The following is a 72,089-nucleotide window of genomic DNA, read 5'->3' as shown; positions in this document are numbered from 1 at the left end:
TGATACGTAAAACATTCTCTGTTACTCATCACCTGAAAGGGCCATGGGCTCCTAATAAGAGCAACCCCCCCAGCTACACACTGGCTTGGGTGCACAGTGAAGTTCCAGCTATGCTAATTAAGTCCAGTTAATATCTCAGTTAAGGATGGGCTGCATATGTGCAATGAGCTGAGTCATTTCTCCTTCAGACTGTGCACAGAATCCTTTTTCTTCTGCATTACATGAAATATAACACTTTTTAGTTGTGGTCCTGAAGAAGTTGCTGTGTGCAGCCCCCGGCAGGCAAGGCAGGGAACCGGACATGCAAACCCCAGCACCACACCAGTATATGTAGCACCAGCCCCAGCTGCCTGGAAGCCACTTTATGAAGCTCTGAGACAACTTTGAGAAATACCCCAACAAAGCACCTGCAAGATATGCTCACTCCAGAAATATATATATTTATTTTTTTCATTTAACAGCATCTGAAACCATTAGGTCAGCAAATAATATTGTTCCTGAAAGTGGGAAAAAATAAGCCAAACCTTTTTCCTTCCAAAGTCTGAAACAAAATTCCTAGGCTGCAAACATTGCCAATTTTTAACGCGCAATTATGTTTTTGCTGGGTTTAAATCTAAACTTATTGCAAACTGCGACTCATTTTTTACACCATATCAACTCCATACTTAAAAGTCAGTCACTATTTCCAGTATGTTATATTGATTATACCAGCAGTGGTTTACATTAAGAGCTTAAGAAGGGTTAAGGAACTATTTACAATAGGAATGCTCACTGCAAAGGTTAGGCAGGGAGAAGCTAAAATGCAAGAGCTAGAAATGGTATCATTTGTCTTCTGAACACAAAATTACCTATGGAAATACTCCACTGCTGAGCAAACCTTTCACAGTGACCAGGGTAAAGGTTGAGCAAGAGTTTCACTATTAAGAAATGGGACTCAGTGACAGGCCTGACACTGCTGCATGCCTCCTGTCTGTGCAGGAGATGAAAAGGTGAAGAGATAACAAAGGACTGAAAAGGTGAAAGACACAGAGTTTTGTGCACACTTTCTCAGGATACTCTAAATTCAGTCTCCGATCAAAATCTGCTTTGAACCCAGAAAGCTACGGAAACTGTGCCTCAGAGCTGCCCACCTACGTGGCTTGGCCATGTCTGTGCCTTAAGCTGCTCCTCTCTAAGCCTCCTCCATAACAGGATCTGACCTAGGGGACAAAAATTCATCCCTCCTTCAAGGTTCGCCACATACATCTTTTATAAGGTCAGGCTTTACAATACTAACAGCTTATTACTTTCACTTCTTTTTCACTTCTACATGGAAAATACTATTATTACTAGAAAAGTATTCACAGCTTTTCTTCCCCATCTGAAAAATATTCTTCCTGATTTGAAACATAGGGAGCATGGAAAAGGTCCAGCTACAACCTGAAATACACACCAGCTCCCATATAATACCACAGCCGGGGACAGCTTTACACTGACCTGTAATTCCAGAAAGGACCGACCAATTTTCCTAAGGCCCAAATACCTCGAAGGTCAAGAAAAAGACAAACTTGCTTGCCTTAACCAAATTTGAAAGGAATAAAAATAATGACATAAAAGCACATCATCTCTAGGTGCATTCACTCAGTAGGGTACAGATGCTCACTCATAACAATGAGCTGAGATGGGGGTAAGCCATCAGTTGCGTCCAGTGACAGGATGAGAGGCAGCAGGCACAAACTGAAGCACAGGAGGTTCCAGCTCAATATCAGGGGGCACTTCTTTACTGTGAGGGTGACAGAGCTCTGGAACAAGTTGCCCAGAGATGTTGTGGAGTCTCCTCCTCTGGAGATATTCAAACACACCTGGAGGCCATCCTGCGCAACGTGCTCTAGGTGATCCTGCTCAGCAGGAGGTTGGACTAGGTGATCTTCAGAAGGCCCTTCCAACCTCAGCCATTCTGTGATGCCTCTAACCAGCTTGCATGAAGCAAATATTTCCAAGTCTTGGTATCTCTTCTGGCTGCCTTCCTGGCACTGCAACTCATCCCAGTACTGCCCATGCCCTGTCTGGGCACAGCTCCCCTTCTCTCCCCCAGAGGATGATGCTGAATCCATCCCTCCTGGCTGGCACCTGCCCTAAGCAGAGACCACTCGTGCAGAGCACTAAGGGTCCCTCACCCCATGGAGGGCTCTGTTGTTGTGCTCAGGCATGATGACTTTAGTCCTGCTATAACTGCACTGCTGGGAAGAGGGAGAGCACAACAGACGTAAGATTTCATGTTGTTATGAGTTTGCTCCTTCCCAAAAGACAGGAGTAACTTTTGCTGCTCTCTGTAGGAAGGACTGCAACTTTCATACCTAAAAACTTTGCTCATATGTGACAACTAAAATCATACCCCAGCCACAGTTATCAGTCCAGCACCTATCTCCAGACACACAACTTGCTTAACCAAAATGTGTTTCAGGTCAATGTAAAATGAATGGAAATCCATCCAGTAGGGTACCCCATGTAATTACAGTGGATTAGATTTAATTTCCCATTTAGTTTACACTGTTGAGCGTTCAGAAATGCCACAATAACCTCTACCCATGAATAAAGCATGTTGCTGTTGGAACTCCTCCTTGAAGATCTTAAAGAAAAGCTGCCTGGCTCTGTTCCCAGCGCAGTGATCTGTGGTGGGTGAGCTCCTTGGCTGAGCTGGGTACTACATGAACAATTTAACCAGATTACTCGGATAATTATTTTCACAGTTTCACCTCTCCCAACATCCATATATACTACCGTAAATAAAATTATGGTCAAATAGAAGCTCTCAGTATGGGTTTAAAACAGCTTTTATTCCATGCAAACCTGATTACTGTATTTTCTTGACAGTTGCACAGAAAAATCAGGCAGCGGGTGACACATTGAAGACACAGCAATGTCTCTGAATGACTTTTGCAGAAAGATTCTCCTTAGCCTGAATCCTGCTCTTTGATTCATGCTAAAGCAATATTCCCCATTAAAAAACACGTAGGGTGGGAGGAGGAAGGTAATACGGCACCAGACATAACACATTATTGAAGTGTGTGGTTGCAGCCCTAACTGAATGACCTTGACAAGCAGATGACAAGGCTTAGCCCATTCTCAGCCTAAAAAGAATTAGGTTTTCTGCTACACTTAGGTCAACCCCCTCCCAGTGAATCCTCCGAGGTATCATGAGCAGGCACAGAGAGACATGCAGCGTATGGGCCACTACACCTTCCACATCCTCCACTGGGCATCTCTGGGCCACATTAACTCACTGGTTTCACTTCTAAAGGTGGCGCAAAGCTGGCATTCAAAAGCATCTTGGGTCTTAGAGCTTCACAAGCTCACAAGGGATTTGTCCCCAGGGCTGAAAACTAGTGTACAGCTCTGCTGGAGGAAAGGCTACCTCGCCGTGAACAAACACAGCAAGTTCTGATATACTATACCTCATCAAGTAGATGGTTTATCAGGGCTTAAACCTCACTATACCCCATAAACATGTCCTTTAAAAGAACCACTCGTAAACTGGAAACAACACATCCTGCAAGGGGAAAGTGTGGCCTACAGTTAACTTATTTATTCCTATCTAGCATACTACAGACGTCCTGATTTTTACAGCATTACATGTTTTGAACCTTTTCAGTAAAGTGGAGGTTTCTCATTTCAGTCTAACTGCTGTTAATCTGTTCCAAATGTTAACATTGCAAATAAGGTCTGGTTACCATCTCTGCCCCAAGTCGATAATAGGAACAGAGCTGATCACCATCTGGTTTAGTTCAGAGTACAACTTGCTGCCTAATACTGCAGAATTTGGGTTGGAAGATCGTTGCATTTCATGAACACCACAAAAAAAATTAAACTAACAACACTCACATACAGTCATGTGTCATTATTTATTGCTCTATAGGCTTGCTAAAGATGGAATATCGCATTACTAATTTTGGCAAATTCCAGCACACATAAACAGGCCAAAACCTCTTAACATAAATTATACCAGAGCTGCCTAATGATAATTAAAAAAATTCAGTTGCTTATTTTCCAGACTTAAGATGGAAAAAATAGTTTAAAAATAAGACAAAATTTTAAATCAGTTTCTTATTTTGTCATGTACTTTAAACATTTGAATTGCTGTGTGTCTAATTCATTGCAAGGTACTTGATAATACAGCACTTTGAATGTATAGAAAACTATGCTTGTAATTAAAAAATGGCCTAAAATGGATTTATACACTAATACAAATTAGTATTTTAAGGGAATATAATCATTGCCCTAAGTCATAAAACCAAGTTCATGTCTACATCAGAATAAAACCTCCTGCTAAATTATATCATTATATCTGACCCCCAATATACAGAGTGATCCATCTGAGGATTAGCTGTGACCCCTTTAGTGTTCTGAAATACTTCTCCCTTTTCCTTCAAGCACTTTTTATACTTTGTTCCAAAAAACCTTTACTGTATAATCTGTCTTTTTGCAGTTGAACATTTAAAAGATTCTGCATACAACATATTTTAATGACTTTTTTTTTCTTAATCTAGATGGCAGATGATCCTTTATAAACTCAATTAAGACTACAGGATCAAAGGCTGTATATGTATAGAAAATAAACCATGAATAAGTAATGAAAGTTTTAGGTTAGTAAGACATTCTTATTTATACCCATCGACTATTATAAAATAGCCACCTCAAACACTGACTTTTTTTTTTTTTAAACAAATGCACAAAATGGTTAAAACATCTGGAATCTGTATAAAATGTACATGAATTCTGCCAAATTTACCCTACGCTTCCCTGTCACCTTAAGCCCTGACTGCGGTGACCCACATGACATAAATTTCTTGTTACCTGTGAGAAGTGGCTGGACACAGAAATTACCTTTTTCCCCAGACAGATGTAGCTGGTTGGTCAGCCAACTAGTAATACAATATTTATGATGTTAAGCAGGATAAAACTGGTAAGTGCTGTATTAATTTCGTGGCAACACCTCCAAGCAGTGACTTTTTGTGCACAACAGGTCCCATTGATCCAATTCTGCATTAGCGAAACCTGAAGCAAAAGCAGCCCAAGCTACCGAATTGCTTTCAGTTGCAAAGCCAAGTCAATAACATAACTCAGTCAGTGGCAGGCTTCTGCATGCTAATGACAAGCGATGCCATTGCCCGCATAGATGTATTAGTAAGATTTCTCTCATCATAACAGATGGACTAATTCCTCTTCCACTCTGCAAGGGGAAAAATAATTCATCAAAGATAATTTCCAGCAAACTTACCTCTTTCCTGCATACAGATTTCATCAGAAAGATTTTACGGCAGGGCGGATCATACCCTCCCAGGCTGAATGCCTCAGGAGGTAAGACACCTTCCTGATACCACAAAACCCAGCATTTACAGGTGTCTTTTATAGAAAGAACAGAAAGATGGGTATAATAAGGAAATCTATTAACTTCACCTAGCTAAAATCATATAGAAAAAAACACAAAAAAGACAAAAAACAAAAAACAAAAAACAAAAAAACAAAACAAAACAAAAACACACACACACACACACACACAACAAAACCCATGAACCTTAAACAGGTATGAGAAACCAATTTGTTTTTAGAAGACCTGTCATTACTGAAATGGCATCTTCCTTACCAGCACCAGCTACGTGCCTTTGCCCTGTGAGCCAAGCGACAACAGTAGAAGCAACATGCCAAGGTAACTGATTGTCAGGATATGAATATGCATCCATATGCCTGATATATTGCTTAGTTTATTCAAGCTATCACTTCAGCAGTTTGCTGATGTATTAAGCTCTCCATGAAAGAAATGCAAAGCGTCTACGTGATGTTTCTTCTCCTTTCAAGCTGCCAAGAGAAATATGATTTATGAGGCTGGCCCATCTCTCCAGCTCCTACTGGTTCATACAGAAGCAAGGACTTCTAGTCACCTTTCTCTTCCTCTACACTCCACAGAAGTCATTTTATATATATTGTTTACATAATACAGAATTTCATTTAAAGTTACCAGAAGCACTGCTCCCTGATATTTTTTCTTTTTGCATTCTTATGAAGGAAGGGAGGGAAGGAGGGGAGGACGGAGATCTCTGCCAAGCCAAAGTATTTCCTGGCGTCTCCCCTTGCCATAGCCATTACCTGAGCTGGAGCCTGCCCCTGCTAACATCTACATGCATAACAGCTTTCCTGGGTTACTGTCAGCGAATAAAAGCCAGGATCCAGGCTCTGCAGAGACAGCAAGGAGTTTCTTCCCCTGGTGTGTCTGCACTTGAGGACCCCAGGCTGAATTTGGTCCCTGTAGGTAGCTTTGCTTGTACTGGTATCTCTCACATTTTCACTTGGGGTCTTGCACTTAACAGCCACCACTCCTGAGGCAGCCTTCTGCCTTGAGTCTGCTCTGAAAGAAGTACAGTTTCTTGTCATTCTCCTCTCCTGGGACACTCAGAAGATGCCTATTCCTCCAGAGAGGGAGAAGATGATGGCTGGTATAGGAACCTTTTGCTGCCCAAGCTACACACAAGCCCTGTCCCTTCTTCCCAGCTACTGCAGGAACAGAAAGCTGCACACAGAGAAGGCAGGCAGGCTGCTCGGGATGAACAGCTCACCTCTGCCTTTACAGACACAGGCAAAGCTCCATAGAATTTTTGATCCCAGGCAGCCTCTGGCTTTCCTGGCTGTCCTGAGCTGCCTCAAAGCTCAGCAGACCCATTCACATCCTTGCACAAAGCGCATTAGCAAGCAAAGAGAAAAAGTAGAGATTTCTCATTTTTCCTTTCTCTGTCAAGTTCCAGATTTGTTAGGAGAAAAAGATGTAAATTGCTTGTTTTCAGTGCTGCCAAGCCACTGTACATTAAAGAAATCACGAAGTCCATGTCCTGGTTGTGAAATATCACCATTAGTGGTGTCATTAGAACCCATAAAAGCTCAATGAATTTCAAAATAATAAATGAAAAATAAAATGGTTGACTGAAGCTTTCTCAGGGTTAGGTTTATTTTAGAGAATTTTTGCAAGAGAGAAACCCAACCTATCAAAACTAATTGGCCACTCTTCTCCTATTGAGCTCTTCCATTTTTCCAGCCATCGGTGGGCCAGAGACTGACTCAGCAACACAATGGTTGGGTCACTTGCCGGGAATAAGAGAAAATCAAGTTCAAATTCTCTCTTAATCAGGTAGATGACTAAACTTAAATCTTGATCTCCTGCAGCCTGGGGAAATGAGTCAGTCATTAGGTTACCGGTAATCCAGTGTGGATTTCAACCTTGTGGGTACAGCTTTTTTAGCAATGAAAAGGTTTCTGTTTTTTTTTCTCATGTGGAACAAAAACACGTCAAACTTCAATTTTTTTGTAAAACAGAATTCTTGCCTTCTGGCCAGTCCTCAGTAATATCATTTCCCATTTAAATAGCCTTCAGTATTCAGAATTCGAAGTGGGACCTCCCTCCCTCTCTCCTTGCCCTGTGGTGAAACCGAAGAGCTAGCTCCCACCACTTTCTACAGCTCCCCAGGGACCTGATGGCAGGCAGGATCCTCCTGAAGCCTCCTGCCCTTCTGTTTGGTTTACTTGAAGCGATCAGAAGTAGGTGAAGATAACCAACATCTGGCAGCCTTCTGATATTTTCTGACCGCTGCCAAAGAACACATCCGCAGTCCTCACCCACCACCGAAAAGGAAACAGGACAAAACAACAGGAAAAAAAACATCAATCACCCCGGAGCGGGTAGATGTCATCTCTCAGTTCTCGTGCATGTCATGGATGACCACAGTGTAAGGACAGAAACCCTGCTCCAAAGAACCACAGCAGAAGATACAACTGGTGGGATACAACAGGAAAGAGGCTGCAGGAATGAAAGGAGCGTGAAGAAACGGCCAGGCAGCTCTACAGCACAGCACAGCCCCTTTTACATCTTCTGTATTTCAAGTAGATCTTTTACCTCCCTAACTTGTATCATTTCCAGTCTCTGCAGCTGTCCTTGAATTAATTTGGTTCAGGATGTTATTCTTACTGCATTAATTACCAATCACATCTGGTGCTTTCTTCCTACGTTTTGACACATCGATGGCCATACATGAAAACGTATTTTTCAATAGCTTACAAATACACAGACAGGGACATTTGGACACCTACCCATTCTGCTTCCATTTAAGAGTCTTGCAAATGAAAGATTTATTAAAAAAAAAAAAAAAAGTTGGTGCCTAAATTTAAGAATCAAATTCATGTCTAAGCACTTAAGCACTTGAATATGTGGTCTGATTTGGAAAAAAAAAAAAAATTGGAATCAAAAAAGTGCCAGCAAAGCCAAATGGAAGCTGATGACTTGAAGAATTCAATCCCTTACTTCATTGTCTAAGTAGCAATTCAGAAATAGGGCCTCAGAGCTCATTTTAAAAAATAATAAAATAGAATAAAATATTTGTATGTATACTGGCTAGGGCTGGAGAAAATAATTCAGATCACTGATCCCCTCTGAACTGGCAAATTGCTGAAATTTTTCTATTATCATATTATAAAGGCATCCAGAAGACTGAATACCACAACTGGGCACTGAAAGAACATGCAAAAGGTTGCTCCTGTCCTAGAGGCAGATGTTACAGCAGGGTGACAAGCCCTACCACCTTGGTGCAGGTGGCCTGCGTGCTCTCAGCCTGGAACCCAGTAGCTAAACAGCTGAAACCCAGATACCAGCCAACCTAAAGGAACTTTCTTCACAGAGGGCTTTCCCCTGCCCCCTCCCCACCAGACTTTACAAAGTGGGGCCTGAAGAGAAACAGCCATAAATCTCTTGCTAGACTTCATCCAATTCTCTCCCAAAGTGATGGCATTGTGCATTGATTTGCTCTCAGGTGACACCATCTACATCTCTGCTTCACTCAGTAGATGTTTTGTGTATAGGAAAGCCCTGATGTTCCTTGAAACTACTCTGATAATAGATGTAGCCTGTTCTTTCACATGGCTACTCAGGCTCAAAATTACTCAAATATCAGAGCTTCCCAAGAGGAGTGAAATATCCGTATTAGCAAAGGTTCCTTCCTCAGTCTGGGCGGTGCCTACACTTAACTAAATCAAAGTTTACTTAAAAGCTTATTAGTTTCTGGCTCCATACAGACATCACATTTCTGGGAAGTTTTGATCAAAAAGCCTGGCACGGCTACAATTACAATATTGTTACAATTCACTAACTGTTCTCTGTATGTTCAGAACAGAAATTGTGTTCATTTTATATACAATTCATCTCAATTTCAGTCAGCAAGACCCAGGTGTTTACTTTATTTTTCTGAATTTTCATCCTCTCTCTGAACCCTTCAAATATATTTCCAGCTTACAATAAAGCTTGCTAAAAAGTAATGCCCAAACTGCCCATAACTGTTCAAAGAAAAAGCCATAAAGGAATAAGAACAGGGATTAGAGAATTATAAGGACACGGCATCTACTGACTTCCAATAGGCCTATTAATATTATTTCATGTTTTTCATTCTTGATTCTAAGAAACAAAACAAACTGCAATGGCTGTCCAGGGAAGGAGATACTGTTCTACTGGGTAGCTTTCTTACGTGCTGCCCACATCGTGATCTATCCACATTTACTGATTTCCAAAGCCTAAACTGAAACAAACCGTCTCAGACGGCCAGTGACAGCTTTGAGTGTTGTATCTGTATTTAATGGAACAAAAAACACAAACCACCTTGTCAGACACACCACTGTGTCAAGCTCAATTACCTAAATAAACACGAGTAATGGCTAATTTTACTTGCTGCTCACTTTTTCGAAACTGCTTCAGTGTTGACTTTTGCAGTCTCTTCCCTGGAGGACTACATCTGCCTGGTTTAAAGTTTCACTTCCAAACACGATGTCCAAAACCTAAAAGCTTGCTACAGAGGGGAGAAAAAAAAAAAAAAAAAAAAGGTATAAATTTGAGAAAAGATCCTTCATTCTTTGGGGAAAACTGGCCTTAATCCTAAGAGGAGTCTTACTTAAGCAAGTACTGTCTATGGGCAAGTAGTGTTTCTGTTGCCAATGCAAATAGGTCATGACCTGCTATGATGGAAGCCCATCAATAGCTTTCCCAAGGGAGCAGTCACTCTCAATGTGTCTTTCTCCACTGGCAGCCCTGAGGCGGATGACTCCATGCTAGCCAAATGGCATGACGAGCCCAAACATCAACAAGGTCATATTGAAAATGGTTAAAATACATCAAGCTGAGGAGAAACATTTTTTTTTTCTAATTTTTTTCTTAATACAGTCTTACACCTCTCATTGTTTATGCAATGCAAGAATGCATCATACTTCGTGATTTCCCATAGGGAAGACAACTACTGGACCTATGCTTACTCACACGATCTGAAAAGGTGCCTCTTCAGCCGTCCCTGTGACCCTGGATAAAGGGCTTCCTGTCTGGCAATGTTTTCACTTAGTTTCTCACTTCATGCACTTTCTCCCACAAAAAAGACAGCCCAGTGATCGCAAGAACTAAACTACAGACACCACGAGTAACAGATCATCCTATACGTGTGCACGTTGTTCAGCATGGTAAAATCCACACATTCTTTGTCAAGCACCCACAAGGAACTGAGCAGACTGCAGACGTTTAATAGGACAGGTCTGCTGTCTGATGCCCTTTCTGTCCATGGCAAAAGGCTGTGCTTGACCTCTAGGTGCACTAAGTCAAGAAAGAGCACAATCTTCACAGATTCAGGATCAAACCAGCAAACTGACCCACCTCTACCCTCAGGATTCTGCTAGTAGCACCAGTGAAAATAGCAGGGTTGCACATCGGCATGAATCCTGCAAGAGTCCTACTGTGCAGAAGTCAAGGGGGAGAAAAGGGAAGTACAAAGAATAGTCCCTAGCAGGGGCAGAGTCCTGCAGGCAGATTCACGCTGATTCAACCCTGCTGGGTGGAGATTCACCAGCTGCGTCTCCAGCCACCTACTCTGGGCTGTGCTGTCCAGTCTCATTCAGCCCTGTTCAGTGGGCTTGGTGCCTGCACACCAGGAATGCTCCCCTGTGGGATCCCAAGGGCTGATGAATGGCGTTCTCTTACAGACTTGCCATAGAAAGTCCTACTGTGACATACGGGCTGAACAGGCCTTGGAACTGTTTTCTGGTCTTTCCGCATCCTAGACAGGCATTTAGAGAATTGCCCTACTTTATACAGAAGGGAAGACTTTGTCATCACACAACAAAATAAATTTACCTACAAAGTATACTGATAAAGGTTTTTCATTTCACATTCAATATCAGAAAAACAACTCTTTACCAGTTATGTTTTTGAAGAGGCAGGTGGATCACTGTCTACTTATTTCCGAAAACTATTTTCTGGGTTAAATCCAACTTCCAGCTGGTGCTTATCAAGAAGATACAGATATCTAAGCATCAGAGAGATAAGATCAAGCATTAATTTCAGGTATTTTATTCTCCACAAACACTCAACTATCTGTAATTGAACAACTGCTAGTCCTACAATTCTATTCAAGCACTGAACAACATGAGTAATAACAGGTCTTGAAACACTGCTAAAGTAGTAGTAGTTTTCTACAGGAAAAAGTCCCAACATCAAAGAACTGTTCTAATGCTCTCCTCTCCAGTATCAAGAGTGAGTAAGGGTGGGAGAACTGTCCTGTCCTTGAGCTTCGGGGTAAGGGCACATTGCACAGCACTGTCTAACTGAAATCTGTATGTTTTAGATTTCAATGGAGCGTTGGTTTTACAGCTGAATACATGGAAGCTCTTGAGTTACAAGAAGAATTATTATTGCAAACCTGCCTACAGCTACAGTTGGTGTTCTTGGAAGATGAGTGTGCAAGTAACAAGAAGCTAACAAATTCATGCCAGTAAGTCAAGTTTAATTTGCTTTCCTTTTCCCCTCCCTTCTAAAGCTGGCTGAAATATAAGTTCCACTGTAAATGCAGTGACTAGCAAACATGGATGCCATCACAAATACAACGCTGCCAAGAGGAAGCCCTCCGTTGACTAATAACAGAGTTTCCAATAGCAACTGCAAGATATTCTGGGCACCAAACTGAAGAGATTTAGGGATATATTCTAAACAAGATGTGCTTTCTGCGACTAGAGAATATGCATTGTATAACATTTGGACAAAAGGTTCTTAAAAAGTCATCAGTAACTTGTATTACAAAGGCAGAATCAGAGGATTTGCTGGCTCTTCGATGACCTTTACTTCAACAGATAACACTAAGCCCTCTGCATCAAGCCTGTTATTAAAGCACAGATGCACAAAATAAAGACACAAGTCATTGCTGCGCTTTCCGCATTGCAAAGGCCTCACATTTTTTCTGTCAACTGAGACAATATGAAAGCACAGCCTTTTATTTTGGAAAGAGGAGACTGCATGCTTGGTAATTTTTTATGCAGCATTTGTTGCTGTCAAAGTACAATACAGAACTTAATCAAGTTCATTTGTTAACTAAGTAACCCATTCTTTGAAAACACATTCTCTAACGCAAGACAGCGTCAGCAACGGATTATAAAATCATTTACTAGAAGTGGAAAATGAATTTTAAAAAGATTACGTTCTGTCAGAGCTTCTCCTCTGTACCCTTTGCTTGCTGAAGTTGCTGGGCATTTCACACAGTTACTTCCCCTGCAGACACAGGAATTCCTTTTTTTTTTTTTTTCTCACTTTAGTACAGAAAAAAATGAATCCCCCATTGCTGCAATTCAATAGTTGTATCAAAGGCTGCCCGTGGATTTTCATAAGAGTAATTTACTTTATCTTTGAAGTAAATACAGATTTGTCAGAAATATTTGCTAGGTCAATTTGTAAGCTCAACTATGTGGGAATTATGCCAAAATACAAGCACAAATCAGAGTGCTAAGAAGCCGTTTCAAAAGGATGCTAAGTACTAGTGAAAACAAGGAGGTTCTAAGCAATGAGATGAGATTTGTCATCAAATCTCTGAAAACAGCACACTAACTTCACAGAGAAAGATTCAAATTCATCATATAACTAATTAAATATAGGTGAGCTGTTCATTATTGCAAATTCCACACCTGAACAGCAAGAATAGCTTTCTACAAATCAGTGTGGTCATTTCCATCACGCTGAAGATTTAAAATACGCATCTTCTACTGTACTACAAACTCAAAAGATCAACCTACTCAAGCTTCTTCGTGCTATCGTATCTAGAGTACTGCTTTCAGTAAAAAACATTTGGACATAATGTCATAATTTAGACATAACAAAACATAGATTTACATTTAGGAAGGGTATATGAGGCAAAACCCCACTGTACAGAATGAATTCTGATTGCTGAACTGTTCTTTAGTCCAAGTAATTTTAGTCTACAGTACATCTGCCCACCATTTTTAATTTTAGAATGAAACCAAGTTATTAGAGATGTAAGTAAAATAAAAACAAGACTGATGAGGATTTAAAACTCTAGATGGCACACTCATACAATAAAAGATTATAAATCTGAACAAAAATACATAGAGATTCACCTATGAGACTTCCTCGCTTTTCCACCTGAAATAGACATAATCTATCTGCAAACACTGTTTTCAAGTCAATTAGTGAATTTTATGACATAAAAGCATCTGCACCACTTCTCCAAGTTCAAACTGGGTAACTTAATACAAATACTATGCAATATTAGCAGTTTTATGTTTCATCAGTACCAAATTGAGTTAATTTGAGATTCTACATATGATTTACTAATGGCATAGCACCCATTCTGTCACACCATCATATTCACTGCTCACAGTAACATATTTCATGGGTAATGGGAACGAGATCGTACGTTTCCTAAAGACATGGATTCATGCAACAACCAGTTATAAATATTTTCAAGCTTTTAACCCACAGAAGCTTTTGTTGTTGCTTTGTTTTTGAGCAAGAATTCAGTTTTATTACCTCAAGTCCAAGGTCATCGATGCACTGACTTTAACCTACCCATCTACACAGAGCAGGCAGTATAAAATCTGAAACCCATTCAGCTTGGATGGTGACTACAATCATGAAAATGACACCACAATATTTTTATTAGAATTTGTCAAGGGTATGTTGCTGTCATGTAATATGACTGAAGCAGTGATAAATGAAACGACAGCTGTGCAACCGAATTGCCACAGCATACATATGAACATCAGCGGGAATGATCAGAACTGCAAAATCCATGGGTTAGGGTGGCTAGCTAGTTTTCTGAGTAAATTAGCAAGCTCCTAAAAAACAAACACAATACAGACTTAGGGTGCACTAGATCCTCCATGCTAATGTCTGTAAAAATACTTGCAACCTCCAGTAAGTACAAGACAGTAGAACAAAGTGGCTTATCCTTACAATGCAGTAACACTTGGTTACTGCAGAGAAGCCCACATACCATAGCTTACACCAGAGTGAGCGGGAAGCCATACTGTAGGTACAAAATCAGTACAGACCAGCATGCAGCCCTTTATTCAAATGGTTTTTAAATTCAGTAAGTGGAACACACGTACAACAAAGGACACATAGAAGAAGTAAAAAAAAAAAAAAAAAAAAGTGCCTATGCATATACTGATTGGAGAAATTAGGTGGACATGGAACCATTTGCCTGCAAAGCCACAGAGATCAATGTCTTTGGCCTTAAGCCAGTTCAAGACAGTCTCTGAAGTATACAAAAAAGTTTTCTCCATTTCTACAATACAAGATACCAATTCATTAATAAAATTAAGTTATTCGTCTAATAAAGTGTATTCCTGCGTGATAACCTCTTCTTGATATATGGTAAATAGTCAAAAAATTTACATCTGTAGCATGCTTTACTTTACATATATAACTCTTAAATATTCAAATATGATAAAAACTTCTAACAGATGTTATTAATCTACACATATAAATTTGTAACTTCCATTGGCAAGTCCAATAAATCACTATGTATCTTTTAGTCATTTAACAAGTTTATTTCTACAAATTATGGCTTAAAAGCAGGTACTGTACATACAAAAATCTTGATACTGATGTGCAACTCATTATACTTCTTTATGCTGTCTTCGTTGGTAATTTATTCACTTCAGTGGGTATTTATCACATTTCTCATAGCAGCAATAAATAGTCTTTTACTTCTCATAAAACATTATTTTAGATAGCCACATTAATCAATACAAAATTAATTTTTAACAGCATTTGAGTAACATAACCCATAGCTCATTAAAGTTTGATCAGGGAATCTGTGAATTTAATATTACGTGTCTTTGTGCCAACCTAAGACTGAGTGATTTGCAGGGTCTCCAACATGTCTTCCACTGCCTTCAAAGAGTATTTACTTTCTTTCTTACTGCGACCTGCAAACTGGAAAGAAAAAAAAAACACATTCATATATAATAAATTTCTGCACATGGATCCTGTACAAGAAATGGTTCTTAAAAGTTAAGTATGACAAAAACAGCTCTAAAATTATTAGCTATATTTACTATAAGCCCAAAAGCACAGCCTCTTTAATGTTTCATTAAAACAATGTTTTTCCTACAACACAAGCTATGTTATCCTTCCTCTAGTAAGTCATGAAAAATATGTACCAAAATCTTTAATTTCAATCATTTACAAATCACTAACAAATACTCCGTTTGTAATAGTAACATTTATCTAATGACAGAGATCATCCTGTTGTTTTGTTTGCTCTGTAACCTTTAACATGAATTTTATTTGACTTGAATTTTTGATGTGATTCAATATAGATTATATTCATGATTTAAACAGTAGCAAGACTTGGATGTGATAGCTAATCAAGGAGCTAATCTATTTTCTATTTTTGTTCCAGCAAGACAGAGAAAGCTCTACTTACCAAAATCTACTACAGAACAATGAAGTCATCGTATAATTGCATTTTATGGTTCAAAGTAACTGCAAGTAATGACCTTGTGTTTGATTGTAACCTACTGCTGTAACATCTATTTCAGAGAGTATTTGAAATAAAGCCTGTCTTGATAACAAAGAAAAATACAGCTTAAAAGATACTATTTTCCAATCCTATGGCTTTACATTCCCTAAGATACGTGCAACCAAATTTGGGAAAGGAAGGGGAAGAAGGGTAGGAGATGTTGATTACTCCATGCTGACTTCAAAAGGGGCTTTCTAACTGTACTGACAGCTCCCGTCGCTCATCAGCCCCATCTAACAAAAGGGATTTATTGACTAAGTTGATCTTCTGACAAATGAAACTCTCAATCATTTTTAATACACCTGCATTAAAAAGAAGTTTTGCATTTGGTGTTGGGAAGGTGGTAAAGAAATTACAGAAGCATAACTATAACTTGCAGTTAGTAAAATAGCCAATTCTCTACCTAATTCTTAACATCTGAACACTCAATAAATTTTCAATTTAATGTTTTTTTATTTCAAATACCACTGCTGTCTTGCATAGTTAGTCTTTGATTTATAATGTGTCCCTTCTCTCTTGTAATTAACTTAATTTAGCAAACTCTTCATGACCTGTTAAGAAAGATTAAGTCATCAGACCCAGGTAATATCACACCAGCAACAAGCTGCAGGCCCCGTTAACCTGCTTTTGACCCCTAGGCTACAATCTAACATTGGGATTCCCAATCAGTACTGGGTTCTTAAAGAAACAGCTTTGGTACAGTAAAGGAAAATCTATTTCAAATTAAATAACTAGGAGAAAGAAATGCAGCTATTGGGACAACAGTAGTTAGGGGACATATTGAAAACTCCGTATTTTCATACTTCTTATTTTCAGAAGATGAACTGACATTCCCTGTTTTACTCTAGCAACATGTACAAATCTGTTCTCCAGGCTGCAGTTTCCATAATGCCCTGCAACAGTCAACTTCAGGGGAAAATCAAAGCTATCGTAGCATTCTCTCAGGTGAGATAAGAAACCTTTGCTCGAAATCTGAACTTAATACAATGTCCTCTTTTTCTTCACACTAAACAAGAACAGTCCTAAGCTGACATTTGGGGAGGTCCAAACCCCTTCATACAAACAAGCAAATGCAAGAACAGAACTCAAAATCCTCGATAGAAGAACTGTTCCAATTCAAAGCATTTCAGAGACTTGATAAAAAAGCACAGAAGCCTGTGGTCAAACAGTACATTTGGCAGAACACACAGAAAGCAGGCAGAGGAAAGCTTGAAAATAAGAATTTCACTTATTTTCCTTGTCTTTAGGGACACTGAAAGCAAAACTGACACAAGACATTAGCTTAAAAAAGTTACTTGTTAGTTTCAGGAGCGGCTGCGTTCATGATATTGACGTGTGCTTCAAGCTACACAAGCAAAACCAAACTCTGCGTCATAACAAACAGAAGTATACTTGGAAATCTAATCACTTCAAATTTGCCCTGACGAACAATTATTTTGTCTATTCTGCCATTACACAGCAATTTGACTGATTGAGCCGGAATCCATTTCTTAAAATCATGATTTAATTTTCTGTCTCCCAAATGGTTTGTAACAAAATCACCTCTCCAACCATAAATAACATGTGGATTGCTAACACAGAAGAATTTAGCAATATACCCAAGAAGCATGTATCTGGAAAATTACTGTGAGTAGGATCACATTAAAGATTTTTGTGAGCATTAATCAAACTTCCCTGCCTCTGCTGAAACGCTTCTACCAGAGGACATGCTAAACCAATTACCTAATTGAAGAGCACTAGAGGTAGCCCTAGTTTGTGTCGAGGTTAAAGGAACCGTGTGACTTGTGTCCTCAGCCAGGACAGTGAAAGGTTTCTGCACAGGATTGGCACCGCCTGAATAATCCAGAGCTTCCCAGTGATAAACTAACACAAAACTAAGCCTGAACTTGTAACAACTCTTCAAATAATCAGTACTTCTGTAACATTTCAAATAAAAGTTTAATTTTGTTTGCTTTTTTTACACACTCAAAGTTAAGTGGCCTAGAGAATGATGATGACTTTATTATTATTTTATATTTTTTAAGAGCATGTGTTAGCAGCCAGGAATTCCAGCTCCAAGTAGCAGTTCTAGCTACAAAATCTTCCTGACTTCGTTCATAAAATTACATCCCTCCCAGATTAGGCATAGATGAGAGGTAGTAATCAGCACAAATGGGTACGTATTTAACATCAAAATAATAATATTAACCAGATAAAGCACAGATATTTGATGCTTTAAAAAAAAAATCCAACCCAAAACCAAAAGCTTAATTGGATTGTTCTTTATGACCACATCTTTCTGTAAAGAAACTGCTCTGTAGTCTGACACTGGTGAAAGTAGTGAAAAGTGGTAGAAAGTAGTATTTTCTTTTTACACTCGAATACTCTCTTTTAAAATGACAATAAACTAAAATGTTCCTCTGATTTCAAACAGGAATGCACAGGAAAAGCAAAAATCATGAGCTGAATAAAATTACCTGTAAGAGAATAAAAGAACTGGCAAAAATATTTCAAATAAGCTGTATGAAAAATAAAAAAAATGCAACTATAGCCGGTGTTGAATTTGAAAAAACAGAGCAGGTTTCCAAAATTACTAAGCATTATGTTTGTACTTGAAGTTCAAAATCCAGACTGAAAATGGGGAAAGATCTCATTGCAAGACAATTGCTCGAAAATAACTTTCTGAATAGCTTCATATTTTAAAGTCACAAATGCCCATAATTTGACTTGGCACCCATGTCAGGATTCAAAATGGATCTTATTCTCTAGAACATGACTAAAGGAAAAATTGCATTTAACAGTGTAAGAAGGTCCAACTAATAAAACATTTGGCATTGTCAATGCCAAACTCAACAGGCTCTTAAGGCTCTTATTTCACTTTGCAAAGAACTTTGGATAATGCTTGGAAAGTGGGGAGGATTTATAGAGATAATACAGGTATCTAGCTTAAAACCTGGCTAGACAATCTTCCACTAATGGGAGAAGGCTGTGAGGGCTTCCACTGGCACAAGCCACTGAGGTTTCATCCTTAGGTCCAAAAGATGACAATTTCCAACCACTCAACACACTAAGGGAGCAACAAATCAGTACTGACTCATAGGGGAAACTGCCACCTACTACATCACCAAACACCATTTGCTGTAGCAGTTGGATGTTGTAAGCCTCTGACAAACACTAGAGTGGCCAAACCTTTCTGCAGTCATGTCAGAGTAGCAAGCTCAATAGGGTTGGGCTTAGGAAGTCCTGTCCAGCTGTAGTCACTACAGCTTCTTATGGGACTCCTCTGAAGATGAAAGGAGTGTTGACATCAGTTGCTTGCCAAATCCTAGGTTTAACAGATACACTTTCTGCATAGCTGAACTCTCCCTATGATTCCAGTCAGATATGGTGTTCATCACTTTATGTTCCAAACAGCTAAAAAGAGCTGCTAAAGTGTGCAATGCATCACAAAAGTATGAAGTCACAAAGAAGTTATGACATTTGTTTTAAATATATAGTTGTGTTAACATGATCTGTTCTGGTAAGCATCAACCAAAAATGCTTAACATGGTTTCCTAAATAATTTCACAGAAACAATGGCATTGCACTTTCCAGTAAAAAATACAGAACAACAACAACAGAAGTAGTCATATTAGAGATAGTGATGCTAACAGAAAAAGCTATGTGGAGGAAAAAAAAGAAACGGCAAGTTTATTTGGCTGTGAGTCAAGTAACTACAAACTTCCATAATTAAACTTTCACTGTAATTAGAACCTGGAGATGCATATTTTTAGGTCTTAATCATGGTATGCCACCAACCCACAGCCAACACTGACTTTACATTCCCATTCTGATGCACCCTGAAGGAGGCCATTTCCCAGAAACACTAATGGGTCTCTACTGGTGCTTTGAACTGGAAACCTTAATCATTATCCCCACTTAAAACATGTGTTCAAGGCCCCTCAAATCTAAGCAGATCATTTTATTAAGACCTAACACATGGAATAATAGTTTTCACCCAAAATTCACACATCTTTTAAAACCTGTCTTGTTCTGTCAATAATGAGTCTATTGTGTATTCTGCTCTTCAAGGTTTGCTTTGTTTGTTTTCTCTCATAAATCCCAAAAGACTAGTGTTTTCCACTGACACTGTGCTTACTGGAATGTCAGACATACTGAAGCCAAAAGAAGTCCTGCTAATTTATGGGAAACGAGACATAGCATGCAAGAAGAAAGCAAGAAATCCATGCAGGTTATGTTGATTTACACACATCGCATCTAACCTGTTGAATGGCAGTTGATCAAAGTGCAGACAAAACTACAGAGTATGTCGAGAGTATCAGAAAACAATTATGTACTAACCTGGTACGCTCTGTTTATTTGATTAGCTGCCCAGCTGGCATATTTCATATTATCTTTTTTCATTTTTGCGCTTGCTTTTGGGTTGGATGCAATATGGCTTGCAGACTAGAAATGAAAGCATAAAAAAAAAAAGCAGTGTAACCACAAAATATATATACATGAAATAAACTGAGAGTACTTAGCACCTTTGCATACAGAGCCCCGGTAACAGCAGAAATAGAAAAACTGGTATACTGGTAAACTGCATCCAATTAAGAATTACATGAACTACTTAAGCTATAGTTTGTCCTAATTAAGGCTAAAGTAGACTTAAGCTCAGTTGTGTACTGAGTTAAGAACAGAACCTGGATATAATCAGCCAACCCAATCTGCTTTTCCTAAAGTAAGAGTTACAAATTAGTTTTTCCTATTTGATTTCTTACCAGAGGAGATTAAAAATGCATCATCTGTGTGTCCAGACTGCCATTTTTTCCTGGTGACATTAGAAAAGTTTTAGAAGCAGGTTTTATACAAAAACTATGCCCATCTTCACTTGGAAGAATTACTTAAGAACTTAACTCATCTTGGAGACATTTCCACTTACACAAATAAATCCACTTTGTAAGGAATCATTGCTATTCTGAGTGCAAAAGTACTCGAGTGCAAAGAACTTACATTCATCAATGAAAACCGACAGAGATCTCAAGAAAAGAGCATGAAGCCAATGCCTACGTAAGTACTACATACAGAATTCAAACAGTTTTCCCCTATTGCTATTTATCTGCAACTACCTCCAGAAGTGAAAGGAGTGGAAGAAGAAGCCTCTACAAATTCATGAACATTCTTTCTGAAGCCAAGACTCCATGACTTAAATTTGCAATCTAGTATACAGTCACGGCCCTAAGCTAAGGCATAATTCTCTACAGTTTCCTGACTTTGAGGAAGCATTACCAGTTTCCTCAGCAGATGCAGCCAAAAGTCTTTTGGAGAATTTACCACGGTTACAGACTGTCTTCAGGGATTACAGATGCTGGGCATGTCTGTTGAGAACTAAAGTAGTAGCCACAGTAAAAGCAGATCCTGAAGTCTAGAAACAACATTAAAAAGAAACTAGGAGCCAAAGGGTAGATACAGAAATAGCAATGGCAAGCTGAACTTGCAAGCATCTCCTAGTGAAATCTATCAGCCAGCTCCACAAACCTGAAGAAACTGACCAGTCAGTAGTGTACTAAAATTGTGCAAATCAGGGTTTGTTTGTACAACTTTCAGGCAGTGACAAAAACACTTTTCTCAAACTCTCATATTAGCTCAAAGTGGACAGTCAAATCATTATGGAAATAACAGGCTCTAACTCTACCTTATAGACTGAAAATAACAGGCAGGACATTAAGATCTGACAGAGGACAAGTCTAAGTGCATAACATTCAACAAGGGATAGTGCCAGGTCCTGCACCTGGATCATAACAACCCCATGCAGAGGTGTAGGCTTTGGGAAGAGTGGATGGAAAGCTGCCCAGAAGAAAAGGACGTGGGGATGCAGGCTGAAAGCCAGCTGAACATGAAGTGGCCAAGAAAGCTGATGGCATCCTGGCCTACATTAGAAATAGTGCAGCCAGCCAGACAAGAGAAGTGATTGCCTCTCTGAATTCAGCACCGGTGAGACCTCACCTTGAATACTGTGTTCGGTTTGGGGCCCCTTGCTGTACATGGGATATTGAGATGTTTGAGCATGTACAGAGCAGAGCAACTGAAGCTAGCAAAGGGACTAAAAACAAGTCTTACGAGAAGCAGCTGAGGGAATTGGGGTTGTTTACTCTGAAGAGGAGGCTGAGGGCAAACCATATTGCCCTCTACAACTACCTGAAGGTAAGTTGCAGCAAGGAGGGAGTCAGTCCCTTTCTGCAGGTGACAACTGATAGGAAGCAAGCCAACAGCCTCAAGTTGCACCAGGGTAGGTTTAGACTGGACATTAGTAACAATTTCTTCCCAGAAAGGGCAGTCGAGCATTAGACAGGCTGCCCAGGAAGTGGTGGAGTCCCTACCCCTGGAGGTATTTAAGAAACGTATGGATGTGGCACCGACAGACATGGTTTGGTGATGGGATGCAGATGGTCAGCAGTTGGACTTCATGATCTTGAAGGTATTTTCCAACCTAGATGATTCTTTGATTCTAATTACTGTACTAATGGCCAATCACATTCTTGTCAATAGTTCTGTTCAGGCTAAAGATTCATTTTGAAATTGTAGAAAGTTCTATTTAGAAATTGGACTGAGAAAAACAAACAGATAAAAAAAAAAAAAAAGGTGTTCTGTTTGTTTGTTTTTAAACAGTTATCAGTCATAGTATGGTACTACCCTTCAGCAGTTCAACATCCTGCAGAGAAGAGTATAACTTCAAATACTTTTTCAAGAAGTTACCTTCATGTGTTAATTATCATAATTATTTGGAAAACATGGGCAAAACTTACAGCTTAAAAGCACTTCAACTAAGGAGACAATTGCAAAGATCAGCTTCTTGAAGTTGCAGAAAATACCCAATCTCAATGCGCTTTATAGATAACACATCTTGTGATGACATTACACAACTGAGCTCCTAAACATGGGGATTTACAGCCATCCAAACTGTCTGAAGATGCATTAGTGTAAGTCACTAATCAATATTATGCAACTGAAGTCTCTGGGAGCCCTAACGTCCCAAACAGCTTGAGGTGAAGGAAATTTTAACAAACAATAATGCTTAAAAATATTTTAAAATAAATTAATCTTTGATGAAGTTGACCTGAAAGATAGCTTGGTAGCTAAAGATAGTTAACCTTGGAAAATGTCTACATTGATAGTCAAACTATGTGAGAATATTGATGGGGAAAAGAAAAAATTTTAAAAAAAAGAAAAGAAAAGAAAAAGTGTTTGAATTTACATATGGAAGTATATGAAGGAGAGACCTTGCTTCTATAGGAAAGCACATTCAAAAGCAGCTAAAATTACAGTTTATACTTCTTAATAAAACATTTTGAAAACTGATTTATTAAAGTATCATTACCCTATCAGGGATACTGGAAGCAAGATGCACATACTGGAATAGGGGTGACAACTTCAATGTCTTTTTACTACTTTTGATCACTGGCATAAAATTGTCCATACTCAATATTTAGTAACAGTGTTAACAATCTAAACCACTAAGTTAAACCAGAAGGAAGAAAACCTAGCAAATAGGAAAGGAAAACATACAAGCATAAAGACATTCAAAATGATAACATGGAAAATATATAACCAAGGTGCTTACCATATAAAGTCCAAACAAAGCTCTCATATTTCTGTTGTTAAGCTTCAGTGCTTGTGCAAAATACTTTCTTGATAGCTCAAGGTTTTCAAGCCCCCCTTGAGTGTATTTAACCTGTAAAAATGATAGGCTCTTGAAAGTTGCATGTCACTCTTGCCTCTAGCATTCGCTCTTGATTCATAGATATTATGAAATTTTTTGTCACATTTGTTTCACACAAATATTTCAGATAAGTTCTACCAAAGGCAAAACACTGGCCTGTGAGAAATGTTAACTCTTTTCAATAAACACAAAAATATTTAACTATAGAGAAAAAAGTCAGTGTTAATTTAATCAGTTGCTAAAAGAATAAAAAATGATTATTTTGCACCTATTCATACCTACAATATTGGGATAGCCTCTTACGAAATTATGACAAACTCTCAATCTAAACCTAAATTCTGACTGCTATAAATCCATACTAACTCTAAACTCCTTCAGTGTAGCATACCAGTACAGAAAAAACAAAAAACCAAAATGTCTTTCATTAGCTATTCAACTGCAAAATAGTGTACAAAATTTAAAGATCACTCCACTATTTTCTACTAGTTTTGCCTGTTATTAAAACAAGAAAGATAATTATTAGAAGACATGCTTCACAGATTTTCTATCACAAAGTTATTTAGACATTCAACTTTCAATGTTAATTCAATTTTATCCATTTTAACAAAACAAATTCAATTAATTCCACGCAGTTAAAGTGTAGTTTAGGGAAAAAAAATCATACATCTGAAAAATGAATACAAATGACTAAAAACGTCGAGCTCAAAATTCAGTGTCCTCTTTCTACTCAGTGCTCTTTCAATAAAATAATTCTTACTTGAAGGAATCCACGACCTGGCTCCACAATAATAGGTAATACATCATAACTTCCTAGATATGATGTATAGTCTTCCATTACTGTTGAAAAATTTCACTTCTCATTTGAAAAGTACATAAACATTTCAACAAGAATTGCTCATTTAAAAGGAATTTTTATCCTCAATAATTCCTATCCTTACTCTTATTTATACATTAGTCAAATTGAGCAACAAAATATATTTTTTTTAACATTCAAGCTCTTTGAGAAATTAACATTCTCTGTGTACTCTCTTACATCTCCTAGGGAAAATTAAAGAAACTATTTTTATTCTGTTTTCACTACTTCAGTAACATAAAAGCAGAACACATTTAAGTATAATTGATTTTTCTGAAAATACTTACTTCAGCATATTGCTGACAATACAAGTGGTTGTGTGGATTAGTCATCATAAGCTCCTCTAAGCAGAAGGCTGCCTTTGCATAGCTGAGGAACATAAAAACAGTGGCATATAAAAACAAAAGAATACACAGCTCTCTCCCTCAGTTTCTCTACAGTGCAATACAAGAAGCCTTATTTTTTTTCATAACTCCATGATTTACAATCAAAAGAAATGTTTTAATTTTCAATGATGTTTGAAACCACAAATCAGTATTTTTTACATCATAAACAGTGAAAAACATACAAAATGTATACACCTAACACCAACTACAACATAGTTCATTTTTTTTTTTTCTACAAGAAAATTCATCTACACGTTGATTGATTTAGCATGGTATAGATTGGAGCATTTACACTGTTGGTTATCTATCTACCCACAGTCAACCACAGAAATGCGATCAAAAAACATACGGAAAGTTCTAAAAGTCAGACAGTCCAAATGCATGCAAGAAAATAGCATTATACCAGTCCAAACTGGCAACAACTTATCGTTGCAAAAGAAGACTTGTTCTTTATATGAAAGCTTTCAGGAAGAATTACAAGACAAGCTTATAACAACTTTGTTCCGGTTAATAAAAATCCTAGCTTCACAGTATTTTGACTAATAGGGTTTCCTGCAGAATTTGTGTCTTCTACAGATACGTGATAGCACACAGAGCTTATATGACAGGAGTCCAAAATACAGAGAGACAAAGTTCATAATGCCAGTGTTGGTAGATACTTAGTATCAGAGCAGAACCAATTTAGCAACAATGAGAATATTAAACCAAATAATCAGTCAAGTATTATTTCTTAAAATAAGCAAACTGTTTTTTTGCTATGATCACAGCAATAGTCAGATATATATCTCAAATGAGATGCATCTCATTTGGAGATAAAAGGATAGTAGACCAACTCTCAAAAGTAGAAGCTGCAGTCCTCCTGTCAGAACAGAATGAAGAACTGAGGACTACATAAACCTTGTAAATCTAGGAGTATTTGTTAACAACAGTAACAGCATGGTGATTTCACAAGCAAGACAGAATTTGTGAGACTGATAAAACAAGTGATGAAGTATTTCCTTTATTTCTAAAATTAATATTTAGTTGCTTTTTCAACTGACTGATTTTTTCTCCAAATCAAAATAATTGTAATAATTAATGATACTCGTAAAATAAAACTACAGTGAGAACAGTCAACTTTTTCAATAAATTGAAGTTCATCTTTTTTTTTTTTATTTAAAAACCAAGGCAAATACAAGCAAAACCAATTTCCTTCTCAGGCTTTATTATATGATTTTGTAATAAAGATTACAGAAAAAAAAAAAGCTGACAAAAGCTATAAAGGAATATGTATTCCATTTATTCTATTACAGCCGTATTCCAGCTCCACCAACAGATTTGACAGCTTAAATATATTTCTAAATATATGTGTATACATAATATTAAATTTCCATTTTCTTGGAAAAGTTGGTGAATTTCTCAAAAGAAATGTAAATCTGGGACATCAAAATTCTAGATTAATCCCAAAGTCAGCATTTGAAAGAGTTTAATAATTATTTTTGAGAATGAGGTGGAAGGAGAGACAATGGGGGAACAAATTTTTCATTGCAGTAAGAAGGGCTATTTCTTGAGAGTTTGATTCTTTTACTACTCTCTAGAAAGGAAGGAAGGAAACAATGTGATATAATTTAGGCTGGGTTGAAGAACTAAAGTGGGGGGGAAATATGCCTTTGGGTGGGGGTTAGAATTAATGCTGTGATATTAGAAAACTTGCACTAAGGCTTTGAGCTAATCCTCTCACACTGGGATTTCCTCCTGTCACTACAGCAATAAAAAAAGCTAACAAAAACATTAAATATCCAATAAGCAAGTTACTACAACACTCAGCATTCTTGATTGCACTGGGTTTTGTACCCAGGCGACCAAATTCCTCTAACTCTGGATCCATGTTTTATTTATTTATTTTTAAAAGGTTACTAGAAGTTCTTGCAGAGGTAAGCTAAGAGAAAGTAAGAATGCTATGCACAAATGATGTGATAAATTGTTTTTAGATGTAAAGAATTTTAAATCTGTAACTAGTAAAAAATATCACTTGTGTGAAAAATTATAGAAAATGCATACTGCTCATTGCCACACTTAAAACATTTATTTTAAAATAGTGGATTTAAAAAATAACTGAAACATACTGGTGATTAAGTAAATTGTTTCTGTTTAAAAATCAAATACCTTGTTAAAGCACTAGTAGTCAGATAAGGCTGATTCTGTGTTAATTATTTCCTGACAAAGCTGATATTAGAAATGAGACTGTATACTTTCTAACACTAGTCTTTCAAAACAATCACCAAGGTTTTTGATTTGCACAGAGCGTAGTTCAATTTAACAGTTTTTATGTGGACTCAGCAAACAACTTACTCATGCTCATTGATGTAAAGTTCTGCAAGTTCATGCCAAGCTTCCTGGTCTCCAACAAATCTGTACAGAAAAAGGCAAGAGAGGAAAAAAAGCAAAAAGAATGTGTGAAGGGATTCTGTAAATGACCAGCCTGGAAGCAAAGCGTAAATCAAATGCAAATTCCATTTTAATTAAAAAGATTTATCAGAATAGCAAAACACAATCTGTATTCTTGTGAGACACTCACTGTTCCAGATACTCATTCAGCTCTCGGATGGCCTCAAGATTTTTCCCCTGGGCTTTTCGAATGGCAATCTTACGCTTTCTTGCTGCCTATGGGTTGACATTAATAAAGGATTAAGGTCTCATAATTCCCTGGGTTTTTGTAAAGAAAGCAATTTGACTGTGCAAATTATTATCTCAATACCAGCGGAATTCCACTGCAGAGCAACTGCTAGGTTGGAGTTTATAAACATACCCTATGACATCCCACTGAGAGACTGAAAACCTCTTCTTACAATCACATTATGTACGCCTTTCTTTGGAAGTACAAACTGTATGCATTATTTCATTCAAATAAATGACTGTCCAGATTCCGATAATTACAAAACAGCAGGGGACGCTAATCTTCAGCCGTTCCAAAGACCCCCACCTTGCCATTCACAAGGTCTATGACTACAGAGGAGAGATGGGGACTGGATTTTAGAGAATCCCACAGATGCACCTTGGTTGCCACTTTATGGCTTTCAGCCACTTTTAACGATTCTCGTCAAAGTGCTGAATGCAATCTTTTAATTCCTGTTGAACATGCATCAAGTTCATATGCAACCTTCACACCACTTCTGAAAAAAAAAATTAGGCTTTTCAATGTTAAGGGAACATAAAGCGGCCATTTCAATGGCAAAAGCAAAGAGTACTCCGATATGTAGGTGGAAAATGTGTTTCAACATAAACAATATAAAAACAGAGTTAAGAATTATACTTTATTCATATTTCAAACTCCATATAAGTTGTTACAGAATACCAAAAGAAAGAATATAGAGTTTTAATAGCTGATTGTTCTAGATTTTAGTCCAAAATTCCAGTTTCTGAAGTTTTCTGGTTACAGTTCTCGAAAGGCAGAATGTCCCTCTAGAACACCTAACCTCTAGGAGTTTTAAATCGAGGTGCACTTCAGGTGTAATTCAAAACAACAGCCATCCGTCTCGCTAGCAGTCTGACAGCACTACATCTCCACCAGCCTGAAAGTCATCAGAGCTGGGGTCTGACAGAATGGAAGGAAAAACAAACTCCAGCACAAAGTGCCCCAAAGAATGAACGCCATCTGGGCCATTGCTCCATCAGATAATATTCATGAAAAAATTGTATGCTTTTCCTGTAACATACTGCCAGTGCTTATTCCTTGTACCTCTCAGCTCACTTTGTACCACATGAAGTGGTTACACAGCTGGGTACAGCCTTACAGAAGCCTTGACTGCCCGGGAACACACAACTCTGTCACAAAACCTCAAAAGATTTTAACCTCTGACATCAAGATAGCTCTGAAACTGGTTTCTTCACGATGTACCTTCCTACGGTAACAGTCACATTAACCCTGCAGGGGTTTCTGTAGTTTTACGGTATTTTAAACATGACTATTCTTTCATGTAATTTATCTTTTAATCATCGTTTGACAATGTTAATTTCTCTTGGAAGAGCACTGGAGCACATCATTTACGTAAACTAGTTCAGGCTGGTTAGTAACACAAGAAATCAGAAGTGCTTTTAATGCTGTCAGCTCATTCTTTCCTCCGAGCTCGTCCCCTTCACCTCCCTCACGAACACATATTCAGTGCAAATTCAGTGAAAATGACTCGAGCAAAAAATATATCACTCTTCTGCTTCAACACAACGCGGAGGTAGAGAGAAAATCTGTAGGACGGATCAGGAGACAAATGAGGACACAGGCAGCGTGGCGGGTTTACCCACAGTCACTCCGTTATCCAGCGCTGCTTTGTCAAACTGCAACCTGTGAAACTACATTCATCTTCCTGCTATTACTGGGAGACGGTTGGCTAAAATCCATAACCGGCTCGGGAAATTTTAACTGCTGACCACATCTATCACTCTAACAATAATATACACTGCTTATTCTCCTGAAAGCTTTTGAAATAATGATAACAGCACAATTATATATATATATATGCATATATGTATATATTTAATCTTACAAGAATCATGTCACATGTTTATCAAATTGCAACTACTACTAAACGAAAAAAAAAGACGACAACAAAAAAAAAAAAAAAAAAAAAAAAAACTTCATTGCTCCCTATCAAGTTTTCTGAAGAGGTCTCCAAGCATTTCATAAAGCAGGTCGTTATCCCTGCCCTGGGGGAAACGCTGGGGCAGCGCTGAGCCTGCCCAAGGCTGGGATTACACAGCTCGGTGACCTGCTCGCTGAGCAGGAAACCTGAAAGCAGGGAAGAGCGGGGATAACCTCAGCCAAAGAAGCACAGCGTGCAATTACGACTTACGAAGACACAAGTCTCTTTTGCAGGTGATAGACTAGCTACTTTAAAAGGCAGCTTGTAAATTGAAAATTCGGTTGTTATTTGCAAAATTTTAAGAAAAAAAATCATTAGACTGGAATGATCAAAAATAACCCGCGTGAGACTGAAATCATCTGTTTAATATCTAAAATCAATCAACACATCTGACAACTTAATTTGCAATGACAACCAGGCACAGACTACATGTAAGCCATCCGTCCTCTTCATTTCTAACATAACTCCTTCAATTGCATGCAAAGTCCTCCAGAAGCATCTGCAAACAGATTCTCTCCATGGGTGCTTTCCTTCTTGACCACAACACTCCCAAATAACGTAAATCACTGCAGCCTCAAGATGTTAATTTACAAAAAGCTACAACTATTTCTAGTCACAAACTTAAACTGATGTTTACCTATAAAAAGCATGCCATGTAATGTAATCAAATACCGAGGATACCAGGATTAGTCATAATTACTGAGATCTGATGGTAGCACTTGAGAGTAAAATTAATTATATGCACATTTGATGGATTTATTTGCTTCTAAACTGCACACAGCATTTCCTCAAAATAACACTTTTTTATTTCACAGTTGAGAAAAGCAGTATTTAAAACTTCCCATTTCATTCCCCTTATCAAAAATAAAACAGCATCTGGGCTTGAAATCTGCACTCACTTCACCCACAAACACACCTTCAAAACTCCTGTGGTAAGTTAATTTATTTAAAGAGAACTCTTTGTAAACTAAGACACACTGACATTCAAAACAGTGCTGACACTCAAAGGAAAAATGTGGGAAATAGATGCACAATGTGTTTTGGAGTGACACAGAATTTTTGAAAGTATTTAAAATTGCTGGGAAGAAACCAATGGTGCTGTAGAGTTGTTTTTTTGGTTTGGCTTTTAAAAAGTAATTTACAGCATTTTTCAATCACATAAATAAAATTAATACAAAAATGTTCAGAGAACATTGCCAGGAGACATTCACATAGATGCTCAGAAGAGATTGAAAGTATTTGGATCTGTGACTCCTAGGAGTCATAAGACTTCTAAAAAATAAAGACCTAGAAACAAAATAGTATTGCTTTTACCTGTACTCACAAACTACTCCTTCATCTCACTTTCTCACTTTTCTTAAAAGACCATAAAAACTATCAGTTAATTTTTTAAAATAAAGACTGATTTCAATACAACTCCAGTACTCCCTGTTTTAAGAAAAAAAAAAAAAAAAAAAGTATGAAAAGGCCTAAAAACTAAAACCAGACCTGGGCAATTTTGTGTTGTAAACTTCTCTCTCTCTGTCTCTCTCTCTCTCTTTTTTTTTTTTTTTTTTTTTTTTTTTTTTAAATTTATGCTGTCTCTGACCCTATCCAGGTCCCTGTGTGCATCACTTTCCTCCTCAGTGCGCTGGGCCTCACGTCCAGGATGCTTCCTGAGCATCTTGAGAGTAGGCTACATAATGACAAACATAGCATCATTTTCTTCTTTATTTCCATCAAATTAAATCAAGCGTTTTACTGCGCAGAACCACTACCAATGATAACAACCATTCCACCAGACAAAAACTAGTTACTTTTAAGAAAAAAGGCAGGCTCAAAGCAGTACTGCAGAAGATTATCATACATGCCACTCATTACCTGCCTTAATAACAGGTGGTTTGGAAAAAAAAAAAAAAGTCACTTCATGTTTTCTTAATGTTTCAGGACTTCATTTAGTGTAAGTCTCACATTTCAAAATATAAGCTCGTTTTTGAGCTTTTCTGAGCTCATTTTGACCTACTGCAAGACACTAAAAGACTGCAGAACGCAGAGTACAAACCTGTGCAATCATTAACTTCAAGTCCACTAAGAATTGTCACAAGAGACCTATTTTCAACTACCAGATTTGAGATTATTTTGAAATCTGTGTAGTGTACTAAAACAGTTGTAACAATTATGTTTAAAAAGATAGCAAAATAATGTTCAAACCTTACATCTCAGTTCTGCACATCACAACAATAAGACTCTTAGGAACTAGTCTGATACAAAAACGAACTCAGTCTCCTTCCACCTTAAATTGAAAAAGAAAAAAAAAAGAAAAAGAAATTTCTATGCTGCAACAAGATATGCAGTGTTTGACCGTGCAGAACCTATGACATGGAATTCCCCCTATCAGTTTTCCAGGGTTTAAAACAAAATATTGGAATGGTTATTGGCTGATTCTGTAAATCCAGCATTCTTAATGGAAAGATATATGCCATCTTAAAGAAACACTTACACCGTAATCAGTATCATCTGGACTAAGGTACTTTAGTATGTCACATTTATTAAACAGTGAACCTTTCCAAGCTATTTCTTTTAAAGACTAATAATCCCCAATCTGGCACAAGAACTAATCCTCCATTTGTCATGATTCTTTTTAATTAACATTAAGTAGACTCAAAGTGAAGTTAGGATTTGAACATTTATCAACTTCTGCACTCGATTAGTACAATATACCAACAGAGAGTCTACGATCTGTCTAATTTCATGGTTGCAAATAAGGTACTAGGAGGAGAATTGTCAAGAACTGACACGTCGAAGAAAGGAACAATTTCCTATTTGTTTCACTGCTGCAATGTTAATATTGTAACTTAAAATAAATTCATAGTTTGTTTTTTGTTAAGGATACAACAACTTAGAAAAGGGTCATTTGGCCTAAGATTTTGACACATTAAAATAATTTCCTTCAAATTGGAGTATGCAAATTAAAAGCGTGAACAGCTACAACAAAGATAAAGGGAAGGAATTATGTGGACGTCAAAAAATACCACATCATTTGAATACAACCACCACAACAAATATACTGTTACCAGATTTTTTATTTATTATTTATTTATTTATTTTTAAGTTAACCAAGGAAGACAATTAAATCAGGCCAAATCTTGCAAATGAATCTATGCAGGCACAGAGCTACTGACTTGAAACTGCTGCTTTATGGGTAACGTCAAGCATAAGTAGCAATGGTCAACACAATTTTTTACAGGGTTCCAGAGAGGAATCCAACAAACCCATAATGTCTACCACCAGCACACAGAAAATTGGTAGAAGCTATAAAGGCTAAAAACTCATGCCTGGAATTGGAAAACACGAAAAATATTATGTATCAAGGAAAACTCAGCAGTTTAGACAAACGAAAGTAAAGCTTCCCAGATCTACTGGAGTCTCTCTTTGAGAGAGTTACTAATAGTGTGCGTGAATAAAGATCCATTTAAAAGTCAACTTTGACTTCAACAAGAATTTCAAAAGGATCTCTCACTGGAAGCTCTGGAGGAAACTGAAGTGCCATGGAGTAAGAAGGGAAGGTCTTTGTGTGGATAAATTTATTCTAAAAATAGAATATATAAAACAAAAAAAAGAATTGCCTACTAGTCAGTTCTCTTCACTGAGAATCCCAGAGTCACCTGTACTAAGAGTTATTGCTCAACATTGTCATAAGTGATCTAACAGGGGAATTAACAGAGATGTGCTCAAGTTAATTGATGATAATGAGTTATTCAAGTATAGAAGTCAACTGCAAAGAATAACATTCACAGCAGAGAATGCCAGTGTGAAAAAACGGCCCTTGAAACTCAATCCATATAAAGGGATATATACAGGGTGAAACAATACTAATTTAATGTACACAGCAAAGTTCCCTGAATTTGTCTAGTCAGAAAAGAGATGCTGGAATTGCAATGAACAGCTCTATAAAATGTCAGTTCAATGTTGAGAAAAGGTCTTAAATAAACCTGCCCTAACCCCCATCAACAGCAATGCTAGAATTATCAGAAAAGACTACAGAGCAGCACACATCAGTGGTATCATTTTGTCATTGCACTATTCCATAATGATCTTGTTTTTTGAATACTCACTGCAGATCTGTGCTCTCCTTCCTCATCTAAATACAGAAGAAAATCAGAAAGGATGCTGGGAACAGCAGCAGGGTTTCAGGGTACAAAATGGAAACAAGAACTGCTAGACAGGTTAGGTTAGGACTTTCTCTTCCCTCAGCTTAGAGGGAAGAAAAACGCAAAAGATCCATAAAATCATAAAGAATTAATAAAGAGAACAACTAAACAACTGTGTTTACCATAACAGAAAAATTAGGGGTATTAAATGAAATTGTTAGGTTGAAGGTTCAAAAATAAATAAATAATTGAAGATGTGCCCAATCCACAAGTAAATGATGAGGCTTCATCACTGAGTGATACTGTAGACACTATATTTATTACAAATTTATACAAGTTCAACAAAGCATCTCAAAAAAAAAAATCAATGCAATGAAGAGCTATAAAATATACAGTTACCACTTTTGGCACAGGAAAACCATAGCAAGAAGATTAATAGAAACTGGCAGGGCAGACTAGAGCACACTGCATGACTGCCCTGTTCTTATACACTTCTTCCAGTATCTGCTATTGGTCACTGTCAGAACATGACAAGCTAAATGCACATTTGGCACAATTTCAGTATAGCCCTTCTTCTGTTGTCAAATACTTAATTTCAAGGGACAAAATCCCCCACCAACATTTAAAAAAAATGCTACACCCACAAAAGCAAAACACAGGAAAAATGTTAGAAGATACTTTTCTGCTATCTCACTTCATTGATATGATTCATCAAGAAGCAAAATAAGTCTCACAAAGGTGGATGATGCATGTCAGAAGCGTCAGTAGATGAACACATTTTTTTAGGATCCATATAGTGCATCCCCAGCTTAATCACCAGATCTCCTCAGGGACTATCCGAAGAAGCAGCTGCAGCTCTTCATGTCTCTCACTAACTCCATCCTGTGTCAGGCACAGTGCCAAACTTTCTTTGTCAATTCCCCTTAAACCTACCACCATACAAACCTAAGTGTAGGACTAGTGGAATCTTTCCTGGCAGGGCTAGCAACATATTTAATGAAACGTTCACATCACTTCACAAAATTCCCTCTATTAGTAGGTATTTCATTTAGTAAGCAATTCTGCTTTTTTGAAACTTAAAAAGCTTCCAGTAGATCAATGTACAAATCTGCAAGAGCTTCAGAGAGGTCTCTGTTCAAAATGAATGTACGGCTACTGACGGAGTTGAAAAGAATTACCACTATTCAGATGATAAATAGATAGTGCTCAAACAGTGCTTGTTATTCACATCTTGCTTGATAAAGATAAGGAACTGGAGAGCAAATAACTTACCTATATTACAGAATCACAGAACAGCTTGGGTTGGAAAGGACCTTAAAGTCCATCCAGTTCCAGCTCCCTGCCATGGGCAGGGACAGCACCCACCAGACCTGGTTGCCCAAAGCCCCATCCAGCCTGGTCTTGAGCACCTCCAGGGATGGGGCATCCACAGCTTCTCTGGGCAGCCTGTGCCACTGCCTCACCATCTTCTTTCTTCCTAACATCTAATCTAACTCTCCCTTCTTTTAGTTTAGCCATTCCCCCCTTCCCTATCAAGTCAAGGTAGCAGTAATATGCAATGATAAAAAAAAAAAAGCTAGGAAGAACAAGCTCAGATTTAATGATACATAATTCTTGCCTATTTACATGATACACATTCCTAAGATTTCACTTTTTTTTTTTTTTTCTAGTGTGTGGATTCCCATCTCTAGATGGCTTGACTGGAAAAATAATCTCAAAATAGTATAGAAAAGTGTTAATTCATATAACTCTATGCACATAACTTGTTCCTGTTCATTCTGAAAAACAGAGCTGTTCTGGGTGAAACCAGGGTCTTTCTGGGTTCTTAAAGTACTTCACTATCATGTTATGAAAATTCCGTTTTTAGTTCTTCGTTCAGTGAGACGCAATTACTAGACCCATGAAGTTAATGAGATTATTCACATGCCCTAAGCTAAGCAAGCATATACAGTGTCTTCTTGTATTAAAAGCTTAGCTGAAAAAGCATCAAGAGAAACAGCAGAAGAATGACATCAATACAGACTTCAGATTTTCTGTGGATTAGAAAACAGAACTGTGTCTTATCTCACTTTCCCCTTTTGCTGACTAAGTGCTCTGCAATCTTCTTGATGGGTGAGTTGAAGAATCGGGACAAACTGCAGCTGTACGAGGATGACAGTGGAGTGGTTTAGACACCGACCCAACGCTTGGACATATGAACTCCATTTCGTTTCTTATTATCAGCCTTCTTTGTGCTCCTGGACAGGCCACTACAAGAAAGGCCCAATTCACAAAAATATTTAGCTATTTAGTTACAAATAGATGGGTCTTCATTTAAATTGCTCCCCAAAAGGAGAAATCTTTGCTAGGGTAAAGTAATGCAAAAAGGCATTCAACTTAATCTGATGCAGACATATACACATAGTTTAAAAATTACTCATTTAATATCCATTACAAAATTGAAATTAATGGCAAAATCGGAGAGCTGTCTACTTTGAAACTGAGCCCTAAAAAATTTTGCAGAGCTGTGCTTTCATCTGCTCTCCACATGTAAAATGACAGCACTGTTTCATCTCACATGGATGCTGTGGGACAAATGAGAGGAAAAAAACACTCAAGACACTACTTCTTCTGTAAGAGCCTCGTCCCAAGAAATTACAACTTAAGCATCAATTAGAAAATATGGATGTATCAATTGCAAGCAAATTTCCTATCAAATTTTACAAAAGCAATTTATCCAGAACATAAATGCTAATGTAGTATCCATAACACTAATAAAAATATTGAGAACATTGTGAAAATGAAGTTACAAATTAAAAACACCTAGAGATTGAATCTGGCTTTAAATTTCCTATTACTAAATCGTGTCAAATTTTAGCCTTTATGATCTTAACCAATACAGCTCAACTTCACTACTCACTTCAGAAGACTACTGGTCATTTCAAGGGTGTGCAGATTTTGTCATTTTTAAACAGCATGCTCACCATTCAGCATTATCTTCAGGAGGTATGAAGTATACCTGTGTTCCCTTTAGTGAAATAACAGAAATTCCATCCTGCAGAACTGCAAGCTTTGTTACTTGCAACGTTCAAATGGTATATGGCTTCATGATTAGAGCTAAAACAGTTACTGACAGAACTAATACACACCAGTTACTATAGGGAATAAAGATAACTTGCACCAGTAGGTCTCAAAGCTGTTTATTGACAGTAGAAAATATGGTACCTCGAGGCAAAATGTGATTTTTTATTAAAAAAAAAAAAAGGGGGGGGGGGGGGGAGGGGGGTGGTCCAAGACACAAATGCCAATACAAATCCCTCTGTTCTTATCTTCTACACACCCTTCAAACCATCTGTTCCCCTACATCCCTACATCCGACATGACCTCTCTTCTTAACTAACCACCTAGCCTGTCCCTCTCTCTTTAGCCCTCACAATTTTGCTTTCCTCACTTTTTATTCAGTTCCTTCTGAATGTTTTTCCTTTACTCACTGCTTGGGTCCAACTCAGGAAAGAAAGGAGCCTCCCCACTTCTCCCTACTTTCTGCCCCTTTCCCACAGTGCTACAGCCACGAGGAACAACTGCTAGAAGTCCTGCTTAGTTTCCATAGCCTGGGATAGATCACGCTCAATACAAATGGGATTTTTAGAATATGTATTTAATAAAAATTCCATCAGTCTCTACTGAGTACATGAAATGAAGACTTTCAAATGCCTGTAACTAAGCCAATTTGGGTGTTTTTCTCATAGTACAGTACAAGTCGCATTCTACCAAGCGCTCTTTTCCTGTTGGTATCCAACGTTTTACTCCAAAGCAGGATGAGGTCTTCTCAATGAAATAAATGAACAGCAAAAACAAACATACAGAAGACCTTCCTTTCTGCTAAAAAAATAATGCACCCCTTATTTTGTTCTGAGAAACAGCCTAAGTATGTTTGTCTACAAACAACTCAGTCACTGTTTGGCATCAGTATAAAGATTTTCAATTGGATACTAAATTAAATTTTAATTAATAAAAATGGACCTACAATGGAAAATGTTAAGCAGCCTTAAAAACAGCTACAGCTTAAATATGCTTGCATTTCAACGCAAATGGACAGGAAAGGAAAAGGTTGCCATTCCTATTTTATTAAAATGCATGCAACTTGTGGTTTTCACAAAGTCACGTTTCATTCACGAATGTTAACCTCTTTAAAAGGGACAGACTGTTACTCAATGCCTACAAGTTTTGATGAATGAAATGTGATCTCTGAAATGACAGCATTAACATTGCTCCATTGTCAAATGAGTCATCTTTTTCAGCAAGTAAGGCTGGAATGAGGTAAAGCACAGAGAGCTGACCGTCTTTTAAAAAACAAAGACTACTTCCAATTCTATCCTGAGAAATGAAATAGAATAACTACTCTTAATTTCACAGTTTCATATAACAAAACTTCATCTGAAAGCGTAAGCATCTATTATATAATTGGAGTTCAAGGTTCACTTAACGTAACAGAAAAGCCTGCTAAATGTTTAAAATAAAAGATTTTCTGAAAAAGCTTCTACCATTCTTCTCTGTAGTTGAAATTGTCAGTTGATGCAAAGTATGATTTTTACATGATTCGTGTGAACAAATGTCTATGTTTCACTCACAGCACTTGCCAGAATGTTTAATATATATAAGCAACTCCATGTGTCAGCACACCAGAAGAAATTTCTATACAGTAAGGTGACTGCCAAGACAAACTGAGCAACAGCTTCTTTTTTAAAATCTTGAAATACTTATTTTCCTACAGCAGCCAGATGTGTGCATGGAAATAATTAACAGGTAAAAGACACAGAGAAATCTACACATGTCAATTTATCAAAATTTTCTACTTAATTTTCACTTTTGACATGCAAGCCTGAGCCAACATATCCTATAGTTATATAGCAAGGAACTTTTGCAATGAATTTAACACTCTTTGCTTCTGGTCTAAGATTTTCAGAAATCTAAGAAATGATGCAACTGTTCGAATATTTTCCCCTCATGCTTCTAAATATTTATGTTTTATGGGTCTTTATGATTTTCTTATGGAGGAAATCCAAATCAGGCATTTTACTTCTTTAAATAAATTATTTTGTTTTATAAAAATATCCTACAAGCCACTTACTCAGATTACATTAGCCATGTCAAGTCTGCTGAAAAGTGCCAAAAATGCACCCTTCTGTGGTCTACAGATGTCATTGTAAGATGGTGCTCCATTTTCCATTGGCTTCAGCAGAAGATGTGCACCTAGGTGACCTATTCTTGTGGCTTCGCTGTAGATGGTTTTCATCTTATTTTAACAAAACTTTGAAGACTTTGTGTCTCTGAAAGCCTTTGGTCATACACTTCTAAAACATGTCAAAATTTTCAGCAGTCAACTACACTGCTTGTGCTCAAACTTCTACTCAAAATCACTACAGACTTTCACAGAACAACTGCAGATCACCTATATTTGTCTTCCAAAGCAAAGTTCAAGAAAAACTGCTTTAGGGAAAGAAAAAGTAAGAGTGAAGAGCTGCAATAGTTCATTTCATCTGCACACCAAAAATGGCTAAATCACTGACAAAAAAAAAATAATAAAATCTACTACTGTTGTCTGAGTGTTCAACTTGGTATTAACATTTCAAGATGTGTTTTCTTAAAAATTATTTAGTTATTTACTTTAAATAGTTTACTTCATCTAAGTGCTGACACTTTATATCCGGTTCTGGCATACCTTAGCTACCCCAGTTACACATTTCTATTCCTCAGTAACAGATCACAGAATCACAGAACTGTAGGGGTTGGAAGGGGCCTTGAAAGATCATTGGGTCCAACCCCCTGCCAAAGCAGGTTCCTTAGAGCAGGCTGCCCAGGTATGCATCCACACAGGCCTTGAATATCTCCAGAGAAGGAGACTCCACAACCTCCCTGGGCAGCCTGTTCCAGTGCTCCGTCACCCTCACCGCGAAGGAAGTTCCTTCGCATGTCAGTGCGGAACTTCCTGTGCTTTAACTTGCAGCCATTGCCCCTTGTCCTATCCCCACAAAGCCTTAAGAAGAGGTTGGCTACATCCTTCTGTCCCCCACCCCTCAGATATTTACATACACTGAGGAGATCCCCTCTCAGTCTTCTCTTCTCCAGGCTGAACAGACCCAGGTCTCTCAGCCTTTCCTCATAAGGAAGATGCACCAGGCCCCGTATCATCTTTGTGGCCCTCCGCTGGACTCCTTCCAGGAGATCCCTGTCTTTCTTGTACCGGGGAGCCCAGAACTGGACACAGTACTCCAGGTGAGGCCTGACCAGGGCAGAGTAGAGGGGCAGGATCACCTCCCTTGACCTGCTGGCCACGCTCCTTTTAATGCATGCCAGGATCCCATTGGCCCTCTTGGCCACAAGGGCACAGTGGTGGCTCATGGTCAACCTGTCGTCCACCAGGACCCCCAGGTCCTTCTCCTCAGAGCTCCTCTCCAGCAGGTCCAACCCCCTTGCCAAATTTTGGTTTCTTAGAGCAGGCTGCCCCGGTAGGTGTCCAGACGGGCCTCAAATATCTCCAGAGAAGGAGACTCCACAACCTCCCTGGGCAGCCTGTTCCAGTGCTCCATCACCCTCACTATGAAGAAGTTCTTTCACATGTTGGTGCGGAACTTCCTGTTCTCTATCTTGTGACCATTATTCCTCATCCGGTCCCCGCAAACCACTGAAAAGAGTTTGGCCAAATCCCTCTGTCTCCCACACCTCAGGTATTTATACACATTGATGAGATCCCCTCTCAGTCTTCTTTTCTCTGGGCTGAACAGGCTCAGCTGTCTCAGCCTTTCCTCACAGGGAAGATGCTCCAGGCCCTGTATCATCTTTGTGGCCCTCCATTAGACTCCTTCCAGGAGATCCCTGTCTTTTTTTGTACCAGGGAGCCCAGAACTGGACACAGTACTCCAGGTGAGGCCTGACCAGGGCAGAGTAGAAGGGGAGGATCACCTCCCTTGACCTGCTGGCCACACTCCATTTAATGCATGCCAGGATCCCATTGGTTAGGGGGCACACTGCTGGCTCATGGTCAACCTGTCGTCCGTCCACCAGGACCCCAGGTCCTTCTCCTCAGAGCTCCTCTCCAGCAGGTCATCCCCCAGCCCGTGCTGATACATGTGGTTGTTCCTTCCCAGGTGCAGGACTCTACACTTGCTCTCATTAAATCTCATTTGGTTTCTTCCTGCCCATCTCTCCAGCCGGTCCAGGTCTCGCTGAATGGCAGCACAGCCTTCTGGTGTGCATTCCAGTCATGCGAGCTGTCCCACCATGTCTCAATGATCACAACGAGATTGTGGCTCCGCAACCGAAAACAGATCTCAAGCTCATCTTGTTTATTTCCCATGCTCCGTGCATTGGTGTACAGGCACTTTAGGGAAGCAGCAGGTGCAGTTTACCCCTGGGGGGATGCAAGAAGAAGATACTGGACGGGGGATCAGGAATGATTCTTTGAAAATACTTAAGTATGTGCTCCACTCTCAGTGAACTGGGGCCGATACCAGCCAGCAACCTGTTAGAGGCAGCTTATGCCTTAACATCGCTCAGTTCTGTGATGAACAGCACACCAACAATGCTATTAGTTGTCACTCTTCAATCAAGAGAGTCAACTTCCGACTTTCTAAACCAGAGAATTCCCTTTGAATTTTTTACAGGAAAAAGAAACGTGCCAAACTCTCCCCATACTCAGAAGCTGCCCCTTTTTTTAAAAGCCAAATAAAAGTGTTGCCACTGTCCAGGAAGAGCGTAGGCTGCTACAAACACCTCAGGCCCAAAAGACGGGCCTTTGGTTAACACTTGAGGGCTGGACCCAAGGTGGAGCTGCTGTGGGGGCTGCCCCACCGCTGGAAATCAAAGAGAACCATGCTTTCTACCTGGGAGATTAAATGCCTCTCATAGCTTTCCTGCACATTTCTCACACGTACCAGCCTTGCCATGGCTGGCCATCACAGCTCACTTTAGGCCAACTTCTTCCTAGTCAGCTTGGCTACCTCCTGCTTACAAACCTGACTGCCAGAAACAAACTGGGACTGATTAAAAACTACTTTTGCACAGTCATGCTCCCGACTCTTGTAGGAGGCACATCCAGAAACGCCCCACGCACTGAAACTCAGCTGTGCACAGCTAGAGGTATTCACAGAGGTGCTCTCCTGGTTTCTGCTCGAGGAAAGGAAGAGGGACTAGAAAAAGAAAAAAAAAAAAAAAAACAACAGAAAAAGCAGCAATGAACTAAAGATTCACAACCAGGAAAAAATAACATTCTGCTATGAAATCAATGGAACTAACTGCACAATTTTAAGATGACTTGATCTCGCCTCAAATCATGTAAGTAGACCTACTCTTCAGTGATATTTTCCCAAACTACGCAAAACGTTTCCTTTAAAGAACTCTCCCTAGTCTTTCCTCAACTTTACTCTTTAGCTGAAAAAAGCTCATTTTAATCCCCTTTGCTGAGAGCTCTTGCAATTGCTGCTACAACTGCTTGATTCCCCTCCCCAGAATCACAACCCGTGGCTTTGGGCTTTTCAATGTTTATTATTCATTTAGTTCTTCCTTCATGCTTCCACAGTGGGCAGGAACAGACACGTCACCCTGCGCAGACATGGGGGCAGCTTAGGGGCTCCTCTCCCAGCCACAGACACAGGCAGCGATGGGACCAAACTGGGGCACGCTCCTGGCCCCCCCAGCAGGGAGCTCTCAGAGCCCTGCAGGGCAGGCAGCACAGCCCCAGCTGGACCCCAGCACGCTTGCACAGCCAACTGGCACGGCCCCGCAGCCCTGCCCAAACACCTGGGCACCTTTTCTACCACCCAGCCTGGGCCTGGGCTCCACATCACCTGCTGCCATCCCCCGGTGCAGTGCCCATGTCACAGCAGGCAGGGGGTGCCCCATGTCACAAAGGGGTGGGGACGGCCCCAGAACGCTGGCCCCAACAGGCACACAGGCCTGCGATGGCTGCCCATGCTGACGGGGAGGCTGCTCGGCTGCCTGCTCCTGCTTCAGCCTCAGCTCTGGACACAAACTCCACCAGAGGAATTCAGCTCCTCTCTCTTCAGGCCCTCACCTCAAATGGCTCGCAGGTCCCTACAGCACACTGACCGAACTAAACCATGGCACGCTCCTGGCCGCTCCTTTCCAGCACTGTGCTGGGCATTTCTCCACACCCTACAGGACAGGTAAGATCGCCCCAACCCATGCCCCACCACAGTCCACAGCAAGCAGGAAGGTGACAGAATCAGGCCAGGATGGGAGCGACGGCTCCATCAGGAGGACAGGACACGGCCAGACTCGGTGAGTCGCTAGAGACCCTTGTGCACAGAGGCAGGTGCTGCCTGTGGTCACAGGGGGATGCTGCTCCGTTTGTTCCTTCTTTTCTTAAAGCCAGAAACACACAGCGATGGGACCAGACCACGGCACACTCCTGGCCTCTCTCCCCTTGAGACCTCAGCTGGAAAATGTGTCAACGCTCTACAGGACAGATAAGCTACCCCCAGCCTATTCCCCACCATGATCACAAGGCCTGTGGAGTTGGTAAAACATGGATAATTCTTGGCCCACAGGGAGAAATTGGATGGATGGTACTGTTGTGAGGCTGGAAGAGCCTTAGGATGGGAGACAGGGGCTGCTCCTGGCCACAGGGGAAGGCTGCTGCCCTTTGGCTTTCTCTCTTACAGCTGGAAACACACACAGCAATGGGACCAGACCACGGCACAACCTGGCCTCACTGCCCTCAACCACTCAGCTGGAAGGAAGAGTTGCCAACGCACTCCAGGACAGGTAAGATCACCCCAACCCACACCCATCAGGCTCTAACAGCAAGCAGGAAGGTGACAGAATTGGGCCAGGACAGGAGTGACGGCTCCATCAGGATGACGGGAGACAGAAGGACGTGGTGAGATGCTTGAGACCCTCGGGCACAGAGGCAGGGGCAGCCCGTGTTCACAGGGGGATGCCGCTCTGTTTGTTCCTTCTCTTATTAAAGCCAGACACAGATGGCGATGGGACCAGACCACGGCAGACTCCTGGCCTCTCCCTTTGAGATGTCAGCTGGAAATGCGTCAACGTTCTCCAGGACAGGTAAGATTGCCCCAACCCACACCCACCACAGCCTCATAGTAAGCAGGACAATGACACGCTCGGGCCAGGACGGCAGTGACCGCTCCATCAGGACGACGGGACACGGCCAGCCTCGGTGAGACACTAGAGACTCTTGGGCATAGAGGCAGGGGCTGCCCGTGGTCACAGGGGATGCTGCTCCCTTTGGTGCTTCTCTTTCAGCCAGAAACACAGCTCGAGAACTCAGCTGGAAGGGAGAGCTGCCAATGCTCTACAGGACAGATAAGCGACCCCCAACCCACACCCCACCACAGTCTCACAGCATGCCAGACGATGACGTGGTTGGGCTATGAAGGACATCTCCTGGCTGTCACAGAGACGTGAGATGGACAGCACTGTTGTGAGGCTGGGAGAGCCTCGCACAGGGAGGAAGGGACAGCTTCCAGTGCTGGTGGGGGGTGGCTGCTCTGTTTGTCACCTCCTCTGTTACAGCTGGACACGCTGACAGTGAGGGAATGAAGCCATGGCACACCCCTGGGCTCTCTCTTCCAGCACTCCGACGGAGAACTCACCCCGCTCTCCAGGACAGATAAGATTGCCCCAGCCCTTTCCCCACCACGGTCTCACTGCCTGCAGGAAGGTGACGGGCCTGGCCCAACACGGCTGACTCCTGGCCATGAGGGAGACCCGGGATGGACAGCCTTGCTGTCAGGCTCACAGAGCCTCTCCCAGGGACACAGGGGCTGACCCTGGCAACAGGCTGGGGCTGCTCTTTTTGATCATCTTCCTTTCTCACAGAGCCCTGAGCACACCAATTGTCCTCTCCCTCCGCGGCCACTGACCTGAAGGCTGGGGCAGTGTTCTACAACCACAGCCACCAAAGAAGCAGGAAGCACACAAGGATCCCATCCCTACCCGGCCATGGTCCTACAAGCACACCAATGGGCCCCGCAGCTGCGGACGAAGAGAGCTCAGCACACCTCTGCGTCACCCCACCCTACCCCACATCTCTCAAACCTTGCTCAAATAAAGCTTCTGATTCACAACCTCATCAGCTGCTTTTTTCTGTCCTTCTTGGGGAAACCTCGGGGGACTCTGCCTTTTGCACAAGGAGCAAGTGCACCAGCCTCCGCTTCTTCAGGTGCTGGCATGAAGAGAATTTCAAAGGAGATTAAGTGTCCTAATCTGAGACCAGAGTCTGCAGGAGTGGGTCTGGAAACCAGTTTGCTCCCTCTTTCAGCAATTTGTTCCTTCTTTGACCACAAAACACTCTGACAGGGCTCTACAGTGCTTAGACTTAATTTCTTTTTGTCCCACTGTCTAGTGGGACTGCTGCTGTCAGAGGAGCAGCAGCACCGCTCATTACTCTGGCGAAAGGAGCTTGCTTACAAGGCACGCTCCCTTCCTTGCAGCTCAGTCCTTGTGTTGCTGCAAGCTCCTGCGGTGGCAGTCTGTATAGAGCACCAGCTTGCCTGGCTCATACTTGGTACCTGCGCTCTCAGGCACAAAGCACCGTCCTTGTGGGGCCATTGGGGCACTTCAGACATCCTGATGGAAAGTGTGACCCCCAGGCATTGAAGAGAACAAACGACATAAACTTGAAAATAAAACTGCTGTGGTTTCATAGATCACATCTCCCTCCTGCTGCCCAGATAGAGCCCTCCGTTGCAAAAGAGGGGAAGAAGTGGGGTAAATCTTTTCGGGTTTCAATTAATCTTTGAGGGCAACCCTCGTCAACAAGGGCACAAGCAATGAGGTCTGGTTGCAGCCTGGGAACATTTAATGGAAAATCATAGAATCATAGAATCATAGAATATCCTGAGTTGGAAGGGACCCTTAAGGATCATCAAGTCCAACTCTTGACACCGCACAGGTCTACCCAAAAGTTCAGACCATGTGCCTAAGTTCACAGTCCAATCTCTTCTTAAATTCAGACAGGCTCGGTGCAGTGACCACTTCCCTGGGGAGCCTGTTCCAGTGTGCAACCACCCTCTCTGTGAAGAACCCCCTCCTGACGTCCAGCCTGTTGCAACTCCATCTGTTGTGATGGAGTTGCTTGAGGAAATTCCCCTTCCTGATATGGATTCTGGAGAAGTAAAAATAACTCAGGCTTCATTATTTCTTTCCTAAGACAAAGCATGGAGGAAAAAAGCACTTGTTTTGAACTTAATCATTTATATGATGAAGGTCAAAACATTTACCCATTACTATCCCTGACAATCTTCTCAGTTCAGTAACTCACTTCCAAATTTTACTCCTCATAGATAACATTTCAGTGAGGTTGCAATCAGAAATAGCCAAAGTTAGCCTTTTCAATTTTTCCTCAATAAATAGATTTATATTCTTTCAAGGAAGGCAGACGTTGCAAAGATGGTTATAGTTTTCAACAGTGTAAGCCCCTACCTAAATCACTTTTAAAATTAAGAAGTTAGTAGCTTTAAGGTACTTTTGTCGACTTTGAAAACTTTACCCTGATCCGGAACTCCAGTGATTTACAGGAACCCGAGGAGATGAGTGACCCTTTCACACAACCCAGAACAGCCTGTCAGACATCATTTTAGCTAGCTGCATTTAGGAAATCTGCCATCTCCTCTAAGAGCAGAGGTAGTGACCAGCACCTTGCCAAAATACATATTCCCTAAAACCTGCACCAGTCATCTGGATTTATCAAACATTTGCAGAACTCTCTAAAGGGAAAGCAAAAATACAAGCGTTTATAAACCTGCCATAAGCTAGCCTGGAAATTATAGGCATATAACATCAGATAAAACATTTGTTCCAAAATCCTCCCTCAAAAGTCATCTGAAAGGAGAACTCAGATATGTCAGGGAAGTATTTTATGTATCAACACTAGAGTATTGGGTGCAAGACCACAACACTCCTTGTTCTCACAGTGTTTTAAGTGCCTTATATTCGAGTTCCATGAAGTAGCAACTTAAATGATTATACAATCTTTTCCAAAGCTTATTCCCTCCCTTCACTTACAAGCATGGAGAATGATTGTTTCAGCTTTCTGCCCTGCATCAGTGCTCCATGTGAGAGCACATTCTAGCCTAGATTCCCACAAATTGCCATGTCTTAATGATTTCTTCAAAGGAGCAATGCCCATCTGGACGACCACATCAAATAAACCAAGCGCAGACAGGCTGAGGTGCAAAAAGCACCAGTGAAGGTTTAGATGAGACTGACAAAGCATCGACAGTAGATAAATTATTATATTTACATAGAAGTCTATCAAACATAGGTCCAGTTCCTCAAAACCATGTAACACCGACAAACATATACCTCAAATGGACAATGAATAGTAATAGTTGTTAACTGACATTGCACCATGTGACATAAAAATTATGAAACTCTGTATTTTCTTCATATTTCTAATTTTATCCTTGCTGGGAAAACCAAAAAAAACAAACAAAAAAATAAGTCATTTAAATACACAGCTACAAGTTAGACTTTCATTATGGCATGTAATAACTCAAGGTGGCTTACACAACCAATACTGAAAAAATCCTTAAAAAAAATATAGTCTGTCTCAGATTTTGCTTTATATACCTGGCCAGCTTTATGGCATTTTGTTTCAAAAGCTAATGAGGCATTCCAAATAATAAATCAAAGTAATTCTAGTATTCAAGCACTACCTGAGTGCATTCATACTTAATCTTCAAGTAAGATTAAGCTTTAGGAAGACAGAGGACACATGGTAGACTATATTGGTTCTTTAAATACTAAATATTCAGGGAAAATGGAAAAGCTAAAAGGCCTAATATAAGACCTATTAAGCTTTCTGGAAAGGTTAACAGTTATAATCCTATGTCTTCAAAATTCAGTGTTAAAGAAAAGATTAAATCATACCTTCTGTTCTTGAAGAGAATCTCATTTGTTCTAACAAACATAACATACCAGGTGATTACACTAGGAAACTAAGGGAAACAAATACAGTAATACAGGCAAACTAATCTCCACAGCGAGACCATCAAAATGTTATCAAACAAACCACTGCAATTCAGAAAAATCTTTTGAACTTACTGTATTAGTTGAATCTTCTTGTAAAATTCGATCATATAACTGTATGGCATCATCATACCTGTTCAAAGAAATCATTCACATTTATTTCTGTTAAGACAGAACAGAACTCTTTGACTTTCTGACTATCCTATCTTTATGCAAACTATAATCGTGCAGAATTTCTCTTAAGTGAATGCTGAATATGAACTGCATTATTTTATGTCACCGAGTTAAAAACAAAATAAACGGCAATTCATTCATGGAATACTGTTTCACCAACAGCTTATAGGCTCTACACCAAAGCTGTCTTACTTTCTTGTCTGTTCTCTTCTTCTGTACCCAATAGGTCCAATCACCACATTGCAACTATTACTTGTCATTTCGTAAGAAGTAGAAACCCCAAAACTTCAAAGGCCATCCAAAATAATGACTTTTCATCTCATTATTATAATTTAAAACTTCATACAAGTCTTTTCTGTTATGATTTTAAAAATCTAAGCTTTAATTTGCTTGTTTAGCTAGCTCCATACAGAACGGTATTCTCTTGATCAACGCCTACAAGGACACTTCTCACTTTCTCTTCTTTCTGCTGAGGAAGGCAGGATCTTAACAACACCTGGAGTCACTGAGAATTAAGTGCACTCCTCCTATAGAGTGCAAGGTCACTGCTGTTTAGGCCTCCCTAGGCTTCCCTTCCAGTCCCAGGCACAGCTCAGAATACCTAAAAATGGGTACCTGTACAAGAAAACCTAGAGCTAAAGCCCCTCTTTCTCCTCTGAGTTCTAGAGAAAACCCATGGAGATGAAACCTTGACTTCTGTTAATACTTTGCCTTGATAGTCCAGTCTCAATGATCTAAACTGACAGCAACATTCTGTCAAGAATTTTTACAGGCATTTTTGGAAAACTGCAGCTCAATCCCACTTCACAGCTGAAACAACAGTCGATGTTTTGTAGTTACCATCTCTTACAAAGACGTACTCCCACACAGTAACATCTTCAACATAGTCACATAAGCCTGAACAGAATTATGATTTTTGCACTTTTGGAGAGGTTTTGGGAATGGGGAGAAATGTGCTGCCAATCTCTCACTGTATTCATAGATACAGATTGTTTCAAACATAAGTTTGTAAAGACCTCCAAGATCATCTGGTCCAGCCATCCCCCCTTGTAGGCAGAAAGAAAACTAAGTTTTAATGGACATTCTTCAGGAAGTTATGTAGAGTATGAAATGTGGAACATTTAGTTGCACTATGACTGTTCCTATGGCAGTGGAGCCCAGTTATCCTCTCTTTTTGTTCCAAGCAATGGACCTTCACTACTGGTTCATATCAAATTGCATTTTCAAAGTTCATTTTGCAAGGAACATCTGCTAAATAAATAAACTATAATAAAGCATTTAGGAGTTTACTTTTAAATTCTAATTCTCTCTTACCAAGATGGGCCAAAAGCTCAAAATCTCATTAATTCCGTATGCAGAATGTGGCATGGAATAGATTTGCTGGAGTTCAAAGGCACAGGAAGCTAAAACTCCTGCGCATACTTTTAGCAGCACTCTGCAAAACCCAAAACAAGTGCCTGAGAACAACATGTTGGTATTAAGGAAATAATCAAAGGCGAAAGGCAGACAAAAGCGGTCAACCTCAAGCCTTGAGGTCATTCATCTCGGAAAACTAACTTCTCAGCTGTTCATTATTTTAGTAATTCCTATTAAATTTTGCATGTTATAACCATTCTATAGGATATTTCAAAAAGGTCACTCTAACTTTAGGTTTCTGCCATTCTATTCCAGGTTTGGTGGAGGTTTTTTGAATTGCTTCTAATTCTAATTAAGTCTATAGATTTAATTCTTATTAAATTCCACTGGATTTTTTCACACTCAAAACAAATAAACAACAAAACCTCTATTTTGCAGTAATTGTGAGTACAACAAAGCAAAAATAAATAAATAAAGAGCTGTCACTCATTTTCACATGCTGCTCCAAACCTGTAAGATGAAATGTATACCTCACAGGCCTTGCCAAAAAAATGCCTAGTGTTTAAGTGTATAATAGCTTAAACTGTCAAGTAATAGATCTTTTTAATCTATGAAATCTGATGAAAGATTGCAAAAATGTAACATCGTATAGTACAGGCAAAAATGCAATAAAAATGTCTAAACATAATATGATCATGCACACGATTATTTTCTTTAAAGAAAATGGTCAGTATTGCTTTGCCATGTGCTTACGATGCCTGAATTCCTTTTTAAGAAATAGCATGCACCTTTCCATACAGAAATTATATTTTTTTAATCTAGGTTTTACCTTTCCATAGCTTCAAATCTCATTCCAGTTAATCGCTTAACTCTGTGGCTCCCAGGAAACTGCCTCCTTAGTTCCTGAAGACAAAACTGTACAAAGAAAATCAAAAATACTATTGTGAACATAGTTATCTATACTGAAGCAGGAAAGGAAAAAAGTCCTTGACTGCCTGCAATGATTAAAAGCAAATACTAATTTTTGAAATACGTTAAAAAAATTATTGATAAAGAGAAGTTCAGTAACCGAAACTTTGTCTGTAAGAAGGCTAATTCTAAAAAATATTTTCCATATAGTTTGTTAAATCATCAAGACTCCATGGAAATAGTTATTTGCCCAGAAAATTAAACTCATCTACTAAAACTGTTCTGATACTATTAAACACTGCAGTCTACTTAGTTGCTTCATAATACCACAAGAAATTAAAAAAGAAAAAGAAAAAAGATAAATGGTAAGAGCTCATGTGATAATTCTTTAATAAAAGAATACCTCATAATGGAACAAACTATGCTAATACTATGCTCTGTGTTTATTTTTTAAATAAAACTTTGAAATCCAAAGAAAATGTTTGTCACTGGGTTGGACTGAGCCCACTGGCAGAGGAGGCATAACTTCTAACTCCTGAAATCAATGAGACACCTGGGCTAGATAAAATTAATCACAAGCAGACTCTTCTTGATTAGGGGAGAAAAAAAAAAAAAAAAAAAAAGGATAAAAGGATGTTTGGTAGAGGGACTGAGTCACAACTTCCCCAGAGCAAACTGACTATAACCATATTAGAAATGTGGCTAGATAGCAGTGCAAGGTTTGTAGGTGACTCATTACTCTTTGGTAAAAGACAGAATAGACCCCAAGCTCTTCAAAAGTCCAGTGGTTTGAATTACATAAAAAGCTTACACACAAACCTTCTTTTCAAAGCATTTAATTTATGCAACTGAGCTTATCAACCTGTTCCTGAGACCTAAGGTTCTGGCTAAGGCCTATCCACATAATCTGTTCCATCATCACATCCACTGGTTAAAGGAAAAAATACAGACAGTCAAGCAAATTGGTAAAAATTAGCAGATTGTGCCCCACAATCAGCAGATAAACTAGCATCTAGAAGAAAGACATCAACAGCGTAAGAAATGCTGATAAAGTAGCAGTGGAGCACAGGAGTACTGTGAAACTAGAACTGTTCATATTAGAACTGACAACTGTATTTATTTCAGCTGTATTTATTTCAACTAAATACAGCAGCCACAAGGCCAAAATAAACTCGTGTAGATTAAAAAAGACATCAAAAGCAATAATATGACATGAAAAGCTGTGAGACAATCTCAAAGAACTTGCTGCAATACTTTTGAAAGCAAAACAAAAAAGCCCTCTATCTGAATAAATTTCAAAAGTAAAGAAATATAAACCTGAACTTCAGCATGTAAAACATGGCTAGTGCAGGTGTCTGCCAGCAGTAAGTAATTTTCCCTAAAGCACATGCTTGAAAAAGAAGCAGGTAATTGCAGTAGCTGCATGCATTATACATTGTCATCACACGCATGACAAAGAAGACAACAATAATAAAAAGAAAACAAAACAAAACAAAAGCCAGATAAGTGATTTTGTGCAATCCATCTCAGCCTCCTCATTTGGAGCAGATGAGACCCATTCCCCTAAGCAAAATGCATCACAGCTGTCCAAAGCTTTTCTAAAAAACAGAAGTTCCAAAGCTGCTTGTCTACGGTGGGGCTACAGCTGTAGCAGAAAGCCACATACGAGGTTGACTTGATTGAATTAACTACTTATTATAAATCAATCAAAGAAAAAAAGTATCTCAGTTTCCCTCTAAGCTTTTAACCTCCTTTCTGAGCTGCATATAAAATGCTGCACTCCATGATCTTGAGCAATATACCTTAGAGGGCATAGAAACTGAAATTCAAAATCCCTTCCAGGGTGAGTAAAAACAAACAGTGTTTCAAAACCGATCTTTCAACACTGTCTGCCTCAACAATTTCATGAAAGTCTTCCTAAAAAGACCCTGGAAATAAAGACCAAAACTGTTTTAGATATAAATCAGAACACAGAAATACATTTATTTAAACAGTAAGTCTGTTTGTTTTTGTTTAAACAGACAGTTATATACTACAAATGTTTTCTTTTGGGACACAAAAGAAAGGGAAGTTCAGTGGGTTCACAACAAGTTCAATGAGTTGTGCTGTGTTTTCCAGTGTACTCCATTTTACCATACACATATGAAAGATGAGATAAACTTGTCTAGTTCTGCCTACTTTCAAATTGCCCTTCTCCCAGTTACATCCTCTAGTCTGACCCCTTGTATATCACAGGCCATTAAATTTCACCCAAATGACACCACATGAAGCTCAAAGACTTTATGTGGTGTCTTGCTGTCTGAGGGAGAATAAGGCACTGGAAGAGTAATTCCCATGAAGGACCTGAACTTTTGAAAGGATCTTTCTTTTTACTTTGAATGAGCTCAAGGTTGTTGGCTTTCAAGGCACAAGACAAGCCCATGATTTTTTCTCAGTCATTTGTGAAGGACGTATGAAAATGTTATTAAAATTTGACTGCAAAGCAGTTTTTTTTCCTTTTTCAGTTCCTGCCTTTAGAGGAGCCGCTAAAGTCATGGTATTTGTTTTTTTTTAGTGGTGATGGCATCAAATTTCATTAGTTAAGATTTTTAAACAAGCTCATTTTATCTGAATTGCTACTTGTATAATTCAAATAAATTTACATACAAAATTACTAAAACCAAATACCCATTACCAATATTTATATTAAAACCACTGAATAATTTGAATTAGAAAGGGCCTTTGGAGGTCACCTGTGCTAAATCCCCAGTCATAACAGCCAGAAGGTGGTTCAGGCCACATCACAATGTTTCCGAGTACCTCCAAAGAAGGAAAAAATACTGCTTCTCTGTGCCATGTGTCCTGAAGTGTTCACCATCCTCATTGTTACAAGCTTTTTCCTGATGCTAGAAATTGGAATTTCCTCTGTTGCTGCATATGTCTATCACAGCTGTCTGCTGATACACCTCTACAAGTCTGTCTCTACTTTCTTTGTAACTTCCCACTACATATTATATATGCAGAGATTTGAAGATCACAATAAGATCTCCTCTTCACTTTCTAAGGACTTGAACACATATCTCTCAGCCTTTCTGTATACATTATGAAGTCCAGCTCCTTATTCATCTTGGTGGCCATCTGCTGGGATTGCTCCAATAGGGCAGTGACTTTGTCAGCAAGAATAGCCAGCACAACATGTAATATGATGTATGTGGCAGGGCATTTTACCTCAAAACATTCAAGAAACAATATAATCGGAGAGGTTTTTAATAAACAAACACACTCTGTGCAATATGGCAACTTCAGTATTATTCTTGACATTTAGCCCATACCAGAGTAGCTGTAAATATTTTCAGGGCTATTGGAAGAGACACGATCTGTCTAAACAAAAGTCACACATGAGAGAAGGTGGGTGGAGATGGTTTCTTCCCAGCAGTCTTTTTCTCGATATTCTATAAGTCTAAGCTATGAACTTCAGAATATCCTATAACTGTCCAAAGAGCTATCTGGAAGAAATACCCAGGAAGAAAACCGAAGGTTTGAGAGAAAAGTCAACATGAAAACTTACCATTGCCAAATCATCTCGACTGCAGTCCAGGGCAGCAATCATCACCTGTTCATATATTATCCAAACTGGACATAAAAGAGACATGAAATTTAGATAATTGTTGTTGTGTTTTGTTGTTTGTTTTTGTTTTTTAAGATTATGGGAAACACCTACAGTGTAAACAAGGTTAATGAATTCTGTCTGTTTATCTTTCCCCTACTACTCCTGTGGATCACTACTGAAACAGGGACATTTAAAGAAACTGCTGGAATTAATTAAAAACGCATTAAAGCAGTTTTATTGCTTTCAGTAACATAAAGTACCTTTTGACATCTTGAAAGTCAAAAAGCTCTAATCCTCTGCTATTCCTAACATTATAGCTGCAATCTTTTAAACAGATCCCCATTAGGACATGCTCTCTGATCAGACCTGGAGAACAGCCATTTGGGCTAGAATGAAAACAAATTTTCCTTAACTGTTTCACTGCCAGAAGTCCTATAAATACTGTCTTCTTCCTGGAGCTAAACAATGTCTCTAAATCAATGACAGATTATAATAGTTCTGTTTTAGGCCTACCGAGTTCTTGAATGTACAGAACTTAACAATACAGCTACACAAGTGACAGAAAGTCATGCTATGGCAGAAGGAAACATGTAATGCTGCAAGTACTGACTGCATTATGTTGTCTGTAACCCTTCTTCCCCATTGGAACCATCTGTAGGGCATATATTCTCTTTTTACCATATAACATACATAATCTTTTCATGAATGTAAAAATACGTTTTTTACATACAAAATACAGATAACATAACACACAATTTAAATGCTGTATGTAAGTTAAAAAAAAAAATCAATTTTATAGCTTATGAACAGCTCTCCTCATTAGAACAAACCTCTACTTTGATGCTCTATCCCTAATACATGTCAATGTCAGATATTTCACAAAAGAACATTTGCAGCAAGAGCCTGAAATAACCATTTCAGGGGTAGGTATGAGTTTTTCTAACTTGTATTAAAACTTTCTAACTTAAGCTTAGTAAAAAATAACACAAAGCCAAGGGTCTTACTCTTCTACTTTGAAATCTAATTCTATAAATTTGGTCTACTGAGTGTCCAAATGAATCCCTAGTTTTCATGAAAATTATGAAGTGGATATTATACCCTCACCCTTTAGGCTCAAAATTCAGTTAGCTATTTTTATTTTTAAAACTTCAGTAATGATAAAATCCTCATTTTTTTTTTCCAATTATATTGGATGCCTTCTGCCTGGGGACCCAAGTTACATGGATATCCAAATAAATGTATCCCACTGCATTCACTATTTTGCCTTCTGTACGCATTCTGGAATTAAACATTGTAATATCCAGTTTTGTTTTTTTTTTTTGAAAATACATTAAGCAACAAGACATCCATTGTATACAACTCATTCACCTTTCATAGCTATCCAATAAAGAATTCTATGTGAGCTATAGGTCTCATTGCTGCTGCTGTTTTGTTTTTTAAACTGCACAAAGTTGCCATTCTGACAGTACTTTTAAAAAAAGGGAACCCAATTACATACATAAATTTTAAATACTTTTATCCATTTGCTAAGGAACTTAGAAAATGAAGCTACTTAATCTAACAAATTCTGAATGTCAGGTTTATGAAGTAATAAGATACATACATCATGAAAAGGTCGTATTTGACACTGACAAGAAAGGAATGACAAGTACTGACTTTGCTTGTGTTACTTAGGACAGTGTTTCAGAAGGACACTGTTAAGATCTGAGAGGAATGCCACGATCCTAGAGGAATACCAAGATCTTCAATAATGGCTCAATAAACTACAATTCTCACAGATTATTAACAACATTGTAATGAGAAAGTAAAATCAAAGTGTTTTTTTTTTTTTTTTTCTATAGCAGAGGGACATGATAACAATTCTTTTGCAGGTCACTGTATTAAGCCCATCCTGCAGCCTACCAGCAAGTGCATTCATCAGTTACAGTGTAAGACAAGCACAGAACATTGTCTTCAGGTACTGAATCTCCAAACACTTCATGCTTCACTGCTATGAAGTCTTTTACATGATACATGTAACACATGAATACATGATTGATTCTTTGGGTAGATTATCCACACGTTTATACCTGAAAAAGTATAACATTGGTGACTAAGTTTCTGAGAAGTGAGCGAGCTTCACTACAGAATTACTGCCCAGAGGTTCTGCAAGGCAGAACCAGAGCAAAGTACTGACATCAAGGTCTACTTGTAGAACCACAAAGTCTACCTGTAGACCACAAAGCCAGCACCAAAAAATGCCTCACCTGATAAATTAATGAAGCAAAATGTTTTCCTGAAGTAACTATGTGAATTCTGGAACACTGGATGCAGTTAGCTATTCAAAATTAAAGTTAACTTACTAAAGCTCAACAAAGTTATTAGTATATTATAGCTTATATTAGTAAATACATTGCATTATTGTGGCTGCAAAAATCCACTAGGTTCTACACAACAGCAATTAAGAAAAATTCAAGAACTAAAATAAAAATGTATTGAAATGAAGTCTATATAAAGTTATCTGAACTATAAAGACTGGAAAATACAGAAAAAAGAATGAGCATTAAAATAAAAACCTGCCTGTGTGACACTTTGTTATACTTTGTTTTCTATTATGCTTACAGTACAGAGTGCTATTATACAGTTGTGACATGTTTCCAAACAATTCTTTTGCAGTACGAAACATCACATGCCAAGTTTCTGTCTCCTCCTGTCTATGAAGTTAGTATAAGGCAGTTAAAATAATGTAAAAATAATAATTGCATGGATAGTGGAGATGTAGAGCTAATCTTCATCTGTAATATCACAAATGTAATGATATAATAAAAATGGCCTTAATATTAATTTCTGCAGCATGTATGATTTGATTAAGGAACAGCTTTCTCTATTATAAAATTATCCTTTTAGATGTTTGCTGTGCTGTTGAAGAACAGAAAATCAGTCAAATGACAGCTACATAAAAGACTAACAACTTCATATAATCATCTAACTCATAGTATAGCAAACTAAGTGTTCTAGCAGGTAATTTTTCCATCTGTTTTCACTGCACCCCATATTTGGGAAACAAAATCTGGGAATTTTGGCAGCCTGATATAATAAAAAGTTAATATATATTCTAGCAACACCAGCAGATACACAAAGGCAACATAGAGGTATAACACAGAGTCTGAAAAAAGAAAAACGAAAGCAGACAAATGCATAAAATCTAAAAGCAATGAATGCCGTAAAAAATGTTTCCTTACTGTCATCTCCAAGCTTAGAGGCATATTCATTAATTAACTCTTCTCCAACATCCACTATCTGTTCACTGTTTCGGTAGTTTTCTTCCCTCCATTTCCTCATTTTATCACGCATATCTGAGGGTAAAGAGGAAAAGAAATCAGACTAAAATATTGCGATTTCCAGTTAGTAATGGGATTTGAAATTTATTTCTTTAAATTATGCACACGAAGAATGATTTAGAAAGCAACAGATCTGAAAAGGTGACTTCCATCAATAGAAGAAAACTACTAGAGAAGAGGTAGACCTCTGGAATTGTACCTCGAACCTTGCTTATGCTGTAATATAAGTAATCAATTCAACTTCTGAGTTTGCAGGCTATTTAGTTAATATGCAGTTAAAAAAAAAAAATAACAAACAACAAAACAGCACACACTCAAAACTGACACATGGTTACCCAATAAGTAATACAATTTCATGGACGTTACCCAGTGTTAGGAAACACAAGCTTCAGGAGTTTTCTTCCAAGTAGTATTACACTTACATTTACACACCATAACCAAAATTGCATTTCTACTCCATATGAATACACTTTCACTTGAAGAAAGAAAGTATTAGAAAAACAATGAGAACTCACTCACTGCTCATTTTTATCAGTGTAGGAAAAATGTTATAAAATTCTGTTCCAAAGAATCTGCACACTCATACCAATGGGAGCTGCAAGACAGACAGACGTGGAAACGAAGTGTTTCTATGTCAGGGAAGTGCTCAGAGGTGAAAACTCTCATTGCTCATCTAGATAAGATAAAGGCAGTTTCCTTTAGCTTTAGGATTTTTGTTTGCTTCCAGTTCCAAGAGTACATTAACTAGGAACTGTATCTCTGAGTCTGCGGGCATACTCAAGGTCATGCACCCAGCATCACCCAGCCTAGGTTTTATGCATCCTTTGGATTAGAAAATTGCTAAGAATGACTTTGTGCACATACTTACACTTCTATACTATACTATACATGCACGTGTCCCATACAAAAGAACACATTTTGGTTGTACTCAAGGAAAACAGTTTTACTATTAAGTAGTGGTTTTACTCCTAGGAAGGTGCCATGAAAACCACTGCCAGTATTTTATTTAACTTTACAACAGCTGGAAAAACAAACACAATGACAGATCTAAACACTGTCAGCTTTTCTTGCACTTCAAAACACACAGTTAATGTAACTGACAGCTAAAAATTCAGCACTGACTTTTCTTCCCTCCACCTGAAGTCATCTCGGATCACTCATAACACTGTTATTGTGCTACATTTTGCGTTTTGAAACTTGACCAAAACCACCACAGGGTTACGTTTCATACGCATGAGCAAAGTTAAATGGCTCTAGACACATGATGGTCCCTGGAAATTCAAAGTTAGACAGCAAGAATGTGAGAGAACATGAACAGTCACAAAACTTTACAAGCCACACGCATAAAAGCAAATCAGTCATCTGAATGTACTGGGAAATTATCAATGCCTCCTTTGCAGTCCAATTCCAAATGGAACAGTTTCTAAATTATGTACTAATAGAACGTACATCTACCATTCATCAACCAGTTACTGAAATTTACCGCAGTGGAAAAAGACAGAGCACAGCGTGTCAGACGACGACTGAAAAAAACAAAGTAAAACTCGATGTTCTCAGTCATGTGAATCCATCAAAAGGCTTATTAGTTTCAGAAGCACTGAATTCTAAACAAAAGGTAGAAGAAAATGCTAAAAACTGTAATAAAACTTACCAGGGCTTTTTACAGTGTTGTCAATTTTTTTACTATGAAAGCTATCAAAAGAGTCAGCCTCTAATAACTGAAGTCTTAGAGGCGAGTGTACAAAGGTTATGTAACACAAGGTTGGACAATAGCACCCTGGGATTAAGAAATGTCTAGTTTTAATTACAATTACTCCTCAGTTGTGTATGCAGGTTGGTCTTGAGCAACTAATGAACCTGGTTTAGGTTCTCTGCCTATACGTCCCAAAACATTTTAAGTTCGAAGGAACACGCACACATGCCATGAAATCTGATGTTCCCTAAAAACGTGCATGCAGTCCACAGGAGGCCAAAGGAAATAACCCATATTTTATTTTTCTTTCTGTTAAGGTGTCAGTTAATTTGGCCAGAGCAAGCAGATACTAAGTACTCCTTCTATAAGGATTCTTACTTTGATTCTTTAGTTGGACCATACGTTTCAAGTCCTCAGTATCTACCTCACATTCATTCTTCTTCCCTAACCCCCTAATCCCTGTTTCATCTTTGAGCAACATGTAATTAAAAACCACCCTGTTTAGAAAGGACTAAGACATGAAGGACACTTTTCAGATAAATATCAACCATAAACCTGGTTGCAAAATCAACCGTTCTGTTCAGGTTCTTTCTTAGGGACTAGGTCACAATGCTACTGGATCATCCCATGAATTAAAAGCCTCTTTGTACTGGGGATCCATTGAAAAACACAGGGAGTAGAGAGAAAAGCCTTCTTCTCTGAGAAGAGTCTTTGTGCTGCCTGTTGCAAGAATTTATTCGCTTGTTAAGAGATGCAAGATCAAGTAAGAAAGAGAAAAAAAAACACCACAATTTTTCAAACATGTGCTTCTGAAACAGATGTAGACCCCTGTACCAACACGGGTCTTCAAGGTCAAGATGCTCAAATGGCTTGAGCATCCTACACCCCCGATTTGCAGTCTTGTGATACTTGGAAGGAGACTTGGAGTCTCCTTCTCTGGAGATATCCAAAACCCGCCTGGAGGCCATCCTGCGCAATGTGCTCTAGGTGATCCGTCTCGGCAGGGGAGTTGGACTAGATGATCTTCAGAGGTCCCTGACTACCTCGGCCATTCTGTGACCTTTACATTAAAGCCACGTTGCCTCTGCAATACTCTCAGCCAAAACAAGGCAAGGCTAATTACAGAGAACATGTGTACAGCCACTGCACATTACTGGTCCGCAAAACATCCTACTTCTCTTCCCAATCACTGACACTTCAGAAATGAGGGGAAAAAATATAAACATCTGATTTTATATTTGAAACAGTTTATATTCAGGCAAAGGAAAAACGGAAAAAGTTATTTTCACGAGCTGTTTTCAGAGCAACTTTTGGGAAAGCCTAACAATAAAGCTAGTAATACTCCACACAACTTTCCTTCCCATGCAGCGGCCTCCCCACGAGTCTCTATTTCGGTTGAGCTTCACAACTGTTATTACCTTCTCACAAGACACATAAAAGCATTGGCAAGCCATCTTTTTCCAAAGTGCTAACTAGCCTAAGGACATCAAGGTAATGCAAGTGAGCATCAAAGAGAAAGTTAGCTACAAACAAACCACCATGCACAGTGGAAAGGAAGCCCTCTTTTTCATCCTTAAGCATTTCTTTTCTATACCAGACAAAATATTTTCTGAGATTAATGCAATTTGACCTGAAAACTAAACATTTCAAATTCCGTTCTGTTTTGCTTTGTAGCCTTTTAGAAAAAGGTGCTGGCTACCGACATCTGCTAAAATATATCCCATGCAGTGTTCCTCCTCTTTCCCCATTCTACAAAACCAAACCAACCAACAATCTATGCTGAGCATCGTTGTTAACTTTTTCCCCCAACTGCTTAATTATTTTTTCATAAACAATAAACAAACATCAACAACAACAACAAAAGACCACACTGCTTCTCCCTAACAACACGTTATCTTCTCTACCATAGAATATTTGCGACTCATTGGACTATTTAGCTAAAGGTTATTCCTTTATGGACAAAACTGATTAACTTGTTCCTGCTGGGAGACTCTTGGGCTCCAGTGCTATATGGACTTGCATTTGAACATGTGCTGCTTATGAGATGAGCCACTCACAATTTAAGGTAAACCATAGTTAACTACTGCTATAAAAAATCATTGTGATCAAATGGATATCAAAATCTGTAAAGCAGGCTTTTCAAAACCTTGATGTTCGTCTTCAAGATCTAGCAAAATATGAGATAATTTTCAGGCATTCAAGCCAATAGTGGTTTTCTTAGATTGGAAGATACTTGCTTTTTTATCCTAAACCTTGACCTAAACTAATTTATCACTTTTGAGGCTTTGACTAAAAGAAAAAGGGTCGACCATAGGTACAACCGCAAATTGATCAAGTATTGACATACTTTATCCCAACGTGTTTGGGGCAGTGGAAGAAACAGAGAAGCCTTTTCTTTCAAACTGAACCCCGGGCTTTCCACATGCACATACAAGGGCAGAGCAAATGAAAAACAAAACAAAACAAAACAAAACAGTTTCTGGCCAACAGTGGCCACATCCACCAGGAACCTTGCAAGAACAACCTGAGCTGATGCTGCAGTGGTTCAGAGCTGCAGCTCCTTGTGGAGGGGCTTTGGACAAAGCACCGCCAAAAGCCCATGTGTAGCTTGACTACCAGTAAGAAAGCTAATTTTTCCTGAACTGCTCTTACCAAACTGATAATGGCCATGAAGCATAGCTTAAAATGTGGTAGGGACATAAAGTTCAGCTGGTGTTTATATAATTTCTGAATAACATGAGTGGTGAGGAACATATCTTGGGACGAGATGGTGGCAGCAGCCAGCAGGGCCTGGATCCAGCGACCTGTGCCTCTGCTGGCACCACCAACAGCCCGGCCGGTATCCTGCTGGGCTCTGCAGCGCCCTGGGCCAGCAGAGCTTAAACACAGACCTGAGCGAGTAATTAAACTTGGTTAGAGCTCAAAAAAAAAAAAAAAAAAAAAAAAAAAAAAAAAAAAGCGAGCTGACACGAACTGCTGACCCGGTTCAGTTGCTGTTTATTTTCTCACAGGAGCACAAGGGGGGAGCAGCAGCGATGCCCCCAGGGGAGCGGGGGGTCCTTCAAGCACAGGGGGGACCCGCGACCCCCTCAGGCGTCCCCGGCCACCGGGGCCAGCACGTCCCGCGGCGACAACCCGGCCCCTCGCGGCTCCCCCCCGGGTTCTGCCGGGATCCTCCTCCGGCCGCAAGGCCCCCTGCCAGAGCCGCCCCGGCCTCCCGAGCCGCCCGCCCCGGTCCGCGGCGGTACCTTCCCAGGTCACGTCGTACATCTCCGAGACCTTCGCCATCTTGGCGGCCGCCCCGTGACGCGGCGCCGTGACGGCCCCGGCCCTCATTGGCGGCGATGGCGGCGGCGGGGCGAGGCCGGGCGGGGCGAAGGGGCGGCCGCCGGCGGGACCCCGCCTGAGGGACGGCGCTGAGGGGTTGCTGCCTGCCCGAGCCTAGCACCAAGGGTCGGGAGGAGGTTGTAGGGCGATCCCCCGAAGAGCCATTCTCGGCTGAGAGTTAATAAAAAGCTGGCGCTTGGCCTCTTGTGGTTTTGGTGTTGTTTTTTTTTCTTCCCCTCCGCCATTTGGCCGCGTGTACCCCCAGGGCCGTGTGTCCCCCTGTGTCTAGCAGAGCTGCTGTATTTCACAGAAACACAGCGAACAGCTCTGCTCGCCCTGACCACTGTTAACACGGCTTCCATGCAGGCCCGCCAGGCGAATGCAGTGAGCAGCTCACCGAGGCCTCCTCATCAAGGCACCAAAATCCATGGGTCAGCCCTAGATGTTACCAATCCTAATGTCCCACAAGCTCAAATACAAAGCCATACTGAGCTAGATTGAAGGCCCACTCCGCCCGGTGTCTTGTTTCCTGCAATGTCCAAGGCTGATGCTATGGAAAAATACAGGACAGGGCAAATGTAAAGCAGTGCTTCCCTGGTCTCAGCAAATGTTAGCCTGGGACATCCTGAATCAGATGCCATTACTTTCTGTAAATAAATTTGCCTTATTTTTTAATCTGTAGATGCTTTCAACAACCAGTTCAGGTGTCACAAAGCTTTACAATTTAAACACACGCCTCAGGAGGAGGCACCCGCTTTTGTTTGCTTTAAGCTTATTAGCTACTAGTTTGTTTAATGCTCCCTGGGCTGGTTTTGGAGAAGACAATGAATGGTGGATTTCTGTTCATTCCTCAAACCACTTGCTGTTTTAAAAACCACCAAGATGACAAATCTCAGGTGCTGAGTCAGAGAAGCCCTGAGATAGGTTGCAGGCAGAGCTCTGCTGGTGACCCACAGGCTGTGTTATACTGCATTAGGCCACCTCTCTCTCCTCTTTATCCTTCGGCTCTGTAACTTGTGCAGGCCACTGACTATGTGGATGGAGGGTTTTGCAGTAAAGTAAGCTCTTGATTTCAGCACAGCATAAGAAATAATTGGAACTCCACTTCCAGAGCAATATAAAGTAAAAGGGTGTTCAAAAATGTTTTAACCTTAGATATGTCAAAAGGATTTATTTGTTTGTTTGTTTGTTTGTTTGTTTCAGAAAGTATCACTAGAAACTTACTTGTTTCTTGTTCACTTTCAGCTCTGACAAGAGCTCTTCTAGGAAAGGCATCAGACTCCATGATCAAATCAATCCTCTAGCTCCATCAGTAAATGTGCCCTACTATCTGAAAAATAATTTTAAAAAAAAAAGAAAAAAAAAATGTTAAAAGTGTTTCTGTATTTATTATGTTGCTTACTTTGAGCTACGATAAACTACTAATTCTTAATACCAGCTACAGCGTAATTATGTGTAATGCCTTTGACAGCTGAAAGATCTAAACTGGAATTCAAATGATGTCTAGAAAGACTGCATATACCTGATTATTTTTCTTCCCTCAGAGGTGTTTCTTAATTTTCTTATAAATCACTGAATTGGAAGGACCACCGTTTAGTCCTTGTACAGCAGTGCTGTCCTTCCAACTAGTTCTACAATGCCTGTGTCTGTGAAGATGTCAGAAAACATATATGTATTTATTCCCATAATATTCCTGTAGGGTAGATAAATCTTGCTCCTGTTTTACAGATAGAGGAATTGAATACAGAAAGGTTTAGTGCCAGGTCCATAAAGGATTTAGCACACACCTGCTCTGCACATTACAGCGTAATGCAGACATAACTGAGGTAAACTGAGAAATTAGCTTGTAGAGGGCAGTGCTTCAGGATTGCTGAGCTAGCTGTAATGCATAACGTGGGAGACAGACAAAACCTTTAAGCATACAAATCAAAAATTTTGGTCCTTTTAAAAGCCTTGTCAGCTGCCACCTGATGCTGAATGTACTGAAATTTGAGAAATGTGTGTTTGAAGTGTTTGGGAGGGGTTCTGACTCACTTCCCTGGACATTGAGCTTTGTGCTTCTGCACCTGCCCAAAGCTTTCTGTCTCAGCAGGACGTAGGAAATTGTGCCTCACAAGCGCTTGGTCCAGTTACTGTTCTCAGCGATAATTCAGACCTCTCTGTTAGCTAGATTTAGACAGCTCTCCACTTATTTTGGATTGCCTCCTAGGACATGCAGCCCTCCACCTGCATTATACATGTAAGAGGAGACTGGATCCTGTTGTTATGCACTGTAAGTGTTGCCTACTGCCTTTTTCGGATGTAGTCTTGAGCAACTTGCCTAAAAACACATACATTGTGTTCTGCTGAGTATAAAACTGACCCTTCCACTGCATTCCTCTCTTCTTACTGTGGAAGAGAGGAAGAGAGAACCTTTCACACTCACTAAGAGCAGGGAATTATGGTTATGATATCCATTTATGCCAGATAGTGTTGTAGTTGGAAACAGAAATGTTTTTGGTATTAAGATTTTTCTTCTTGGAAATGAAAACAGTGGTTTTGAAAACTTTTGTAATGCCAACAAGCTCCATCACTTAATTCAAAGTTGAAAGCATTTTGCTAATAAAGCTTAAAATGCTCTAAAAAGGCAATAGTCATGTGAAATCTGTTTTCTGGATCTGACGTGTTCTGATCTTGTGCCACTTCTGCAGGAAACAACAGGAAAAGCAGTGATCCAAATTTCACATAATAATGTTAAAGGTGTTTTGAAGTGACTGATTAAAAACTGCGCAAAGCTCACAATAAGCTTGTTGTATAAATCACAGCTAATGTTAAATATTACCAATTTAAAAATCAAAAATGCATCCTTTTTTTTCTAAACTTCTTATAAAAAAAAAAAAGTCTCTTTTATTTTGAAATCTATCAGTCAGATCAATCATGAGTCAGTCAGAATTACAGTTTGGAGAGTTGACACATACCAAGGAAGAAGAACATAGTAATTGAATTTAGAGTTTACCAATGTAGAAAAGCATGGAAGTCTCCGTCTTCTGTATGAGATACAAGGCATATAGAGATACTTGGGCTCAGTACCTAAAGGATCTAGAACCTATTTTAGTTAGTAATATCAAGGTTAATTCTGTATTGTAACAATGGTGGCATCCTTCAAGTAGATGACAGGTAAGAGAAGACAACTCTGGGACATCTGTGGCACATGGAAAAATGTACGTGTATAGGATCCATGGAAGCTGGGGATTGATAAAGTACATATATTACTTTGTCTTTGATGCCAACCAAATGATTCATTTGTTTGAACAGTAGTTCAAGAGTGTGGACAGGCTTCTCAAAGAGAGAACTTACAGATATTAAATTGTGTAGGGATGGTAAAGATGAGTCCCAGAAAATATTGGATGAATAATATAGGAAATTCAAGCCATTTGGATCGTATGAATTAAGGACTCTGTATTTAATACAGCTGCCTTTGAACCTGATCCTACCTGACACTTATTTATTAAATTTGGAACTTTAGACAGTACCATACATCTTGTTTAAAATTTCCCAGCATGAAAGAAAAATAGGTAAGAAAATAAATTAACAAACTTTCTGCAAGTGGATTACTATACAAGGCAATATAGAGAAAAGGACATTTTAGCATGCTTTTTAGTTTTATCGCAGCATCACCGTGAATGAGAAATTCAAATAAAAATGTTGTAGGTCATCTTGAAAATTTTATTTATTTTTCTTTGTTTTGACTAGAATGAACTATTATTACATATTTGGAATATATATATAAGAACTGTAACATTGTGAATTTCTAGTTCAGCCTTATTCTTTCTGACTACCAAAGTAAAGTGCAAGAAGAGACCATAACCACAGGAGGTTTTTATGCTTAAGAGATCAATCTTCCTAGCTATTGACACTCACAAATAGAGAACACTCCCAGAATTACATCATTCAGCACGCCATGAAAAAAGACAAAAAGGAGACAGTTTGGGAAAGCTGAGGAAAACAAGAAATATAAATCAACTTGATGAATTGACAACACTAGCAAACCTTAAGCAAGTCAAAGAGTATTTCCTCCACAACATGGTTCTCTAAGCTATATCCTGAGAGCCTCCTGAGACTGGTTTTAACTTTGGCAGTGAACATTGCAGATCCAAGTTTCTGAGTTCATATGATAAGGTAACATGAGCTTAATTTTTAGAATTTACTAGCTCAGTATACACAAGCTTGAAATTGCCGTCCCAAAGACAACTCTCTGCATGCTTAATTAAGAATTTTTGTATAGTCTTAACTAGATCCTGTGGGCATTAATTAAGTATAAGAATCCATTAATAGTAATAAGTTGCGGAAGCTTAAATTGGGTGGGAAGTGTTGGGAGCTGTTAACTCCTATGGCTAGAATTAAAAAATCGGCAGTAACGAGTGGCCGCCGGCGGGAGCTCTCGGGAGGGCAGGGCTGGTGCCTGGGCCCCATGAGGCTGCTGCCCTAGTTTTGGTCCTAACGAACACGAAGAATGGGGCCAGCCCGATGGGGAGAGCTGTCCCAGTTCTCCCCACCAAAGGTGCTGGGTGCGGGAGGGAGGGATGTGCTGCGGTGACTGGAGAACCTAATGCCATCAGGGAGGTGGGGGATGTGGGAAGCAGGCTGGATATCCTGTATAAACCTGATGCCTTGTCTGCTTTGTGAGAGTGCCTCTCCCAGGGCAGGGAACACTGCAGTGCTCCAGGGCTGCTGGCTGTGGTAGAAGCAGGTGGGAAAGAGCCAAAGGGGGGCTCAGGGTCAGGGTCTGCAGCTGAGCGGGGCCCAGGGACCTCCATCCACGGTGGTGGGGCCTGCAGGCAGCTGTATGCCTGTAGGCCTGCGGCTGAGAAGGCTCAGCCTTCGTCTCTCCAGCTCCCTCCCAGGCAGTCCCTCCTGCCTTCGTCTCTCCAGCTCCCAGCCCAGTTACTCATCTCCTCATAGCTGCAATAGTGTGTCACAGACGTTTGGGGTCTTTCTTGTCTGACTTGAAATAAATTGTACTGAAGTTAAGGGAATTGCAGCACTCTCCCTGGGCTCTTGGAATGAGTCTGCTCTCTGAATGTTTTTTTTAACACCCTCCTGACATCCTGACCATTTGAAACATCTTCTCATTTCTGAACCTTGTCTGTCTCACAAGGAATTCTCCCATGCTTTCCCCCAATCCTTTTTTATTAATTTTGTTCCTTTTTTTTTTTTTTTTTTTTTTTTTTTTTTCCAGTTCTCTCCTTGTATCCAGCTATGTCTCATTATTTCCACTATATTTATAAGATACTTTTGTAAGGGCAATCTTTATCCTTGGAGGGGAAACAATCTGTCTGTAGGGCAGCATGTTTTATTCATGGATACAATGGTTTCTGTTTCTACCCTTAAAAAAAAAAAAAAAAAAAAAAAAGTAAACCAGAGTGGAAACAAGGGCTGATTATCATATCTGGCAAGACAAAATGATGGGGAGAGCCTGTCAGCAATAACTAATCCTTTCTCACTTCAGCAGAAGCAGAAATGAAATCCATGCCATGCCATGAGAGAGGCATCTCCTCACTCCAAGAGAAATTATAATTTTCTGTCTGTTTCAGAACACATTGGAAAGGCATGCTACACCGAGATGAGAAAATTAAAATAATAATAAAAAACACTGCTGTAACTTACTTAAACTCATAAGTGGAACGAAGAACACATCTCTTATTCGTGCAGAAACCACCTAATTGTCCAATTTGAAGGTCCTTTTTCCCTGTTTCTAACCATATCATTGTAAAGGCTGTTCAGTATTGAGGCATGTTTGTCTTACGTGCTGCTGCTCAGTGCCAGGTCCTACTGTGATTAGGTAGGGTTTGTGGGGTGTAAAACATCAGTGTTAATTTTTCTAGATGTTTCAGATCTTATCCTCCCTTGACTTCTTAGAAGCTTAGTGGCAACACACATCTTGTTATTCATCATTCAACCCCTTATTTTCCTAACAATGTGTACCAGGCTGTTTGGGCAACCTTTATGAGTTTCCACGCCACCAGTTAGTTGGTGCTTTACTGGTCCAACCCATTGTTGTCACACTCGAAGCTGGTGGTTAGAAAAGTACTGTCCGTACCTGAAGGATGGGGAGTGCTGGAGGAGGTACAGTGACCACGACCATTGCAGTCAAAGCAGCTGTAACACACAACAGTATTTTCAGCAGCCTCCTCAGCTGCGTATTTATCCTACCAGGCTGCAGAGCCATGAACACACCAGCCATATGAAACAGCTCAATGGGAAAGCATAGAAAATTCATTAGAGGTCCAGGAATTCCTTGACTGCATACTTCACAAAGAGCTGAGTTAGATACTTGCCAGTCCTCTGAGTGCTAATCTTCTGATTGCTTAACCCAGTTCTTCTTCAGCATGGGGCTTCTTCTGAGGGACAGATGCTACGCAAATTGTTGAAGATCAATAGTAGAACGTGAGCACTGCAATGGCAGAGCTTTGGCACTTACATGTGTGGATCTCTGAACTTGCCCACTTGGCCTGGGAGGTTCTGTGCAAATCCTTTCAGCAGTGCAACTTCAGCTGCAGCCCTAGCAGCCCTGCAGTCTCAGTTTCTGCCTTCTTTGATTTTGTGGAAAAAATGTTGGGAAATTTTCTCATGGGCTGATAATGAAAACAAAGCTAAGGAGGATTCTGTCTTTCCTGGGGTGTTGCTAGCTTTGATTTGGGTTAGAAACATTCGTGGATGATTTGCACAACATTTTTCCCACTACCCTAACATCTCCCCTGCCTTGCCACATCCCTGGCAGTATGGCTGCCAAATGAGAGAAATAACAGTTTAAAAGTACAATCCAGGCAGAAAATGCCTCATAATAATCTAAACTGTGATTCTAATTACCATAACATTGTTACACACTGGAGCTGTTACATAAGATTTAAAAAAGAATATACAATACATCATTACAATCTGCATGAGTGAGTGTTAATGGACTGCAGCTTCAGAAAAAAAAATAATCAAAACAAGGCAATGTTTTTGCCTGCAAGTCATATGAGTCCTTTTATGGAAACTGTTCACATTAAGAGTCAGCAGTAGTAGTATTCATCTCACTTGACTTTATATACATACAGATGTCTATATACAAGCTATTTGTCTCAGTGTCCATTTGTAGGTAGTAGGGCAAATTTTGGGAGTGCTTCTCAACCTAAAGTAGGCGTCCAAGGCCTAAGCTAAATCACGGCCTAAAAGCAATTCTTTCTTTCCATTAACTATAAGGGGAATTAAGAGGACTAGCTCAGATGCAAATGTCTTCACTCTAAATGCTTATGTTTAGTTAGATGGATGCTCCCTAGAGGAATATCTCTTTTCTTTGCCTGAGCCTTGCTACAGCCACTTAAAATGAGAAAGAGAAAACAATGCTTTTAGCATCTCTCTCACACAGGAGTGAGTCATTAAAGTTCCCAAACAAAGTTCATGTGAGTCATCTCCCTTCTCCCTCTCCCTTCTCCCTTGGTGATGTTCAGGAAGTGCCAATGGTCTTTCACTGTGGTTAAGAGGTGAAATTTGCAAGTTTTTGTACATCTACTAATTGGTTGGTGAAGGCAATAATCATAGAATCAGAGAATGGTTTGGGTTGGAAGGGACCTTAAAGACCACCTAGTTCCAACCCCCCTACCATGGGCAGAGACAACTACCACTAGGCCAGGTTTTCCAAAGCCCCATCCAACCTGGCCTTGAGCACCTCCAGGGATGGGGCATCCACAGCTTCTCTGGGAAAAATAATAATTTTCCTTTGTTCAAGTAGGTATATTGTAGTCACCAGGCTTGCAATGAAGTTCTTGCTTGAAGGAAGTTCTTCACTGGTGTAAAGTGCCTCCATGCTTTGCCAGCCAGGAACCTGTGAAATGTTTGTGTTCCTAACTAGATGATCCACTTGAAAGAGAGCAATGGAGCCCTGGCTAGATATAACAGGTATAAGACAGCCATGTCCAACATACAGGAAAATTGCTATCACTAAGATCACCGAGTTAAAATTGGTAAAGATAATTCAGTGTGGAAAAAGACTGCTTGGGCAAATTGTGGAGTCTGTCACTGAAGGGCATTAAGAACAGACCATTAGGGGATGGATTTCATGTTTGTATGATTTCCTATATTTTTTGTATGAAAAAGAAAAAACTTACCATCTGATATGACTACAGTTGCTTTGCCTTCCAGTGTAGACCTCTTAATCACCTTTTCATGGATATCTGTGAGCATATAAAAACATAAAAAGTAAACTGTAGCTTTGTAATGTTGAAGATATGATATAAGAGGGAAGAAGGAGAAATATAAGCACTTAATTAAAAGAAAAACAAAATGCAAACACAGTTAATGGACTATTTTAATTTTTCACTGAAAGCGCCTGGGGTTTTATGGGGTTAAGTTCCCTGCTGATCAGCATGAATATGCCACTGCTGCTGCAGATGGGCCAGAGGATGAGCATTGGTGATCATTCTGTGCGAGCTGAAGAATCTCAGTGAGATGATAAATGTGAGGCCAAAGCTGTCCTCTCTTCTTTCACTCTAGTTCACTGGACAAAGGATGGGAAGGGAAAGTAGAAAGCAAAGGGGAAAGACAGTACTTCCAGGGGGAACAAACTCATGCTATACTTGAGATAAGGCTACAAGGCTGATGTGAGATGTTGCTTGCCTGCATCCAATCTTATCGTCTCATCTCTGAGAATGCAGCAGGTCTACAGCTGTGCTGGGGCAACTGTTTGCTGGTTCTCATCCAGTTACTATAGTCAGGTGAAAAATATCCCAACAAGAGCTTTAAAAAAGAAACATCATTTGGTCCGGCTTGGGACCAGGGATCTGGTCTCTCTGTTATGTCAAACATATTGAAGAAGCACTATGGACAAGGATAGGAAAAAATGTCTAAGGATTTCCTTAACTGTGGAATGATGAATCCCTTCTGTTGTGAAACTGCAGCCTGATGGTGTGACCATTCTTCTCTTGAACTTTAATTTTATACACACTTCAGTTTTGGAATTATTCTGGGTTTCAGTTGTGCTGAGTCTCATTTGCACATTATTTTAGCATTTAAAAGAAAACACTTGTTTGCTTTTGGCACAGCTGACTGTGTGCTTGTTTAACTTTCTTTATCACATGTATTTGCCAGTTTAATAAAATTCAGTGTTTGTTGAACTATTTATTGCTATAAATGCAATTTCAATGAAACAGAAAGCCTCAAGACATTACTGAAATATTACAAACCACCAAGCAATATGTAGAAGCCTCAGAAATCAAGTTTCGTGATCTCAAAATTGCAGGCAGAAAACTCCAATTAAGTCAATACTTAATTCAGCAGAAAAATCATTGTTGTATATACTCTGAGACTTAGAACTTATCAGGGATAGCATCTGCCCTGTGGATCAGCATCTTCTTCAGTGCAGTATTGCAATGGTAGGAGCACTTCCAGTCTGCAGAATAACACTGAAGTTAACAGGTGACTTCTTGGAAGGGTAACTATGTGTGGCATGAATGTGAACACATACATTGAATGCCATATGGGCTAGATTTATATGGCGTATAGACGCAGAGGAGAAAAAAAGTGTATGTGTTACATTTCGCGTAATAAAACAGGTGTTGTTTCTTTTTGTAAAACACTTTTTGTCCTTCGCATGCATTTCTGTGAAGGCAGAAAAAGTAAGCAGAAAAAGAAGTAAAGAATTTCAATAACAAAGGTGCTATAAAAATGCTATTGACCATAAAGTGATCCTGAAAAATTTGTAATCATTATACACTAAAGTTCCAGTGTGGCTTTCCTAATTTCCCTAGCCTATTGAACTAGGACCTGCATTCCTCTGGGGAGTCCTTTCCAGATTTTCAGATCAGCTAATGAGTTCATCAGTATCCAGGTATTATTCAAAAAAAAAAAAAAAAAAAAGCCTCCAGTTTCCCATATGTTGCCAAAGGTAACGCAGAAGATCATCATCATATGTATAGTGTTTGTAATATTGGCATCCAAATGACTCTGGAGACTGTGCCTTTTTGCCTCCAGCCTTCCCAGTAAATAATCCACCACCATTCTGCAACCATTAAAGGCCGTAATGCTGTGCAGTGGGTGGATGCACTTTGTGTGTATTTGGCTTCTTAAGTCCCGGCAGGAAAAAACAGATGGAAAGCCTCAAAATAACAGGAGGCACCTGCAACCTAATGCAAATATTATTAGTGGGAAAGAATAAAGATCTCAGCTTGTCCAAGGGCCTGT

The 72,089-nt window shown here is 39.5% G+C and overlaps 1 protein-coding gene across 1 annotated transcript; it reads right to left on the bottom strand.

The window, feature by feature from the left end:
* Window positions 1–14,862: 14,862 nt before the first annotated feature.
* On the bottom strand, window positions 14,863–61,890 carry EMC2 (ER membrane protein complex subunit 2). The gene is made up of 11 exons (XM_082753450.1): window positions 61,811–61,890; window positions 56,771–56,884; window positions 53,508–53,572; window positions 49,881–49,966; window positions 47,597–47,654; window positions 27,338–27,423; window positions 27,112–27,171; window positions 24,682–24,763; window positions 23,443–23,553; window positions 20,181–20,285; window positions 14,863–15,271 (listed from the first exon to the last, which is right to left on the bottom strand). Exons 1-11 carry the CDS (start codon window positions 61,848–61,850, stop codon window positions 15,185–15,187), a joined length of 894 nt encoding a protein of 297 aa, XP_082609576.1. The 5' UTR covers window positions 61,851–61,890; the 3' UTR covers window positions 14,863–15,184.
* Window positions 61,891–72,089: the final 10,199 nt, after the last annotated feature.

This window comes from Aythya marila (assembly GCF_965140915.1).
Source record: "Aythya marila genome assembly, chromosome: 2".
NCBI classification, from domain to species: Eukaryota; Metazoa; Chordata; class Aves; order Anseriformes; family Anatidae; genus Aythya; species Aythya marila.
This window is presented reverse-complemented; position numbering and strand designations above follow the sequence as displayed.

What these genes read in the sequence shown, in the direction of transcription:
- EMC2 (XM_082753450.1), bottom strand. Translation starts at nt 61,850, where the DNA reads ATGGCGAAGGTCTCGGAGATGTACGACGTGACCTGGGAAG. An exon ending in CTTTACATCAATGAGCATGA is followed by an intron (nt 24,764 to 27,111) that starts GTAAGTTGTTTG and finishes TATGTTCCTCAG; the next exon opens with CTATGCAAAGGCAGCCTTCT. An exon ending in CTTTGTTTGGACTTTATATG is followed by an intron (nt 20,286 to 23,442) that starts GTAAGCACCTTG and finishes TTTCATTTCTAG; the next exon opens with TCTGCAAGCCATATTGCATC.